Raw genomic sequence first — 71,249 nt, 5'->3', positions numbered from 1 at the left:
TTCAAAGGTTTGTCTGAATGATGTTCAGCAAACTTTAAACATGCTTCTTTTTCCAGTGGAGTCGTTGATGGGAAGGGTGCATACAGGCCATGGCAGCTGAGGCTGCTACTTCTTTGAAAACACTCCAGGTCTTTCTGTAGTTTAACACAAGTGGTCCTTGACTCTTGGAAAACTCTTAATAATTCTTTATAGTCCTCTAAAAATGTTAGATCCACTTCAAAGAAAGCTTCGCTAAAGCCGCAGCTAACCGCAGCAAAAACCAACAGAAAGGTTTGGGATGTCCTCAACAGCTCACCTCGGTATTGGTGTCTAACATCGGACACCCTCTGGTAACCACTCACCAATGGGTCAGAGCAGGCCTCAGTCAGAGAAAAAAACCTGGTTGTTTTCAGTTAATTGCAGTATATAAATCTCGCCTGACTCTGACAGTTATAATGCTGATGTTCAGTCCCTGGAAAATAAAACGGACGAACTGTATCCTCGAATTTCCACACAGCGCTACGTTCAGGACTGTGCTGCTGTGTGTTTGTGAAACTCAGCTGGACGAGGACACAGCAGATGGTTTAATAACACCACACGCCACCTCAGTCAGACTGACCATGATGCCTGGTTAGTTAGGAACGCCTCGTGGAGTCTGTGTGCTGACTGTGAGGTTGTTTCATCTTGGATGTGAAGTTACGTACTGCAGTTAGTACGTTCATTTAGTTTTTAGTTTCTATTAGTTGATTACTGCTTTAATTATTATAATGGGGAGGGTGCCAGGAGCAAACTTTAGGAAATAAAAGTATTAATTCTAGAAAAGATAACACTGTCTGATGGCAGAGTGAATGCAGTTCAATTCAGTTTTATTTATGCAGCTCTGAGGCTCAATTAATGGTACTTTATATTGTAAGGCAAAACAGATCAGAGTGTCAGTCATGGAAACATCGGAGCCTTTTTACACTGGCTGTCGCCACCAAATTCACAAAAATTACTTAAATTATTAAATTATTAAAATTTACACTTACTTTTAAGATGCTAAATTTCTGATGCTGATGTAAGGAGGCGGGGCATAAAACTGTGGGCAGATCAATAGGAAACAAGAAACATTTCAGTCTATATTATATATCTGTTCAAAGTGATATCTGTACAAACATCTTGGTGGATTTATTATCTATAACTTTGAATGGTTCTCTGTTTTCAAGATATTAACCCCAAGCTGCTGTCTGATGCATCTGTCAGAGTATGAGTGTGTGTGAATGGTAGCTAGGATTCTCCGCGGGCTCTCCGGCTTCCTCCCACAGTCCAAACACCTGCGGTCAGCGCTGTCAGGTTTATCGGTGAATCTAAACTGAGTGTCTCTCTCTGCGTTAGCTTTGCGACACTGGTGACCTGTCCAGGGTGTACAACATCTCCCCCGAGGCAGCTGGGAAAGAATCCAGGCTGCCTGTCTAAGAGAAGCTTTCAGTTTAATGCTGAATATTTCACTTATTATTTATTTCATTTTATTTTATTTTATTTAACCTTTATTTATCCAGGAAGATCCAATTGAGATTAAAAACCTTAAAAAGGAGAAAAAAGATTAAAAGGATTAAAAAGGAGACCTGACCAAGATGGGCAGCAGAAAGTGTCTCACAGTTAAAGAAACTACTCAAACACAGGCAGCAACAACACACATGCAAAAATAAAATAAAATTCAAAAATTCAGATAAAATCACAATCACTGAATTGAAACAGTTGCATGTTATGGAACTGGCCTCAAGGATTCTTAGTTTAGATTTAAAAGCACTTAATGAAATGAAGTCAGTCGTTTTCCAGTCGTTCTGCAGTTCGTTCCAAGCTGAAGGTGATATGGACAAAAACTCTTTTGCCAAGTTCAGTTCAGGCAAATGGAACAGAAAGCAACAAATAACCTTGCAGACAAAGAGAATAATGATGTTTCACTGCAACACGGGAACATATACAGGAAGGCAGCAATCCGACTATTGCCTTACATATAAAACTGTATAGATGAGAGTTGCTCTGACTGGCCAAAGCAGCCCATCCTGCCTCGGAGTGTAAATCGTAAATGGCCTGTATTTATATAGCGCTTTAATAGTCCCTAAGGACCCCAAAGCGCTTTACATATCCAGTCATCCACCCATTCACACACACATTCACACACTGGTGATGGCAGCTACATTGTAGCCACAGCCACCCTGGGGCGCACTGACAGAGGCGAGGCTGCCGGACACTGGCGCCACCGGGCCCTCTGACCACCACCAGTAGGCAATGGGTGAAGTGTCTTGCCCAAGGACACAACGACCGAGACTGTCCGAGCCGGGGCTCGAACCGGCAACCTTCCGATTACAAGGCGAACTCCCAACTCTTGAGCCACGATCACCCCGATTTACAGTTAGTGATGAACCTCAGAGAAGCACGATACACAGTATGAACCATTCAAAGACACTGAGCAGAAGCATTCACATATAGAATATCTCCATAATCCAGCACAGGTAAAAATGTTGCAGCACTTTCCGGTTCAACATGCAGCCATACTCGCGCTCAGCTGTTGATGCACCATGATGGTAAATGGGCTGGTTCTTATACAGTGCTGTTCTGCTCTACTTGAGCATTCAGATCATAAAGATCCATGATGTGGACACACACATCCACAGTCCAGTGCAATAAACAGGCCAACGACACACAGTGACCGAAGCATAAGGGAAATGTATTTAATTGGTTTAATTAGAGTGTAATTAGTTGTTTTTTTTCTTTCTTTTAACAGTATTGTTTATTTGATCCCTTCTTCCTGTCTTTTGCTCTAACACTGACGATTGATCTTTTTACCCCTGCAGCCAGTGATGACTTTAACCTGGCTGATGCCTTAGACCCCAACAATGACATTCATGGCAAGGATAAGAACGTGGGGAAGGGAGGTGGGTGATGGTGTCCTGCATAAGATCAAAATAACTCCTAAATCATCTGTCTTCATTAAATGGACTGATTTCACACCAGATTCGGAGAGTTAAAATATGCACAGAAGGGCTTTGCTAAATGAGAACACGTCATGTATCTGTGATGTCCTGTTTGTCTGGGTTTATGCGGTGTTGTTAGCCTAAGGTTCCTTAGGTTCCCTTTTGACTGACCAAAGTCAGTTTGGTGCATGGTGTCAAAATTGCTGTTATTGAAGCTGGAGCCATGAGTGGCACCAAAATGCGGCCTGATTCTCAAAATGCACCGAGGGAGAGCCGCCTCAGTGCTCGTCCTTGGCACCATGTCAGTCTAAAGGAGTTATCTGTCCGTCCACTCGTCTCCATCTGACTTCTCTTTTTCTTTCTGCCATCTCATTTCTTAATTTCTTACTGCTTAGCTGTGTTTCCATTAAATCTGGTCCAAACGTAGACAAAGAGGGGCAACTTTGAATTTATTGCATGTAATTATTTAATGCTAATCAGCCTCTTGTTTGGTGTTTTTGTCACTAGACTGAAAACTTACAAGCTCCAGGATTTAGTTACACCCTGCCTAATGTCCCAGCCGAGGTGCATAATGACACTGCATCGTTTGCCAAATGAAATGATTTTGGTTTTGAATGAGAGAACAGAGGAAATGGGTCAAAAGTGCATTTCAACAATTTGTTAGCGTCTGTAAAGTTTCTATAAAAACTTTCAAAGCCATCATTAAAAACCTGCCCAATGTCTGACGATCTCATCACTCTGTGTTTGTGATTCATTCAGTTCTTATGTGTTTGAACTGAATTAATGGACTCTTCCAAGCCACTGATAGCCACTCTCTGACACAGAGCGCTCATTGTTGTCCTCCTCTGCTCCCACTGACACACTGCTCTCTGCTGCAGTGGTTAAACGCCGAACACCAAAATAGAGTTTGACAGATCAAATGCACTCCTCACTTTTTATGTGTAAATTTCATGATTCAGTTCACGTCCAGCTGCGTCTTCACGGTTTCCTCCCAGGTCTGTTCTCTGACGACGATCTGAGTGACGTGAGCAAAGATGACACCTACAAGCCTGACAACAACAACGGCAAAAGCAAAGGTAAGACTTCATGTTACATATTTAACATTTCATTACACCAAAGATCTGTAAACACTCGTTCCACCCGAAGGAACGCTCCGAATGATCCGATCAACCAGTGTAATGGCAGCGGCGGCTGTGCTCCTATAACTGAGCATAGAGTGTGTGTGTGTGTGTGTGTGTGTGTGTGTGTGTGTGTTTCCAGAGAACACAGCAGAAGTGGGCACCATCGCAGGGTTTGCAAGCGTAGTTGCCATGGCGCTGGTGGGTGCGGTCAGCAGCTACATTTCCTACCAGAAGAAGAAGCTGTGCTTCAGTATACAGCGTAAGCTCTTTACACTGCACAGGTGATTCAGAGGGGGCGGGCCCTCTGGACAAATAACAAACACAAGCAGCCATGAACTATATTTCATTATCATTACATCTGAACCAGGTTACTTTGACAATATTTCAAGAGTTTTCAGCAAAAACAGGAGATACGATGGAGGCATCATTTCCATTTCCTTAGAAAAATCAGTAATTGATTATCAAAACAGTCACTGTTTAATTATTTATTTATTTATTTTTCTTGATGGAGTAACTATTCAGCTACATCACACCAAGTACGAAAATCAAATGCCGATATTGAAGCTCCACCGACGATGCTTTTCTACCACATATTGTGAACACGCTCGGAACGAACACGCTCGGAGTGAACATACTCGGAGTTGACTGAATTAACTGAGCAGTGGTCGAATGGTGGTAAACACTTTCGAGAAATCAAGTGGCAAAAATGTCATCGTAAAAGGGAAAATGTGGTGCAACATGTCGGTTTGGTAAAGACAACTTTGGACGATGTGGTGGAAATGTTTTTATATTTATTTCTGCAATGTAAAATAGAAATTTAAGACCAGATCCTGATGGATCCAGTAAAAGCCTCTACAAGACCCCGAAAGCAGCTGGACCATCAGGTTACTTCAGTCTCTAAGAGATAACAGATCATCACCTCTAACAGATTGTTCTCCTTGTAGTTACATTTCTAGTCTAATTGGCTGGTCATGAATAGAGGTGCACAAGTACCGTAAATCCCGGACTACAGAGCGCACCTGATTAAAAGCCGCATGCTCTAATTGTAGAAAGAAAGTCAATCCTGTACTTGTACAGGCTGCACCGGATTTTAAGCCGTATGCGTTTCACTTGTAATATGAGATATTTACACAGAAATATTACACATGAGGATTTTTAACGTTTAATTTAATCCGTAAGGTAACATAAACGTTATGGTAACATACAAAAATACATACTGCAAATGCTTTTGTTCCTCGAACAGCGCCTGTAACACGGCTACCTTTAAGTATTTTGGCCGCATGAAAAAAAAAATACGTTAGCCGCACGTCAGTATAAGCCGCAGTGTTCACAGTGTGGGGAAAAAGTAGCGGCTTATGACCCGAAAACTACGGTACAGACACTCTGTACTTAAGTAAAAGTACAAATACTGGTGTTAAAAAATACTCTTTCTTTAGCTCTGTGTTCTCTCTCCCTGTGAGATGCAGCAACACACTGTGTGACAGTTTGTGTGTTTGCTGATAGAAAGGTAGAAACATTTTTCCCTTTATGCTCGTTGTGCTGGCTACATGCTGACTAAACAGACGGACACTTTAACCCCCGAGTATAAACGCTATAGATGGTACAGCTGATGCTTTAATAACAAGCCTGTTTAGAAAATGTAAAGAGTAGAAAAGAGATTTTTGTTTAAAAATGTAGGAAGTAAAAATCAAAAAGTGGTCAGAAAGATACAAATACCTGAACATTTTTACTGAAGTACAGTAACGAAGTATTTATACTTAACTGTTTGTTATGTGTTGACAGAGAGTCTGAACACTGACATGCTTAAAGCCGAGAACCCTGAAGCGGTAGTGGCCACCGAACCACAAGGTACCCCCAGCTATATAAATACATATAAATGTACAGTGGTCCCTCGCTATGATGCAGTTCACCTTTCGCAGTCTCGCTGTTTCGCTGTTTTTTTTTTTTTTTTGTGCAATTTTGCATGCTTTCTTTTTTGTTGTTTGTTTGGTTTTTTTTTACAGCGCATTGTGTTCTGCTTCCTGATTGGCTGTAGACCATTGTCAATCAATCTCTTGCCGTGTTCATGCCTGTCAGAGAAAAGTGTATAAAGTGTGTAGTGAGGAGTTTTACAGCCTTAAAACATCTATGATACTGTAAAATATAAAGCTAGCTACTTCGCGGGCTATTTTTAGAACGTAACTGCTGCGACAAACGAGGGACCACTGACGTTGTTTCATTGTTTCATCGTTTTCAGAACATGTTGTCACAGATCTGTTAGAATAATGTCTGACAGGAATGTTTTTGTATCTCTGCAGCGCAGCAGACTCTCCTGGAGCCTCCCAATGCTGAACCTCAGACTGAAGAGAACGCTGTGTAAAAACGAGGCAATCACCGAACAACAAACCCTTCACATAACCCCCCCAATACGCACACACACACACACACACACGCACACACACACGCACACACACACACACACACACGCACACACACACACACACACACACACACGCTGAACAGGCAGAGGTCACAGGTTGTCTCTGTGTAGCATCATTGCTGCAGAACCTGGATCTGTAATCCTGGTTTGTCCAATCACATGTTTTTAATTCTCTGTAATGCTCATCGCTCACATCGTGTGGGTTTCACACCACTAACAACTCAATGTTTTTTACAGTTATTTATTTTGTCAGCATGTACTCTGTGGTGCTTTGCTGGCACAGATGGAAGAATACCTGAAATGATTGTGTGCCGGTAAGAGAAGCTAGCTCACAGACTCGGTCAGTATCCACTGAGCTGGTTTTGGGCACATTTGACTTTATTGATGACATTTTGGTAAACTGATGAGTCAGTAACCTGCTGCATGTTTTTAAAGCAGCCTAAAGAAGCATTTTAGGAAGCTGAACTCCAAAGTTAACCAGATTGCTGTGAAACTCAACCAGTGACTTTTATATTGTTTATATTTTGTTTTTATTCTTTTTATTGTGACTTGTATTTAGGGATAACAGATAATGAAATTCAGTGTCCCTCGTTGAAGCCTAACTAATTATGTCTTGTAAATCAAAGCTATTGTTTTTGTTGATGCACAAATCTGACCTGAAATGTTGATTTGGTCTCTGCTGTCCACGCGCCTGTGGAGGACATTCAGCTCGTTGGACTACTGTAGTCATGTTCCTGTTACTATTAACACAGCTTTGGCTTTAATGTTTCTTAACCATTAGTGAGTGACTAAGGGGGTCGAAAAAATGAAATCCCAACACCTGTAAGTATTAAAGTGTAAATAGCCTTATAGAAAAACTAGTTTCTAGTTTGTTTCAACCAGTAACGTAAATGATGCTGAAACATCTGAGCGGTTAATAAAACACCTTACGGTCGATGCCAAGTTCAAGCCTAGAATGGGAGAATCAATCCTCAGATGGGAGGCAGTGCCCACTCTGTGTCCCCACTCTGTGTCCCCACTCTGTGTCCCCACTCTGCCATGTTGTCTTCTTTAAGGGGGAAAGGGGATTATTGATTGGAGGGTCTTTACCTTGCAATATAAAGAACTGGACGTTGTTTCCCACGTGTAAAGCTTGTGAGAGTAAGAGGACTGAGTATTGTGCCAAATATGAAAAGTCAGATAAGCAGTCAGTGCACTTGATGTGAGGATGGTGATGCTCCACATCAGCTTCAGTTTAAAAATGCGTCCCGTGAGCTGCTGCTTCTCTGTGAATCCTAACGGGACCTTCTGCTGTGGAAACAGATGAAACTCCAGCACTTTGTTCCTGGGAAACAAAGTTAAAATGTTAACAGTGCTAACATTAGTAGTTAGTAATACTGGGCACCTGATTTCTTGTGTTGGGTTTGTGGAGCTCTGACGTGACTTTGACTTTATGTTTGTGAATATTTGTAGAAGAAACAACGTCACATGAAAACAGGTGAATTCATTCAAAACAACTGTAAAGTGAGTAGTTATATTAGTTAAGATTGTTAACATTTCTCAGAGAGTTATCCCATAACAAACATAGATATTTAAACAGGGCTGTTTAGCCATAAGCTTGGAGGCTAATCCATGTCAGGTCCAGCTGGTGGCTCCTCCTTGTGTCTCGTGCTGTATCTCTGCTCTCGTACTCGGAAAGATTCAGTGTAATATTTATTTGCATTTAGTTCTACAGCCCAGCTGTAGCTACACCAGGAGTTTGCCTGCTTTTCAGATTTTTCAGCCACAGCACGTTGGAACTTTTAGTAGACGTGTAACCTTCATTCATGGTAGCCTAATAAAACACATTATTAGTTACTGAGCAAAGATCATATCAATCTGAGGGATGTGGAAATGAAATTCAGCGTCTCTCTTTGAAGAATAATCAATTATCTGTTGTACATCAAAGTAACCAGTTGCTTACAAGGAACCAATGAGCAACCAGTGAAACCAGTAAGTGTTTACCTTACATCAGTAACAGAACTTGGACATGAAGACATGAAGATTGTGTATAAATAAATAACCTACAGCATCCAAGTAGACAGATTCCAGATCCCGAGGACATAATCAGTCCAGAGGACATCGTCTCTGACAGCGTCTGTCTCAGACCTGGCAGCTGCTGTTTGGGCTGATTTGGGGTTTTACTGATATTCCGAATCTCACCATGTCCCAAACAAACTAGTTAAACTGTTGATCCAGGAATAACAAAAACAAACCACGGGCCAACTCCATCATTACTCTATTAAAAAAGACATTTCAGGTTCTGCTGGACTAAAATGGGTGCAATAGGAAAATTAGGGACCCAGTGGAAGGAGTTTGATGTTGGCACTGCTGCACAGAACCTTCGGGTTGAGTTGGTCTGCGTTTGAAAAGGTTTAGCCGTGTCGCTGATGTTAGCAGCTATAGTTAGTTTAAGGGTTTAGATAGTGCCCTGAGGAATGCTTTCTGAAACTGTGAGCAGTTCTGTTTGTTCTAGTGTGGTAGCATATATTCCTGCTCCATTTAGACTATAGACTCGTGTGTGTTTGCACTGTTAGCTTGCTTTTTTATACTTTGTACTTGACTGGACTTTTCCTAATAACTTATCTTAACTTTTGAGGATAGTTGATGCTTCCTGGTGAGTGAGGGTTTTTCCAGCTTTCCATTGAGTCGTTGATGTTCCAAAACAAGAAAGCTTTCATTAACGTTCCTGCGCTGTGACTGAAGCCGTTTCCTTTAATGTCTGATATATTAACCTTTTTGTAGCACAAACCTGTAATGACTCACAAAGGGGATTTAATTTATTCCACACACAGCATAGATCTAGTAAATCAGGTCATGTTCATGTCATGTGTGGAACTAATTGCTGTAATAAGAAAGTCAATTAGTTACATTGTATATATAGTACAATTGTTTTGCTGTCTTCAGTTTGTCACTTTGGTGGTTGCCATCTTTTGTTGTTGTTGATGTTGTTGTTGTTGGGAGGTTAGAATGTGTGAGCAAAGGATCAAGTACAGAAAATGCACAAGTAACCATACAAGACATGAACAACATGCAGTAAGAACTACCATTGTGTACCATATTTAAAGAAGACACACAGAGAGCGGTGTGTGACAGAAGTGTGTGTCCTGTGAGCTGTAATAGTGTAAGAGTCCAGTCATCCAGCTGTGCTCGCAGCCTAAAGAAAGGAAGTGTTACAGACAGGATGCAGTCTGTTCCCTGGTGTTACTCTGGTAACGAGACAACACACACTGTCTATCAGCTGCTTCTCACAGCTTTACTGTGTTCACTGTGTGTTTTACTTTGAAAGCAGTTTGACTGGAATGGCAGGAAGGAAAAGTGCTGCAACAGGAAGGTGGGATCAGATTAACAGATTCATGTCTGGAAGGGATCTTTTTTGTGTATTTGAGAGTTTCATGATGATTTCACTTTGTGTACATGTCTTTGAGGTTGGTCATTAAAGTAGGATTTATGTGTATAACCGATATTCTATGACTAGACAAATCTTTGTGCGTGTGTGAGAGATGAACTGTTAATGGTAAAAAGAGAAAAACAACCCAGTTTGTGGCCACAGTAGCCATTAGCATCCTTAGCTTTGTCTTATTTTCTTAAAATGGTCTGATTGATTCCTGCGCTGGGTTGTGTTTTTTAGGCCGTGTGTTGTGTTTGCAGGTGTGGTCTCTGTGTAGTTGGCGGTGCTGTTTAAGACTCTGCATGCCCTGTATGCTGTAATCCAAATGGCGCTTCTCTTTTAGCCTTATACCCTGCAAAGTCCCACAGGAGCGCACTGCAATATTCATGTAACACAGCACAGCTGCACCCGAGCGACACCACAGTCGCCCCCTGTTGGCGACAGGTGGGGGCTGTTTCATCAGGCTCGGGCTGCTGGAAGCTCCACTCAAATCAAACATAAAATAACAAACCTTTCAGTTGGCTGAATGTATTTAAATATTCATGTTTGAATGCACAAATATTTGGTCTGTAGCAAAAATATGTATTTACCAAAGACAAAGTGCTGATTGAGTCTGCCATGGCCTCTGTGCAGAGTTACTGGATAATCTGTTATTAGAAAATAATAATGAACAAACTGTTGATTATATGCTTGAATCTGAATGTAACACAGATGTCCTCGCCTAATGTGAAGCATTTGAATTAGTCTGAGTGTGTATGAGAACATAATGACTGTTTTATATCAATGAAAAGAAAAAGATACGTCTGATGTCTTAAAAGTAACGTGCTAACCTGTGCAATGCTTGCATTCAGCCACAGTGCATTATTATTGGCACTGTTCTGCTTTGGGGGCTTAGTGTGGAGTATATGGCACGCTGCAGTTTGGATCTGGGCCCCATGTGATGACCACCAGTACCAGTAGAACTGCTACAGCCCAGCAGCAAACAGTACAATGTTTGATTAAATGTGACTGTGTAACGATTCCAGCACAGATGGAATAAAACCAGTAGAATGTTTCTCATCAATATTAAGCAGAAGATGTGGCGATCAGCCCTCCTGGCCTGTTGAACATCAGTGATGTTGGTTGGTAGTAGACTAGTTTCCGCTGTATAAGATCTGCACTGTCTATAAAAGAGCTTTAGCCAGCACCTGCGATGCCTGCCATCTGTCCTTGCAGATGATGGTGTCACGCAATGCCAACCAAAATCCTGCAGCCTTACATTTTTAATCAGGAGAACAACGTGAGCTATCTGGGTTCTGTTACAGCAAAGCTACAGCTGATCTGCTGCGTGAGGGTGTTTAACCCTGACTGCCACATACAGGACGCACTTGGTCATCATACTACACTAACACACATACAAACTTTGATGCATGCTTTTCTCTACACACTGTTTTACTCTTGACTTTCGAGTGTTGCGCTGTCTTTTGACAGTTGAATGTTGAACACAGCTTGAAGTGTAATAGTGAACTGCTTTCTCACTTATTCTTCTGTAGCTTTCTTGCAGTTTGTTACAGCTATTGTTACTATTATTAACCAATAAAAGCTTTTTCAAAAGAACAAGGAAAAGACAAACATCTGAATTGTTTCTTTATTTTTAAACGGCATGTCAGAGGTGAGTTTGGCTCTTTGAGGATCTTTTGTTTAATTTAAAATAAAACAAAACTCACTTTTACCATCCATGTTTGCCTCCTTCCTGATTTCCTATTTTTTTGTATGATTGTCACACTGAAATGTTTAAGATCAACTAATTTAAATGTTAGACGCACATAGTTAAACATAAAATGCAGTTTCTAAATTCTGGTGTTTAAAATCCAAACCTACATGACTCTGTGTGGGTCACCCGTAGCATCTAAAGCTTCAATCAAGCATTTGTGATTACTGCTAATGAGTCTTTTAGGTCACTGTGGAGGAATTATTGCAGAATTGCTGTAATTCAGCCATATTGGAGGGTTTGAGCATGAACCACCTTTTTAAGGTCACGCCACAGCGTCTCAATCGGATTCAGGTCAGACCAGGCCACTCACAACTCTTCATTTTGTTTTTCTTATGCCATTCGGTGGAGGATTTGCTGGTGTGTTTTGGATCAATGTTCTGCTGCAGAACCCAAGTGTGCTTCAGTTTGAGGTCACGAACCGATGGCTGGACATCCTCTCTCAGGATGTTTTTGGTAGACGGCTGAATTCATGGTTCCATTAACCACAGCAAGTCTTCAAGGTCCTGAGGCAGCAAAACAGCCCCAGACCATCACGCTACCACCCCCATATCTTACTGTTGGTTTGACATTCCTTTTCTGAAATACTGTTACTTTTATGTCAGACTTAATGGGACACACGCCTTCTAAAAACTTCTGTCCTGTCAGTCCACAGAGTAATTTCCCAAGATGAGCCTTTATGTTCCTTTTGCTCAGAATTGGTTTTCGTCTCGGAACTCTTCCATGCAGGCCATTGTTGCCCAGCCTCTTTCTTATAGTCAAGGACACGCAAATGAGGCCTTCAGTTCTTTGGATGTTGCTCTGGGTTATTTTGTGACCTCTTGGATGAGTCGTCGAGCTGCTCTTGGGGTAATTTTGGTTGGCCGGCTACTCCTGGGAAGGTTAACTACTGTGGATAATGGCCTTCACTTTGATTCACTGGAATCCCACAGCTTTAGAAATGGCTTTATAACCTTTGTGAGGGAGGTCCTATGTAAGTGATTTCTTTTTGAGAACAGTTGTGGCAGTAATCAGGCCTGGTTGTGGCTAGAGAAATTGAACTCAACTTTAGGTGGAGGCAATGTAGGTTTGGATTTTCCCCCTTAATCATAAACACATTAATTTAGATAATTTGTGTTAACAAGTCCCCAAGTCGAGCTTCAAAATAAACTACATGCTCAAAAAAATGTTTTGTCTCACTCCCATTTCTTCTTGTTGCATGTTGAAGTTCTACTTGGAACCTTGTTAAGATCCAACCATCCAACCATTTTTTGCCATTTTTCAAGTGGTTTTAACTTTTTATCGGGACTGTAGTGATGAAAAAAAATCCAAATGTGGTTTGTTTGTTTTTTTAATTACAAACACAAATTAATCTAAAACATGTTAACGCAGTTATGGTGATGACCCAGCTGGAATTAAGTTGTACTTGCACAGGTTTAAGATTAAATAAAAGGATTTTCTTTAGTACCAAAAAAGAGAAAAACACAGCAGTCTATGAATGCAGACACCGGACTCACGGATAAATGAGAGCACTCGTTCAGCCAGACGAGCAAGTGGGAAGGCTGAAATTGCTGAGAGACAGTCTGTACGGGTATCAGGATGTTGTAAAAGCAGAAAAATCAAAGTTTTTTTCTAATGTTGTTGAGTTCAAACAATCCCCGGGTTCCTCTTTTCAGTTACTGACTCTTCTCTGAATATTTCTCCAGCTTCTTGTATTAATAGTTCCTCAGAACTTGTGAAAGGTTCTTGCAGTTTTTTATCAATAAGATAAAACAGCTTTGATCGATGATCAGCCCGCCTTCACATGATCTTTCTAAAACATTCACCTGCTCTTTGATCAGTTTGAGCCTGTGTGTTTTGATCAGGTGGAGGAACTATGTAATGGCATGAAGACATCATCTTGTCCAAATGATGTTCCAGCACATTTCCTAAAAAGATCATTTTAAGGTTGTCGGCTCCGACATCTTATGGATTTTTAACAGCAGTCTCAGTTCAGGTGTCACACAGCCTCTGCTTAAAAAACCTAATCTTGGTTCCTCTGTCCTCTCAAAGTTCAGGCCTATTTTAAAGCTTCCTTTCTGTCAAAACTCTTGGAAGAGATCGTATTTGTTCAGCTGCAATCTTTTGTAAATGGACACAATGTTCTTGAGAGGTTTCAGTTTGGTTTTAAGGCACTTTTAAAAGTGTTTAATGATCGTTTATAAGCCACTGACTCAGAAGACTTGGCTGTGCTTTTGCTTTTGGATCTGACCGCTGCCTTTAATCTGTTGGCCACAACATCTTGACCTCGCGATTGGAGCGTTGCGGCATAAAGGGCATCCATTAGATTGCTTCAGGTCATACCTGACAGGACTTTCTCTGTGAGCTTTGGAGATTGATCTCTTCTGCAGCTCCCCTTACTTGTGGTGTTCCTCAGGCATCTATACTGGGGCCAATTTTATTCTATTTATATGCTGCGTCTAGATCTAATTTTTAGGAAATATAACATTTGTTTACATTCATACGCCGATGACACTCAGATCTACCGTCAACTGAAGAGAAGCTGTCCTGCTCCACTCGAACCCTTACTTCAGTGTCTCAGTGAAGTTAACACCTGGATGTCTTGATGCATTCTCATTCATCCGGGTAAGTAAATCTCCAGAAGTTGATTCTGTTCATCTGGACGTAGCGTTTTGTGGGAGAAACGTTTCCCCAACTCTGTGAATGGTATTAAATATTAAATATTTGGGAGTTATAGTTGACAATAATTGAAAAACAGATTAGCTCAGTTGTACAGTGGGTTTTTTTTTCAAACTGAGGCTTTTATCTAAGGTGAGTTCATTTTTATCTTTTAAAGTCTTTTAACGGGCAATCCAAGCTTTTATTGCATCCCAGCTGGACTATTGTAACTCCTTATATGTTGGAGTTAGTCGGACCTGCCTTGCAAGACTGCAGCTCGTCTTCTGACACAAACTAAAAGACGTGAACATATTTTCCCGATGCTCGCCTCTTCGCTGGCTCACTTCAGAATTAATTTTAAAATGTTATTGTTGACTTACAAAGCGCTGAACAGACAGGCTCCCGGGTATTTGTCTGACCTCTTGCAGCCTCATGCGCCCTCTAGATCTCTTGGATCAAAGGATCTTTTCCTTTTAGCTGCACCAAGGTTGAGGCTGGTTCACAGAGGCGGTTGAGGGTTTGGGGATGTGGCCCCTAAACTGTGGACTAATCTACCCCTACACATCAGACAGGCTCCTACTGTCAGTCTTTTCAAATCTCATCTAAAAACACGTTTGTATTCACTGGCTTTTCATACAGTATGAGAGTTATTTGATACTATTTTGTATTTCTGTGCGGCACTTTGGTCAGCGTTGCTGTTGTAATTAAATGTGCTATATAAATAAGAAAGATAACGATGTGCAAACTCAGGCAAAAGCAATCACTTATGATCAAATTAACAGCCGCTCGCTATCGTGCTTTGTTTCCTTTTTATTCTTACGCTGCTGTGCGTAATGTTTCTGCAACATCAGTGTTTGTCAGGAGAGTGTGAAGCTACACAGGGTGGCAGACTCACTGCACACTATTACACATCTAAGGACTTCATAATGACACACATTGTGTACCATATAAGAATAAAATAAGAATAAAAATTCTTAATTGCCATGTTCTAACACTGAAGCAAAGTGCATGAATCTGCATAAAGTCATACATAAGGGGCATGCATTGCAAACAGTTAGTGCAATTTTATACAGTAAAAAGAAAAAACCAGTGTTGACGGATGTGACCAGGGACGTGTTGTTTCACAGAGAGGCAACAGAAAAATAGAAGACAAAAATAGTTTATTTAAGACAAACCAGAAGAGGGTAGGTGTAAAAAAGGAAAAACACAGCAGTCTCTGAATGCAGACCCACGCTGGTCCCTGTAAGCAGAGAATAGATCTGGTTGTGCCATGAACTGCATGTTAGAGCTGGAAAAAAAAACAGCTGTAGCTGTTATCTTCTTTAGACTTTAATCATTTTACAGTTTCCGTTCATGACTGTCTTCATTACCAGCTGGAGCGTGCTTTGCAGTGCATGTGACTCGTCAGAGTAGCAGAGCCCTAAGACCAATAACACATCATACAAAAAAGACCCCGGCCTTTAACCACAAACTCTGAATAAGAATTTTTTTAATTGTCATGCTTTGCATTCACACAGAATTAGTTTTAAGGTTGAATTGGTGCAACATCCACAGAGTGCAACAAGAAAATAAACCCAATTCACTTCACATTAACTGAAGCATGTTTTGGTTGAACAGTAGAAAAAATCCATGATCTTGTGAAGTGCAATAAAAATAATATAAATATAGTTAACAGGACACTTCAGTTAGGTCTAGTTTAAAACATTTTCTAAGTGCTTTTTTAATTTTACAAATATCTCGAGGAGTTTATGTTATTTTATTTTTCTCAAATGGAAATGTTGAGAAAAATAACAGTCAATTAGTATTTTGGTGTAACTTTGTTAAAACACATAAAAGCAGTCACGTGTGGCCTTCTGCTCCGTGTCAGACGGCCGTGTGCAGTGGGGTTCCTGCGGTGTGTGTCGGGGAGTGGTCCGAGGAGGACGACAGGGAGTGGGATGAAGCCTCTCTTTGCAGCTCCTCCACCCTCCTCTGGAGCTCTGCTCTCAGGATCAGCAGATCCTTCAGAGTCTGGTGCACTGGTACCTGAAACGCACAATCACAGTGTCAGGAGCTACAGTCTTTCTCCAGCAGTCCTCAGTAGACCCAGCTCGGCACAGCTGAGACTCTTACTGTAATCTCTGCCTGAGTGTCTGCTGTTTGTGAGTGAACTCCTACACGATCGTGGGATAAGCAGCCAGAACTGAATAGAAAAGAAGATTTTCTTCTCTGTATTTATAAAAACCATGCTCTTTGATCTGAGATTGTTTGATAAAATATATCAGTTCACACGAGCAGATCAAAGAAGACTGTAGCATGGGCGAGTAACAGTTCTGCAAATATAGCGCTCTGACCTATAAACTTATTATTGTCCACACTGTGATTGTTTTACCTTCTTTTGTGGTCACTGTAGCTCAGGGCACAGAGCACTTCATGTACTAATCAGAAGGCTGCTGCATGCCAAGATACGCTGATGCATCCACTGAGGTATAAATGTTAGATAGAAAGCACTTACAAAGGAAAAGTGCTTGTATGGATGGGTGAATGAGGTAAGTTATATAAAGTGCATTGAGTGCTACATAAGAGCCAGTCCATTTAACATTCTTTAAATTTCTATCTCTAAATTCTGTAGTTAAGCTGTGATCTAGGAGCCGTGTGGAGGCGTATTCATTTACAGGCTTCTTCAGGGATTCTGTGTTTATAATCATAACGCTGAAATCTGATGTATGTAGAGTTTGTCAAAAAGAACAACGTGGGCTTTAAAGATAATTGGGAAACTTTCTGGAGGAAACCTCGTCCTGTTAGGAGAGATCCTACTGGAGCAGCTCTCATTTCTAGAAATCTGGGCAAATGTATCAAATCCCCCAAAATGTGACTATCCAGAGTCTGGACCAGGAAGCCTCTCTGCAGCTTCTGTCCTCCCATTTATCCCCCCAGAACCCCAGCCCCTTAGAGACTGTGTCAGCTCCCAGACCACCAAAAAATAAAACCAACAATGAAAAATGCCAAAATCAGAAAAAAATGATTTAAACTCTCATCAGGTCCCGTGTCCTGTGTCCCGGCGTGACCAGGTGACTGAGAGCAGCTGTGTGGCTCAGCTTCCCCTGACACCACCCCCTGAACCCACTGCTCCACCCGTCCCCTGCAGCTGAGCCACAAAAATAACATCCACAATGCACCAAAGAGTAAAACAGTGAAATATAGATGATTAGACATTAGTTCTCTATCATATCGAGACTATCTCTTCACTCTCCAGAGATAGTTTCTCACTCAGAGACCGTACGGTTACAATGTAACCGTACGGTCTCTGGTGCTCGGTTCCTGTTAGTACTTGAATTAATAATTGATCAACCCGCAACCCTGACAAGCAGAAGCGAATGGATGGATGACTAAATCCATTATGAGAGCTTTCTTGTAGATCTTGTTTTTATTACCTGTTGTTTTACTGGTAACACTACAGCTCAGCATTTGTTTGTGGTGAACATCACAGCCTCAACCAGACTCCTGCACTAGCTAGTGCGCATGCAGTGTACCTGTGGTCTCATGCGTGGGTTCCAGCGGGCATAGTAACTGGTCCAAAGCTCCAGGTGTCTGGGCGAAACCATCGGGTAGAGAACGTGGTTCTCATAGTCCACGTAGAAGGGGTTGGTGAAGTCCTCAGGCTGGCTGTTAGGCAACAGCATCAACCAGTCAAAACCTTTCAGTAATTTTATCCACTCACACTTAACTTTACCAGCGAGGTCGTTAACGTACCTGTTGATGTACGACCAAAGAGACACAGTCTTGGCTGGAACCTCCTGCACAAAACAAAGAAAGACTTTCAGCTGAAACGGCTTCTATGACCCTGTTACATCAGGACATGAACATACCTGGTTGGCCCGCTCCTGTTCACTGTTGTGGAGGAATGTACCAAACAGACAGCTGTAGAGATGGTCCAGCATGGTGATCAGGAAGAGCTCATTGAACTCAAAGGCTGCTGGGAACTGCGTTCAGAACCAGTCAGAGAAATGAGTCCCAGACTGAACCGATGTAAATACGTACACACAAAGACATACAAATGAACACGATATGTGCTGTTGCAGCTGGAGTTAAGGACCGACCTGTCGAGTCATCTGCCAGACGCAGTCGATAAACTGGACGAAGAGAGGCGAACGCTCTGAGTTAGCATGGTTCTCATCACCGTGGCCCACGCGCTTTAACACAGGATAAACAGTTATAAGCATTTGTTCAGCCTGTCTGACGTCGTTTCACCTCTTGATATTTTTTACATCTGATATGTTTAATATGAAACCAGAATCCTGCATCATTTCTGAGCTTTTACACAGAAATCTACAAACAGTCAAACGTGTGGATATTGTTCCTTTATTTTCATGAATGTTTACATTGTAGATTCTCACTGAAGGCATCAAAACTATGAATGAACACATGTGGAATTCTGTATCAAACAAAAAAGTGTGAAATAACTCAAAACATGTTTTATATTTCAGATCCTTTGCTTTGATTCCTGCTTTGCTCACTCTTGGCCTTCTCTCCATGAGCTTCATGAGGTCATCACCTGAAATGGTTTCCAACAGTCTTGAAGGAGTTCCCAGAGATGCTGAGCACTTGTTGGTCCTTTGCCTTCACTCTGCGCTCCATCTCATCCCAAACCATCTCCACTGGGTTTAGGTCAGGTGACTGTGGAGGCCAGGCCATCAGGTCAGCACTCCATCACTCTCCTTCTTGGTCAAACAGCCCTCACACAGCCTGGAGGTGTGTTTGGGGTCATTGTGCTGTTGGAAAATAAATGATGGTCCAACTAAACACAAACTGGATGGGATGATGCTGCAGGATGCTGTGGTAGCCATGATGGTTCAGTGTGCCATGCTTCACAGTGGGAACCATGTAGAGACCATCGTTCACCTTTTCTCCATCACACAAAAACTCAGCAGGTGGAACCAAAGATCTCAGATGTGGACTCATCAGACCAAAGCACAGATGGTCTAATGTCCATCCTTGTGTTTCTTGGCCCAAACAAATCTCTTCTGCTTGTTGCTTTTCCTTAGTCGTGGTTTCTCAGCAGCTATGTGACCATAAAGGCCTGATTCACACAGTCTCCTCTGAACATGCAGAGATGCTACTGGAGCTCTGTGTGGCATCTATCTGGGCTCTGATCTGAGCTGCTGTTAACTTGTGATTTCTGAGGCTGCTGACTCGGATGAATGTATCCTCAGCAGCAGAGGGGACTCCTGGTCCTCATGTGAGACAGTTTCATCGTAGTCTTGATGGTTTTTGTGTCTGCACTTGGACACATTCAAAGCACAACACAACTGATGGTCCCAACACCATTAAGAAGGCAAGAAACTCCACAGATGAGCCCTGACAGGCTCACCTGTGAGGTGAAACATGTCAGGTGACGACATCATGAAGCTCACTGAGAGAAGGCCGAGGGTTTGCAGCGCTGTCAACAAAGCAAAGGGTGGAATCTAAAATATAAAACATATTTATATATCAATTTTTTCTTTGCTCAATTTTTTCTTTGCTCTGCATTTGCCGTTCAATTACCTGCCCTATTTTTAAATTATTAATTATTATTATTAATTAATTTTGCAAATTATCTGACAGACTTCCAACTGTGGAGCTGGCGAGGTAAAGAATGCCTAATGTTGAGTCGTATCATTTGCTTTCTCATATACAACTAAAAGCTTCTTTTGGCTGCTTCCTTAATAACACAGCATGCATATTTGCAGATTTTTATGACAGATCATCCCTCAGGTATTTCTCCTCCTGGACTTGTACTTGGAATCTCTGCATGTGAAGCACATGCATCACTGCATTACAGCACCACTAACTTGTTTACATATGCAGCTACACTGGAGCATGTCAATGACGTGCAAAGGCCCGTGAATGTACTTTATTCCAGGTAACTATGTAAATAACTGCATGTTGATGCCAGATTGTTATGTTGTTATGTAAAAAATAGGGATATAAAGTAAACCAACAAATATTATATGTAGCAGGCTCTTACAGCAGCAAACTTGTGTCCAAAACTAATCCACTCCTTCTCCACTAAAACCTGCAAACACAAGCATAAACACGTTTAGTACGTTACTACATGCAAAGATGAGGACTGGAGTGTGTACTTGGTGTGTGTAACCTGGAAGCCTCTCAGTGTGCGGTAGTAACTGTCCAGCATCAGCATGGCCAGAGAGGTAAGCTGGGCTGTCCTGTCCCAGCCGTCGCTGCAGTGAACCACCACCGAAGTCTTCCCAGACTCCAGCTTATCAGCTACCTTTGCTGCTCCTGCTAATAACAGCTAAACACAACAGGGCCGTGCGGTTAGGAGATGTTCTCTGCATGTAATCTGACACTTTTAGAAGTAAAAGATCTTGCAACAGCAATAAGGAAACAGCTTGTTCCTTCTTTTATGTGGCTGGCGTGCATTTGTGTAGTTTACCCGTATGTACTCCAGCCAGTGCGTCTGGTCGATAAAGGAGTGCCAGTGGGCTTCGTCTATGGTAGGATAAACGACATCCTTCATCTTCCTAAGAGACTCCCTCATCACATGAATGTTTGGAATTTCCAGGAAGTTTAGTTCTACGTTGGAGTAGAAACTCTCACTTTCATACCCTCCATCCTTTCCCTGCATGTGATGGAGGCAGCAGAGGCCAGGGCGGAGGAGTCCAAAAGAAAAAGAGAGATTTCTGTGTTAGTGAGTGATGTAAGGGTGAGCAGTGATAAACCATGAGAAGCATGTCTCTATAACAGTGTGGTTTAAACGTTCTGTGTTGCACCTTGTTGGTGATGGCCACGCTGCTCTGTCGGGCATCAAAGATGGTGAGCTTGTGGGACTGAGCGTTGGCGTCCATGATGATTTGGAGAAAGCGTTCGTCTTCTTTACAGCGACGGTCTGACGGCCCGACTAGTGGCTGGCTACAGCGTACAATGGTGGCCTGAGACTCTGGGTGGATCCAGGACAAGACCTGCATGCAGGAAGAGCAAGACCAGTTCAAACGAGCCAAACACACCGAGCACAGCATGTGGACGGCGCTCGGGACGGAAAATAAAATTCATTTTATGTGTTCCCATAAATACTAAAGTTCGAAAGCAAGATGTATGGCCTATTGACAAGTCATTAGCCAATGAACATGCAGTCTACTCTACCCTTCCCCCAGTCACCGCCAGTCAAGAAACATAACCTCCAGTGTGTCCTGGGTCTGCATCCTCCTAGCAGGAAATCTTACCTAGGAGGCATCCTTGTCAGACGCTTGAACCACTTTAACTGGCTCCTGTCATTGTGGAGGAGAACAGGCTCTGCTCCGAGTCACTCATGAATGACCTCCTATCAGTAAGGGAGAGACCAGCCACCCTTCAGAGGACACTTATTTGCCGCTCTGTGATCTAATAATTTCAGTTACTACCCAGTGTTTGTGACCATAGAAAAGGGTAGGGACGTAGATCGACAGGTCAGTCGCCAGCTTTGCTTTTCACACTCAGTTTTCTCTTCACCACAGGTGAGCAAAGAAGAAATGAACAGTGCATCGTGGGAAGCTTGCAGCAGCCTAATGCAGCATAACTATAGGAAGGTTTAGGGTCAGCTAATCCAGCCCTAACTATATGTTTAATCTTAAAAATAGAGACGGCGTCTGTCCCTCGAATCCAAACTGGGAGCCTGAAAACTGAAGGCGCTGCCTCCCATTCTACTTTGAGATAAAGAGCAAAGCCTCAGCCGGTGGATATGTGCTCAGACTGACCGGTATACGGTGCTTGGCTCTGAACACAGCCACTCGTTTGATGTCTTCATCTGTGATGTTGGTGGGGATGACCAGGATGGAAGGGTACGTGTCACATAGCTCATAGGTGCTGTTTATCTTACTGATGGTCCAGCTCTCATTAGGAAGCCCCTGACAAAAGACATGCAAGCAGAGGAAAGACACATGGGAAAAGTCTGGATGATACAGAATCTAATACACCCATAACTTGTTAGCACATAAAATGTTCAGGATGTGGGAACAAAAAGCTGGAAAAGTAAATGCTATTAAAAAAGAACATTTTGCAACAAATGAGGTTAACTGGCAACATGTCAGTAACACGACTGCATATTAAACAGGCAGAGAGCTCAGGAGTAACAGCACCCGTGGAGTTACCTGACGTCTGTATTCTGCTGCTGGGTCATACACCTTCCAGCCGTCCACAGGAAACTGCTCTTTGTACAGGAAGGCAAACAAGGGCTGCCAGAGGAAGTCACAGTTACAGTGTTAGTCATGTAGATGTAACAAACTGTAGTTTTTACTACAATCGCCCTCACTCGCGACCAGTTTGCCTTATGGGACTAACCAAAAGCCTTCTGCAGCTAACTGGCTAATTCCTCACTATGCCATCAACCTTTGTTCCTCTTTATCATGTATGCTGGTGTGTGTGTCTGCTCTCTGTCACAGCACTTTATGTTGTGAGGCAGATCTGAATGACATGTCAGTTAAAAGCAGTATATACAGGACAAGAGAATTAAACTGACCAGACTGTGTGACAGAGGAAAGGCATGTTTGGTCAGCACCTCCACCACGTCTGGCTGGCTTTCCTCCATCTTATATGCAAACCTGGGACTCCTCATGTCCTGAAGCATGAAAGCGGTCAATGAAGCAGACTCGGCAAAATAAGACATTTGCACATTTTCTGTTTGTTTTTTTATTGCTGTTAACTAAAAATGACTATAAGATGTTAAATAATGTGTTTTAACACATTTAATCATGCATGTACATTTGTTAAAGCGGTACCTTGCAGACCAGCTCCAGTCCCTTGTTGTTCTCTCCTTGGTTGGGAACACTGATAGATTCAATCCTGCTGATGACTCCCAGGTTCACATCCAGAATGAAGGGAGAGTCCTGAATGTACACACACTAACATGAACACACTGGTACAGATGGAGAGTGTTACAGCACTTCTAAATACATAATCTAGCAGACCTTTTCCACACTGATGAAGTACAGCTTGTAGTCTGTGATGGTCAAAGTCCCGGTAACCAGACCGCTGAATGGACAAATGTACATCACATCCTTGACTGTAGGAAAAGCAAAGGAAAAGTGTTGATTACACGGGTGTATTTGTATGGCTGGACAATACAGATACAGACAACGGAGAATGAAGGTACCTGTAGTTTGGATGGTCTCTCCAGGGAGCAGAGGAACCTGGTTCTGGAACATTTTGACCTGTGCTCCGTATCTCAGACCTGGGAGGGTCTGCAAAGATCACAGATCACTCAGTGGGACCACAACACACCTGTTTTAAGTTAGCTGGTACTTACAGACAATCATTATCAAGCCTGTAATGAAGAGGTATTTTGCTACTGCTGCAAAATAAACTGTATTCTGGTTTATTGGACACTGTTCGCTGGCAAAAGATCATCATACAATGTGTTTGAACAATAATTTCCTTTTGCTAAAGCATATAGTTAGGGCTGGATCAGGTGACCCTGAATCCTCCCTTAGTTATGCTGCAATAGGTGTAGACTGCCGGGGGATTCCCATGATGCACTGGGTGTTTCTTCTTCAAGCTGTGTCCCAAAACCTGGGCCGCATCCTTCAGAGGCCACATTTGTAGACAAATTACATCACAGTCAGGCGACGAAGGCTGCTCCAAATGCGTCCTTCATTTCCCTGAATTTGAAGGATGGGTCGGGTGTGTCCTTCATGGCCCACCATATCCCAGAATTCATAGTGTGGCCCAGCCAATTCCAGTTTCCAACAATGGCGGCAGCTACTTAGTTTTAATATTACTCTTATTAATCTTTCTGGGTCACAAAATAAACTTTTAACATATTTTCAGGTGAGAATGTAGCTGTGTAAACTTCAAATATCTGCTCGGTTTATTAAGACATCACATATTTGTAAAAGTGCTCCAACATTTTCGGAGACGTCTGTTACCCACCAGCTCAATAGCTAGCCGGGGTTCAAGCCTCACTAGAGCCGGCGATAACAGCGAACTCCCGGCACATTGTTTTCAGACCTCCCGCGGTCTTTGGCTAAACATGGTTAAACATGATATACAAGTCACTTAGAAAACTTAAAAATGTTATTGTTTGGCTTTTTTCAGTGTTTTATTTGTTCCTGAGTAAATTGGTTTGGCTGAGATTAAAGTTATAGTTTTCACACAGCTGAATAAACGTCAAACAGAAAACTGATTAAACAGAAGTGTGAGACGGTCGAGAGTTTACTCCAGTGTCCTGTTATATTTTAGATAGCGAGGAGAAGGCGGCTGAGTTTATTAAACTCTACAGAGACAGTGGTGATGCAAAACTGAAGGCTAGACCGTCCCATTTCATAGCCTCGCACTTTGCGGTCTTCTCGGTCTTCGAAGGACCCGGCCCACGTAGACCGCGAAGGCCGGATCCTCAGGAGGATGCAGCCTAGAGTTTGGGACACAGCTTATGTGTTAATAGGCCTCTCTGCACTGAATCACTCTCATTAACCTCTGTCTCTCTTCCACAGCATGTCTTTATCCTGTCTTCCTTCTCTCACCCCAACCAATCACAGCAGATGGCCCCGCCCCTCCCTGAGCCAGGTTCTGCTGAAGGTTTCTTCCTGTTAAAGGGAGTTTTTCCTTCCCACTGTCGCCAAAGTGCTTGTTCATAGGGGGTCATAGTTTGTGCAACAATACTGGTTTTAATGTTTTGTCTGGTTTTTCAGGACCTGGCTACCACACACATTCTACATTTCCAAGAATACAAATCAGTAAGGTCTTTTATAAGACCCTCCCTGACTGTTGTACATATCATTTTTCCCTTTGCCAGGATAGCACAGCAGCTCTGAGGGAAACAAGAGTGAAAGGAAAGAAAATAAGCAGTTGGATGAAGTAGGCAGACCAACAGAGCGAGGAGCAAGAAAACTGATGAAAAGTAAGAGACAGACTTGCCAAAGCATTGGGAGGATGCTCAGAGTCAATGTCTCCATGGTAACAAAGCCCTTCATCCTGTGAATCCTGCTGCAGGGAAAAGCCAGCATGAAGACAGTGAGACAAAGAGACAGAGAGAGATTATATAGTAAAAGGACATGCTTATATACTGATAGATGTAGTTGTTATTGTGCTGTTAGATGTGAGGACACAAGTGCATCACTCCCTTTGAGAGGGCAGTACAACACAACGTGTAGCTCGTCTGAAATAGATGATTTACAGCTGAGGACAGATTTATTGGGTCCTCTATGAAAAATGTTTAAAGTTTGTAAAGTTTCCCAAGTGTTGTTAAACAGCAGGGAGTTTTTAACAGCGTTTCCAAACATCCGAGGTTTATATGTTGGATGTCTACACTATGTTGCTTTTCACATGAAACGAAATGATTTCACAAAACCTACCAGAGTCCAAAATATTAGCTCCCCTGATGCTAATGTGGACTCATTCTTTAGTGCTTTTCTAGTCTACGTGAGTACTCAAAGCATCCCTTGTTCACCGAATCATTCTCCAATTATCCCCTTTGTCAGGAGGACTACTTTCAACATCTGGTGGTTGTGTTGCTCTACTGTATACTATAAGAGTGTTATCAGGGATTAATAAGAGAAAAACACTAAAATTTGACAGTTTTTACTGAATGAGGCACTCAGAATGTACATGAATAAAAGATTTAGAATAGCCAATCTGAAGTATGAACTGTAAAACACTAAACAACAACAAGTATGTGACCTTTGACCCTGTGGTGTTTTTTGGGGGCATCTTTTTTTCTAAATAATTCCAGGCGTTTTGGGCCCTGGTAGAGCTCCAAGAAGCACTTCCTCTCAAGCTTGAACCCCAGGCCTACACTGCACTGCTGACACTGTGCCCACTTTTATACAACATTTTCCTGAGTGGATAATAAACCCACTCTGTGTGTTCTACAAGCCTCAAATTCCTGCTTTTCCAGGTGTTTAAAGAGGGCGGGCAGTGTATGTTTGCTGATGGGTGATGAGTCCTATATGGAATAAAAAAAATGACATAAAACGCTAAAAATACCGCAAAAATAAAATAATTTTAAAAAACATGACAAAAGCAGCTCAGCTGGAAAAGGGTGGAGAGCCCACTCCGGGTCAGGGATGAGTTCCTGACCCGGAACAATAACTCCTATACTGAAAAAGAATGGTTCACACAATCTAAATAACTTCAGACAATTTCAAATCTGCCTTTTTCAGCCAAAATTCGAGAAGAGATAGTGGCTGCACAGGTTCATAGACATCTCACTGGAAATAACTTACGAAAGGTTTCAGTCTGGCATAGTACAGAAACAGCTCTAGTAAAAATCACCAATGATCTTCAGCTTGCAGCTGACTCTGGATTCATCTCCATTCTTCTTGACCTTACAGCAGCTTTTCACACTATCTCCGACCGCGTCCTTCTTCATAGATTAGCATCTGTTGGCATCAATGATACAGTACTCGCCAGATTTACCTCTTATCTCTCTGGCTGCTCACAGTTTGTTCAGTTACTCACTCACAGATCACAATCTACTCCAGTTAATTCCGGTGTACCCCAAGGCTCTGTCCTGGGTCCTTTACTTTTTATCATTTATCTCCTACCCCTAGGTAATATTTTCAGGAAGCATAACATCCAATTTCACTGCTACGCAGATGACACCCAGCTCTGCTATCCTCCAAACCCACGGCTCACTCCACACAGTACCGCCATACTCGTCAATGCTCTTGTCACATCTTGTTTAGATTACTGTAATTCTCTTCTCTATGGTCTACCTCGTAAATCTCTCTCAGTTAGTTCAAAATACAGCTGCTCGTATTATTTCCAGAACTAGATCCACTGAACATATAACAGCTGTTCTTAAACAGCTCCATTGGCTTCCAGTTCATCTCCGTGTCAATTTCAACATCCTGCTTCTTACTTTCAAAGAGCTTCATAATCTCGCTCCTCCATATTTATCTGATCTTCTCCACACATACTCACCCCCCCTCGTACGCTCCGCTCTTCTTCAGCTTCCCTTCTGTCTGTTCCACCTGCTCGCCTGACTACCATGGGACTCAGAGCCTTTAGTTGTTCTGCTCCGAGACTTTGGATGCACTTCCACCAGATCTCCAGACCACAAACTCTCTCACCACTTTTAAATCACGTCTCAAAACCCATCTATTCAGCATTGCATAGACCTGATCTGTCTTAGTCCATTTTTTTCCTTGCTCAGCTTTCATACTTGTTTTTATACTTTTATGCTTTTTTTTTTCTTATTTACCTTATGTCTAAATGTTATTTTGACATGTTTTTATATTGTATTGTTGCTATTGTTCTTGTGCTATTGTAAGGTGACCTTGAGGCTCTTAAAGGCGCCTATAAATAAAATGTATTATTATTATTATAACAATCCAGACCTAGGTTTGCTCAGGAGCTTCACAGATCCAGTCATGATTCCTTCCACCCATTGGCATGATTCCCAGTCAAACAGTGAATTATTCCCACAGCTTGATGCTCCCACCACCGCGATGGCCTTCACATGCAAACACTGTTTGCTAACTTTAATGTCTCCAATGGGAAATTGATTTGCAGCGAGTCCACTCAAAAAAAAAAAAAAATCCCCTCTTTAATTTGATTTTCTTGTTGAGGCACTACAGTTTGTCTGGTTGGTTTTTGCTCTATTATAATGGAGTCAGTTTCATACTTAATTAAGAAAGAAAAAAGAAAGCTGAAGAAAGGCACAGAGGGATAAAACAGGAAGGAGGAAGTACACTGAGCAGGGAGGAGTAGCAGCTCTGGTCCGTCTGCAGCAGGAGGCTGATTTGGTTACACACTGTCACACAGTAGCAAACTGCTCAAATTTGCATCACATACAATATTTATTCAGCGCACGTCCTAACACCGTTACAGTTATTCGTCTAATTTGAACACTTGCTGTATCACAATGCTACTGCTGAAGAATCACAGTCAAGAGGCAGCTGTTGTTTTATCCCACGCTACAAAACTCCTGTGTGTGTGCAGTGCGCTTGTGTTGTAAATGTGTTGAAAGGACAACAACTCTTACCCTGCGATTCAGCCTCTTGGACACCTGGAGGTTAAACACACCACATGGACATGAAATGGAAAGCACTAAGGTGACACTCTGGTTTCAACCCAAAGGTTATCTTTAATGTGTGGCACATCAGTCTGTGTTTATAACAGAAGGATGCAAATAGACAAGCGCACAAAAGCAACCTCCAAACAATGAGGTTCAAAATTCAAGCAAAGACAACAAGTGACAAACAGCCGATACAAGTTTAGACAAGCTGCAGGAAAGCTGCGCTTCTAACTTTGTTCTAATGAAGTGAGCCTTAAATCAGAGGTGGAGGGTTTGATCTGACACAGTGGAGGTGAATTCATTACACACATTTCATTAGATGTGCACAGAGGGGTGCCTTTTTAAATTCAGCAGCTATTTGTCATCTCACAGACAGTGTACATACCACAGTGGTGACAGTGAAGTCTGTGCTACTCTGGTTACATTTATCAAAACTGTGATAAGTTGCTGGAAATGTAACTTATCAAAGAAATAACACAACTAAGACTGTTCAGCTCAGACTTTTCAGCAGCTTTAAGCACAGAGTTTGGTTCCAATCTGGATTTTGGGATGGAAAACTCCAGTTCTTTGAATATTTGTCAGCCTTATTGCTCAGGTGGAACGTAATAGCTGTAGAAGATGTAGTAAGGTGATGGGTGCCACTTTTACAATTGCTTTATCATATTTTATTGTCAGCGTTTGCAAAGATCTAATGTTAAACAACCGGGGGCCACAGTTTGGTCTCTCTCTACAGGTCTAGTGTAATATATTACACTTGCAAACAATACAGCTAAACCCTGCTGTGGGTTGTCTAAACTACCAGAGATCTATATGAGCAGCATTGTTTAGTTAACAAAGCACATTGCATATAATGTGCAATACATAGAACATTACACCTCTAACTGATCTGAGGTCTAAAAGAGAAAAACCAATATGAATGAGCCAATATGCGCCTCGCTACAGAGAGGTGGTTGCAGAGAGCAGGCCGCTGACAGACAGAAGCAGTCGATAACTTGCTCAGTAGCTTCTCTAAACAATGACGACAGACTTAATCATTCATATTGACTTAACAGACAAAACTAGGCGCCCACACTCAAAGCAGCTCACAAGGAGAAGTCTCCGAGACTTACCATGAACTCTGGTCTTCTCCCAGCCTATTAGTTACAAAATACACACTGATGAGAATCACTGCCAGCAGTGTGTGTGTGTGTGTGTGTGTGTGTGTGTGTGTGTGCTGTGTGTTGTCTACCTTGATGTCCCTGCTCCCAATGTCTGGTTGGACTGATCCTGAGATCTGACTGGAGATTGTGGCTGCTATTAGCTGTTTACACCATTCTACGTGAGAACCTGTTGGACTGAACACAGAGTGAAACAATGAACTGAAGCTGAACTCCAGATTTCAGGCTGACACTAATACTCAGAATGACAGTTTGGCTGATATTGTTCTTTATTTTACTTTTGCTCAGTTTTCTCCCTTTTGTTGCACAGAAACAAATAAATGAATACATTATTTTAAATAAATAAATTGTGTTAGAAAGTTCTTTGAGTTCTTTATCACACCACTTTTAACATCATCACTGTAAAATGAATGTGTTGAACAGATAAACATCATCTGACAGCAACAATGATGTTCTGCTGACTACATGTTACATATGAGAACGTTCCACCCTGTGTAGTAATTAACAACAATATTATTAACTAATATTTTTCTAATATTTTTTCAACTGCAAATGATGTCCTCAAAGTCAAAGTTTGTCAAGGTCTGTTTTATTTAATAAAATAGAGTTACTTCACTTCAGTTGTTTGTTTTTACAGCAAATGAGATTGTTAAGAAAACCAACACTGCCACTAAAAGCTGCCACAAATGTTGATGGACTGAGTCTGCAATCAGACTGGTACCAGTCTGCAACTATACCGGGTAAAGCTGCCAGTTATATGCAATCTGTCTCTGATATAAACTGCATTTCTCTGCGAGTGATTTCAGTCAGTCGAAGTCAGACTTTTTTGTAGTATTCACAGAGTATTTTCATTTATTTAATAAAATGTTGTTTTTTGGATGCAATATCTCCATGCAAAATTTGATGATACTATGCTGTATTGATTTTTCTCCCAATCCTAAGCCAGACAGTACAACGTCCTGTCTTTGGGCTTTGACAGCGGTTGTCTGAGTGCTGGAGACAGACGGTCCCGTCTCCTGGACAGTCCTGAATATTAAGCCAAGAACAATATATCAGGAAAAGCAGCTCATATGAAGCTTGTCAGTGATAGCAGATAAACCAGTGTCTCTGACAGACTCAGTCTGGATTGGAGCAGCTTTGTGGTGTGAATGTCATGGAATGTTAAGGGGGAGGAGTTACGACTGTGTGACGCTTCCTCCAGTTTTAGTACAATGGGGGGGGCGATGATAACCATAAATAATACATAAAGAATATGGCTCCTACCCAGCGCAACGCAACTCCACGTTTCAGTGTCGGTATTGTTTTAACAGGAGCAACATTGTAACATTTTTATCAAACTACAAAAACATCATGTCATATCTCCCTCAGGTGGCGGCTTCCTCTGAGCGGCAGATACGGATGTTTAACTCGGTGTCTGCAGGCTGCGTGGCCATTCCTGTGCATTTCCTATATGCTGTGTTAATCACGTGATCCTATTATTTTTTGTCAGCTAGTGTATCGCTACTGTGTTGTATGTTGTCATTCCAAATCTGAAATGAACTGGTAACACGCTACATCATTCCATGATGAGTGTTTTGTCACGTTGGAAAGTTTGTCCCAAGCACTGGTCTGTGGATCGATGCCGAGATGAAGGTGTGAAGAAATACTACTAATATTTCATGTTACTGGTGTACAGTGGGAAAGCGAGACAACCATAAGTAACAAGCTGGGCATCGGCGTCACGTTTTCTCGTTAGCGAGCCTGCTTACCTGTCCAGGGTATCACCGGCTGCCGCGCCGCAAGTCGGCGAGCCCCACGGCTTTCTGTTCGCCCCTGCACCGTCCCCAGCGCCGGCACCTCCGGCCTGTTTCTCCATCTGTCACACAACTGCTTCGTTTCTGGGTCACCGGGGGCGGAGATGGATGGTTTCCTCTGATACAGACAAGGGATGCGGATGAAATTAAAGCTCGGTGTAATCCCAGTGTCCGCTCCCAGCGGGCTGTAATGGTTCTTTAAAGACTCCGAACTGTGTAAAGAAACTAATCAGAGGCTCGAGAGCGGATCTCACATGCAGTGGTTTCTTCTGGTTTGGTTGTTTGCACTTCCTCTTAGTCGCATCTATAGCCGCAGCATTGTTGTTCGCAGTGACGTCGCCACAGCTTCTACCAGTGCTAAGGATGCTGTAGCACCGTCCTGACCGATAGGCGTCGCCATTTAGACCAAACTGCCACATCAGCGGAGGAAGAAGAAGTCAACACGGAAAGGAGAAAAATGCCACGAAAGGGTGTAGTTATCAAACGTGTTCATCAAATAATAACAGAATACAAAAAAACACACGAATAAACAAATAACCAAATATTTTATCTTAAATGAACCTGTCTGAATTTACCAGGACTTACTCTACATACTGCTGGCAGAGACGCGGGTAACTGCTTAATAAAGATATTACAACAAGATTCTAACACAGGTATTACATTCTTCAAGGCCAACTGATAATAAACATAGGATAGAGCATACAGCGTATATATAAAGAAAATTTGTTCTTGACTTTCAATATCTTTTTTACAAAAGCTCTGAGCTTTACTAACCAGCTTAAACATCAACCTGAAAAATTCATCACCCTGATAAATATCAGTAATTGTCTTAAAACGAACTACTTTCTTTTGGGGTAATAAATGAAATGACAATTAATTGGTTTTAACTTTTTCTCCACACTTGAAAAATCTATCAAATGATATTTTTTTCTTTTTTACAGGAAGAGGAAAACATGCTTTTGTAACTAGTAATCTCTGGATTTTTTTAAACACCTGTGCTGTCTGGCAGGTTTAGCAGGCACAATCATGGTCTGGAGAAAATAGCAGAGGAACAGCAACAATGGCTGCAATCATAAATCAAAATCAATCATCAGCCTGCGGCCTGGGCTGTCCTGGTGCCATATGCACTTATGGACACCTCTATGAAGCAGGAAGCAGAGTTGCAGTCTTACACGCCTCTCTGCAGCTTCTCTCCTCCTGCTACCCCCCCAAAAACCCATCTCCATTGAGACTGTGTCAGCTCCCAAACAGACAAAAAACAAACCAAAAACCAGCAACAAAAAACTTAAACATAAAAAATCACAAAGAACGACCAATACAGGTTCCACATCTGAACCAAAGAGTAAAACAGTGTGGATTATTAAATATTAGGTCTCTCTCCTCCAAGTCTCTGTTAGTACATGACTTAATAATTGATCAACAAATCGATTTACTCTGCCTTACAGAAACCTGGTTGCAGCAGGATGATTATGTTAGTTTGAATGAATCAACACCCCCGAGTCATTCTAACTACCAGAAACCTCGAAGCACAGGCCGAGGGGGCGGTGTGGCAGCAATTTTTCACACCAGTCTATTAATTAACGAAAGACCAAGACAGACTTTTAATTCATTTGAAAGCCTGATGCTTAGCCTCGTCCACCCCAGCTGTAAAACTCAGAAACCAGTCTTACTTGTTACCATCTATCGTCCACCTGGGCCTTACACAGAGTTTCTGTCTGATTTCTCAGACTTTTTATCTGATTTGGTGCTCAGCTCAGATAAAATAATTATTGTGGGTGATTTTAACATTTTAATGACATATGATTCTTGAGTCTTTACCTTCCAATATAAAGCGTCTTGAGGCAACTGTTGTATTTTGTCGCTGTATAAATAACATTGAATTGAAGTGAGCATTAATGACAATACTCTTTTGGTTTTTCCTATTTTTAACACTTGAAAACTACGTCCACTTTGTGCTTTTATAAAATTATCAGCTATACTACAGGATATGACGTGTGTTTTACTGCTCAGCTCAGATAAAATAATTATTGTGGGTGATTTTAACATCCATGTAGATGCTAAAAATGACAGCCTCAACATTGCATTTAATCTGTTATTAGACTCAATTGGCTTCTCTCAGAATGTAAAAGAACCCACCCACCACTTTAATCACACTCTAGATCTTGTTTTAACATATGGCATAGAAACTGAACATTTAATAGTGTTTCCTGAAAACCCTCTGCTGTCTGATCATTTCCTGATAACATTTACAATAATTGATTACACAGCAGTGGAGAGTAGACCTTATCAAAGTAGATGTCTTTCTGAAAGTGCTGTAACTAAGTTTAAGAATATAATCCACCCACTGTTATCATCTTCAATGCCCTGTACCAACATAGAGCAGAGCAGCTATCTGAATGCTACTCCAACAGAGGTCGATCATCTTGTTAATAATTTTACCTCCTCACTACGTACGACTCTGGATACTGTAGCTCCGGTGAAAACTAAGGTCTCAAATCAGAAGTACCTGACTCCGTGGTATAATTCTCAAACATGTAGCCTAAAGCAGATAACTCGTAAGCTGGAGAGGAAATGGCGTGTCACAAATTTAGAGGATCATCATTTAGCCTGGAGAAATAGTTTGTTGCTTTATAAGAAAGCCCTCCGCAAAGCCAGAACATCTTACTATTCGTCACTGATTGAAGAAAATAAGAACAACCCCAGGTTTCTCTTCAGCACTGTAGCCAGGCTGACAAACAGTCAGAGCTCTACTGAGCCAACAATCCCTTTAACATTAACTAGTAATGACTTCATGAACTTCTTCACAAATAAAATTTTTATCATTAGAGAAAAAATTACCAATAATCATCCCACAGATGTAATATTATCTACAGCTACTTTTAGTACCATCGATGTTAAGTTAGACTCTTTTTCTCCAATTGATCTTTCTGAGTTAACTTCAATAATTAATTCCTCCAAACCATCAACGTGTCTTTTAGACCCCATTCCTACAAAACTGCTCAAAGAAGTCCTGCCATTAATTAATTCTTCAATCTTAAATATGATCAACCTATCTCTAATAATCGGCTATGTACCACAGGCCTTCAAGGTGGCTGTAGTTAAACCTTTACTCAAAAAGCATCTCTAGACCCAGCTGTCTTAGCTAATCATAGGCCAATCTCCAACCTTCCTTTCATATCAAACATCCTTGAAAGAGTAGTTGTCAAACAGCTAACAGATCATCTGCAGAGGAATGGCTTATTTGAAGAGTTTCAGTCAGGTTTCAGAGCTCATCACAGCACAGAAACAGCTTTAGTGAAAGTTACAAATGATCTTCTTATGGCCTCTGACAGTGGACTCATCTCTGTGCTTGTCCTGCTAGACCTTAGTGCAGCGTTCGATACTGTTGACCATAATATCCTATTAGAGTGATTAGAACATGCTGTCGGTATTACAGGTACTGCACTGCAGTGGTTTGTATCATATCTATCTAATAGACTCCAATTTGTTCAAGTAAATGGAGAGTCCTCTTCACACACTAAGGTCAATTATGGTGTTCCACAGGGTTCAGTGTTAGGACCAATTCTATTTACATTATACATGCTTCCCTTAGGCAGCATCATTAGAAGACATAGCATAAATTTTCACTGCTATGCAGATGACACGCAGCTCTATCTATCCATGAAGCCAGGTAACACACACCAATTAGTTAAACTGCAGGAATGTCTTAAAGACATAAAGACCTGGATGGCCGCTAACTTTCTGCTTCTTAATTCAGATAAAACTGAGGTTATTGTACTCGGCCCTGAAAATCTTAGCAATATGGTATCTAAGCAGATTCTTACTCTGGATGGCATTACCTTGGCCTCCAGTAACACTGTGAGGAACCTTGGAGTCATTTTTGACCAGGACATGTCCTTCAATGCAGATATTAAACAAATATGTAAGACTGCTTTCTTCCATTTGCGCAACATCTCTAAAATTAGAAATATCCTGTCTCAGAGTGACGCTGAAAAACTAGTTCACGCATTTATTACTTCCAGGCTGGACTACTGCAATTCATTATTATCAGGATGTCCTAAAAACTCCCTGAAAAGCCTTCAGTTAATCCAAAAGGCTGCAGCAAGAGTCCTGACAGGGACTAGAAAGAGAGAGCAGATTTCTCCAGTATTGGCTTCCCTTCATTGGCTCCCTGTTAAATCCAGAATTCAAAATCCTGCTCCTCACATACAAGGTCTTAAATAATCAGGCCCCATCTTATCTTAATGACCTTGTAGTACCATATCACCCTATTAGAGCACTTCGCTCTCACACTGCAGGCCTACTTGTTGTTCCTAGAGTATTTAAAAGTAGAATGGGAGGCAGAGCCTTCAGTTTTCAGGCCCCTCTTCTGTGGAACCAGCTTCCAGTTTGGATTCAGGAGACAGACACTATCTCTACTTTTAAGATTAGGCTTCAAACTTTCCCGCAGCAGATGGCCCCGCCCCTCCCTGAGCCTGGTTCTGCCGGTGGTTTCTTCCTGTTAAAAGGGAGTTTTACCTTCCCACTGTCGCCAAAGTGCTTGCTCCAAAGTGATTGTTGGGTTTTTCTCCCTTTCTATTATTATAGGGTATACTGTACAATATAAAGCGCCTTGAGGTGATTTTTGTTGTGATTTGGCGCTATATAAATAAAATTGAATTGAATTGAATTGAATTGAATATGTTCGAACATGCTATTTGTTATGGACAAACTGTGGTTTACACAGAAGTGCGCTCAACAGAACACTGCTCTGGTTCAGATCTGGTAGACTGTTCCAATCACCTCCCTCCGGGTCTCATTGTTGTTGCCCACATGAGTGTTGAAGTCTTCCATTAAGATGACAGAGTTCCCATGCGGAGCACTCTCCGGCACCCCACTCAGTGACTCCAAGAAGGCCGGGTACTCTGAACTGTTGTTCGGCACATAGGCCCAGACAACAGTTAGGACCTGTTCCCCGACCCGGAGGCACAGGGAACAAACCATTTTGTCCACCAGGAAAAACTTCTACATACAGGCAGCAAGCTGAGGGGATACTCAACTGTCCACCCGAGCCCGCCACCTCTCACCAACAGCAAGTCCAGCCCCTCTCCAGGAGACTGGTTCTGGAGCCCAAGCTATACGTTGAGGTGAGCCCGACATATGTAATCAGTACCTCTCAATCTCACGCACTAACTCAGGCTCCTTTCTCACCAGAGAGGTGACACTCCAATGTTTTACAGAGTATCTGTAGAAAATGTAGAGTCTTTGTAGACTCCCACAAAGACTTCCTCCACTCACTCTGATTTTTATCCATCAGCCATCATCAAGCTGCTAAATACATTATATTTGGAGTGGCTGTAGAGCAGGTCACCTACTAACTAGAAGGTTGGTGGTTCAATCTCTGGCAGGTGTAATCTGCATGCCATCCTTGAGCAAGACACTAACCTCACGTTGCTCTCTGCTGCATCCATCAAAGTGTGAACGTCAGATAGATGAGGCAGGTTGTGTAAAGCGCTATGAGTGCTGAGAGTAGAGGAGCGCTATAAAACAGACCACTGACCTTCCCATCAGGGCTGCCTCGGTGCACAGTCAGTCAGAGAGCCTGCTGTGTTGTTATTCTGACTGACAGTCGTGTAGGGGGCAGTGTTTCCTCCAGTATGCAACTTTCTTTTTGAAATATTCATGTTACATTAACATTGTGCAATGCTTTGCTGAACTGTTATTTCTTTTTGATCTTTATGTCACATTGCAGAGACACTGAAGAGTAATTTGTACAGTCAAGCCCATAATTATTTATACCCCTGGCAAATTTTGAGTTACTTTTATCCAACCACCAAGTTTTTTTTTTTCCTAACTGGAAATGACATAGTCTTATCTTTTGGGAGACACTGATGTACAAGAGGCATCATTGTGGGGAAAAAAAAATATCTCAGCTTTTATTTAAATTTGAGCAAAAAGTATCATGTCCAAAATAATTCACACCCTTCTCAATAATCAATAGAAAAGCTTTAATTGGCTATAATAGCAATCAAACGCTTCCTATAATTGCAGACCAGTTTGTCTGCACAGGTATTTTTGCCCATTCATCTTTAGCAATGTGCTCCAAATCTTTCAGATTTGAGGGTCTTCTTACCATCACCCTCATCTTTAGCTCCCTCCACAGATTCTCAATTGGATTCCAGTCAGGACTCTGGCTGGGCCGCTGCAAAACGTTCATGTTGTTGTTGAGAATCTTCATGTATTGCTCTTTTTTCATGGTGCTCTTTACTGTGATTAGGTTCCACTGGCTGAGAAACACCCCCACAGCATTAGGTTCCCACCACCATGTTTGACAGTAGGGATGGTGTTCTTTGAATTCATGGCTTCTCCTTTTTTTTTTACCCCAAATGAAGGAAACATCATTGTGACCAAACAATTCAATTTTTGTTTCACCTGACCAAAACACAGAAGACCAGAAGTCTTCTTCTTTGTCCAGTTGAGCATTTGTAAAGGCCAAGCGAGCTTTTGTGTGCCTCATCTGGAGAAGTGGCGTCCTCCTTGGTCTCCATCCGTGGACCCCAGCAGCGTGCAGTGTCCGTTGGACTGTCTGCCTTGAGACATTGCCACCAGCAGAGCCCAGATTCACCAGGATGGCCTTGGTGGTGATCCACCTCTCACTATCCTCCTGGCCAGCACAGGTGTCACTTTTGGCTTCTGACCATGTTCTCTGAGATTTTCCACAGTGCGAAACATCTTGTATTTTTTAATAACACTTTGCACTGTAGCCACTGGAACTTGAAAACATTTAGATAAATAATAATAATAATACATTTTATTTGAAAGCGCCTTTCAGAACACTCAAGGACACTGTACAAGGTAGAATAATAAATATATGGGCTTGTAGCTCTTTCCTGACTTGTGAGCAGCCGCAGGTCTTCACTGAGCTCCTTTGTCTTAGCCATGACTGTCCACAAACCACCTGCAGAGAGCTGCTGTTTTTCACCTGTTGATTAAAACGGCTGTTCCCAATTAATCAGGGTAATTAGGAAGCTTTAGAACAGATCAGACTATTTGGATGGTATAGAACTTTGGATTTTTGTTTGTGGAGGGTATGAATAATTCTTCACAAGACACTTTTTGCTCAAATGTAAATAAAAGCTGAGAAATGGTACAAATCTTATTATTTTCTGGGGGACATTTGTGTCATTTCCAGCAAAGAACTTGCTGGTTGAATAATAGTAACTTTGGGAAATTTAGGATCCATTTTCACAAACCAGGTGACCAAAACAAACACCTGGAGTCACTGAAAGAACACACATGGAACTCAGCCAGAACACTTTAAATTAATTTAATCAGTATTTACAGAAAATGAGCCTTTCAACAAACCAATTAAAAGAAACATGTGAAATGTTTTCAGATTTCATCTTTTTGTTTAGTACAAAAAGATCCTGAAACACATTTTGTGTGTATTCATTACAAAGCCGGCTAAATATGACACAAGCCCCTCAAACTACAATCCCCTACATAAATGAAAGCGTCTAACTGAAATGAACAATGGCAGAGGACTTCTCACAGATCCACACAGAGCTGACGGGCTGAAACAGAAGCCTCTTCTCCTCCTGGGTTAGCACGTACAAAGCAAAAAATGCCCTCAGAGATAAAATCAAACACTTTGAACCGATGGAGCAGAAATCCAAAATTTATACCAACAATTTCTGAACCAATATTACTTTCCTTTTTATAAAACTGTAAGGTTTTACACTACATAAAATATTTGTATTTTACAACAATAGAACTTTAGACAGTAAAATAGGTTTTGATTGAGGTAATTACATTACATCATGGTGCTTATACAAAGTTAAAAAAAAAAAATAGATTCTCATTTGTTTTTCCCAAAATACAACCAAGAGCCCAACACACACACTTTTGTCTCTCTTTGCTGTGTGAACGTCAAACCTCTGTGGTCAGACCAAATACTTCGGTTCACACTGCACCTCTCTTTGCACACAGCGATCAGCTTGCACTGCCTCACTCTGCATCAATGTTCCAGAAAAGCTTCAACTTTGGAATTTGACACACATGCAGGTAGTTTATTCTCTTTTATCCTGACAGTTGCTGTATGTTCTCCCTTCTTATGTTAGAGCTACTTTTAGTGAGGCTGACAGGTCGCTGACGACACCTTGGTTGATGTGAACTTGAGCAAAACATAAACAGTACAACCACAAGACAAGTTCTCCAAGCTTATTACAGGAAACTCATCTGAGAACTCGCTGTGTCCTACAGCTGTTACAGAACGTGCATTTACAGGCTGGAGTTGACACATCAGGACACTTTACAGGTATGGTCACTGATTCGCTCCAGGTACTTTCAGTAACTCTGATTTTTTTGCCATATTTTGGACACACTGGGGAAACAGAGGGGCTAAATAAAGCTGATGCAGGAAAGTGTTTTGCACTAGAGTGACAAGCTAAGGGTTGGCTATAAAATCAAAGCACAAAGCAGCAGGGTTAGCTGAACATAAAGAGAGTCTGTGAGGTTTGCAGACTTTAGAATTTGGAATAAAACTGGGTGAGTCTTTGTTGGACTGATGATCAGCCCGTTTTGCAGTAAACTGGGATAAACATGTTGTATAAAGCTCAGGTAGAGTAAAACAGTGCTATATAAGCACCGGCCCATTTACCGTTTACCAAACATGCCTGAAAGGGTCCTTAAAATCAAACAAGGAAACAATTTACACGCTGCAACATGAGTCGTAAAGCATGAGGGAAGTTAACTTGGTCAGTCGAGGAAGGGTTAGGGTTAACTAGCAGAGAGCCTGTTTGCCTCTAAAAGCAATAAGATACAGGGCAGCTAAAGTCACTCTGTAGAGGTGAAGGTGATTCAAGGCAGAAATCTGGACATGAATTGACGCGTTAAAAATTACGATCATAATATAAACCTGCAGAATGTCTGATGTCTTCAGCCCAATCTACTTTAGCGTGTAAAGAAACAAAAAGGGAGAACATAATCAGGGTACGCAGGGTTTGTGGGTCTGTGTGATGTGTAAGAAAAGAAGAATTCCTTAAAACAGAGTCAGTGGGTCAAATTATTGGAACTTTTTCATGAATCCATAATTTCATTAAGCTAATGGATGAGCATTGTAGTGAGAATCCTGATAACAGTAACATTTACATTTATGTGATTGTTAAATGTAACTGTTCTTGTAGGAAAGAACTTATAGGAATATGTTGCTATGGTCGTCGTCCCGAGGCATCATCTAGACTTCTGTTTCCTGCATCACTTTCAAAGACTTCCATCAGTTTCCCTTCCCACAGTGCAACACTGCCAGGATGAGATCTGGAACTGCATCCAGTACTGAGTGGAGTGACTGGTTTTAAACCAAACAACTGGCACCGCCAAAGTAACACAACCGTGATTGACGTGTGACGTTGTCCTGGCAACAAGAATGACAGCGCTCCAGAGTCGACGCGTCACCGTGGTTGGAATAAAGTGTAGGAGTCACTGTGATTGTACCAAACTACCATTTATCACAGTCTGTGTTAACTGCTGATGACGACATCATATCAAATAGTCATAATCAGTTGGTGCGAATAAGAAAAACTATTGTCCATTGCCAACATTCCTTTTTTATTCCCATGTGATGTCCGAGTTTGACCCGGACAGCAGCTAAACATACTTTTTGGACAGTTTTCATAATCCAGGTAGAGATTTTAAGCCCACCTGAAACAACGAAAAACGATCATGATCAGCAAAGTAACCTTTTTTTAAATATTACATATTAATTATTTCCTTTAACTTGCAAACATGAAATTTCCCCTTGTGGGACTAATAAAGGTATATCAAATCAAATCAATCATACTTCTTTTAATTAGATTGGTTTGGTCTTTGATGAAAAAAAGAAAAGAAACCAGAAAAAAGAATTACTTTTGAAAACCGTGAAACAGCCGTCCAAAGGCACAGGTGCTTTCAGAGGAGGTTTTACTCAGTGCTCACTCACCCTGCTCTCGAGCTGGTGACCAGCATCTTAGCACGCTGACACCATGATGAGCCAGGACTTATCTCTGTGTGTGTTTAGTGAAAACGTTTCAATACAGGAAGTGACCCGGCATCAGAGGCCAGCACCACCTGATTTTCCTTTACTCTCTCGAGCACCTGAAATATATCCTGAACTGTATCAAAGTTGCATTCATTCGTGTTGAATGCTAATTAATTCCAACCAAACTCATTGGCTAGAACTACATTTGCTTTCAGTGATGTAGCTTAGCATATAGCAGTGGCAAACATACGTGGCTCCAGATTTCCTCCTTAGCTATTAAAAAACCCCAAATTCCCCAAAACAAGACGCAATATTTACATGTAGCTGGAAACTAAACTGTCGTCCACTTGAGAACTCTACGTCTGCTGCACTTCGGATCACCGTACGCCTTTAGGATAGAGCACTCAGCAGCAGGAAGTGTAAAAAGTGAGAATTGTAACATTTGTTGTTTGTTGGTACAGGACACAAACGGCTGTGACGCAGGCAGGAGCCAGCTGACAGCAGCTTTCTCACATCTCACTGTGAAATGAACATCACTTTATTTCTGGCGCTAAATCAGAATCGAACAAACAGGAAGTCTCCTGATTTTGCTCAACCGACCTTGACTCGTGACAGCTTAGTCTTTGGCTACGCCTGCAACCTGTAACCTGTCTTTACTTTGACTCATTTAACCAAATAATTTGCCCTGCATGCCGACCTCTGTAAACTGGGGGTGGATGGAGCTCATTGAACTCTCCTAAGAAGACCTGAGGTAAAATTTCTTGTCAGTTTATGGTTACAAGATGAAGAACGAACAGATGCTTAAACTACAACTAATGTGTAATCACGACAGGATAAAACTGAACTTCAGCTCTGCTCATCTGCCTGAATGAACACAACGGTGTGTGTCCTGCGTGTGTGTGTGTTCAAGCCCTTGGACTGAAAGCTGCTCAGTGTGTTTAAGGCTTCACTGTCTGAAAAGTGTGTTTAGAAAAGTCTTGAGACAAGGCTGTACTGTGACATATTGCATAAATCACCATCACGTGGTATTAGAGTTAGACAACACTAGAGCCATCAAACCTAAAACCTATTCGCAATTTTCTGTTGTTCAACAGTTAGGGCTGCACAAAACTAATTAATTCCCTGCATGTGCAAGACACAAATCAAACTGAAGAAGGCGTAAGTGCAAGTTAGCAAGTATTTCCGATATCTGTGTATGCGCGAGTGCGTCACCAGCCCTCAGAGAGGAGTCTGTAGGTGTGTATATTGCTGTGATGGGGTGGAGGTGGAGGAGGAGGTGGTGTTGGGGGTGGGGCTGTTAGCCAGGTGAGAGGACGTGGACGAGTCGGACAGCTGCAGCTGCTCCAGCTTCTTCAAGTATTCGTCTCTGAGGGCCAGCAGCTCCTTGTAGCGCTGCTCCACTGGACTCTGCTGCTGAAACACACACACACACACACACACACACACACACACACACACACACATAACGCACGCACAGACACACACACACATAACACACGCACACACATGCACAGACACACACACACACACACACACACACACACAACGCATGCACACACACACACACACAGGACAGTTAGTATAATGAACCACATTGAAAAAAGAATCATTCGTCAGGTCTTTATGTCTTTAAAATTATGCTATGGCTTCTGATGATTCTGCCTAAACATGTATAATGTAAACTGAATTGGTCCTAGCACTGAACCCTGTGGAACTCCATAATTCTGAGATTGACATATCCAGATATCCGTTATCTGGTAAGTGAATCCAGATAAGAGTAATACTGTATTTGGAGTCCAGTGCAGCCGGCCACATGTTTATCTATTCAAGGTTACAGCATATTATAGCAAACACAAGAGCAGTCCTACCTGCTGTCGTATGCGTGGGTTCCAGCGGATGTAGTATGCTACCCAGAGCTCTAGGTGGCGCATGCTGGCAACAGGGTAGAGAACCCTGCCAGATTCTGGGGTGTAGAAGGGGTTTAAATACATATCCACCTTGCTGTTGACCAGAGACCACAGAGACACAGTCTTGGACCTCACCTCCTGCACCACAGAAGAGTTTCAGTGTCAAACATTTGCAGCTGAAGCACATGACAGCGTGAAAGTCGGAGCATGTTTGTGTAGGTTGGAGGTAAAGTCCATAAGTATTTGGACAGTGACACAGTTTTGATCATTTTGTCTGTGTAATTTGAAACTTTCTTACGGATTTTGTTTCGTAACACTGTATTTATTTTGTTGCATTCATTTCCATTCTTTGTAGTACACTAACTTCCCAACTTTGAGGATAAATAAAGAATTTCTGCAGGAACTGCAGACATTTTTATATGTAGTTCCTTATTTTCAACTTAACCTACCAGACAGACAGCAAAAACTCTAGGAGTTGCCAAATCCATGACCTGCACATGGACTATATATCCTGGAAGACCATGGATGACAGTGAAAGACTGCAGAACTCTCTCTATTTAAGAAAACCTCATTCACAACATCTAGCCAGGTCAAGAACACTTATGAGCTGATCAGCGTATCATTGTCGTGTCAACAGTTAAGAGGCACCTTTATAAATATAAATACAGTACAACGTAACAAGAAGAACTAAAAGACTCAGTTGTGGGAAAACATCTTTGAATGAAATGAAACCAAAATGAAGTTGTACTAGGATGAATGAAAGAGGAAAGTAGGAAAAGGAAAGTTATTGATTTTAAATGTCAAACATGGTAATGCCTGGGAACGTACGGCTGCCAGTAGAACTAAGTCACTACTGTTAATCACTGACATGAATGCTGACAGAAGCAGGACGATTGATTCAGCCAAATACTGAAAAACTGATTGGTGATGCTTCACAATGCAAATGGATAATGAGCCAAAGCATTCGTCAAAGGAAACCCAAGAGTTTCACAAGGCAAAGAAATTCTTTATTTGACAACAGCCAAGTCAGTCAGCTGATCCGAACACAACAAAACATGTGATTCAGTTGCTGCAGACAAAACTGACGGCACATACTTGTTCTCGAATTATCACATACATAAACTTGCTGACGGTAACATCCATTTAAGTCTGAGAGGTAATAAAAACTCTCATTGGACCCAACTCTATATTACGAGGACACGATTTTCTCATATTTGCGTGTATGTACGTGTGTTGTGACAACTTCACAATGTTGTATGTGCAGGTATTCTTACATGCTGGTCTCGTACGCTCTCGCAGTTGTACAGGAAGGTCCCAAAGCGACAGCTGTAGAGGTGATCCAGGATCGTCAGCAGGAGATGCTCATTAAACTCGAAGGCCGTAGGAAACTAAGAGAAGAGAGTTACAATCCAAAGACTGAGTCAGTAATCTGAGACTTTGTCATCCTAAAGTTCGTGAACATACAACAAACATTTAGCAGTGTTCATGTCTTTTTGTTGGGATGTTTCCTTCTCCCTTTTGTCAAATGCATTAAGTCAAACAGCATTTTGAGTATTTTTGAGCCTAAGCAGAGCAGCTCAGAGTGTTGGAGCGTTTGCCTGAACCAGGCGGTGGCTGGTTGGTCTGTGCAGCTGGACTGAGAAGAGTTCACAGTGTGGTGAAATAATCAAAGTGAAATCCAGAGTGTTGGAGCCAAAGAGTTTCAGGCCTGAGGAGGAGAGCCGAGGAGATGGACGTGGGTGAGACGGCAAATTTGGACTATTTTTACAATAATCCTTTCAAATGTGTTTCTCATGTTTTTGTAGTCAGTTTTAAAATGCAGACAATCAGCTGTTGGCTATGTTTCACAGTGCTGTTTACCACCTTTGTTTATTTTATTTAACCTTTATTTTTACAGAGTCCCACTGAGACGTGAGAGGCCTGCTTTAGACAAACATTCAGTTTACAACAGGAAGAAGCTCTCAGTGATGATCGATGATGATTTTAGCACAACGAAGCCAAAATTCATTTTGAACTTGTTACAATGTTCTTCTTCTGTAACGAGCTGTTATGTTGTTTGTTGCACTCTTTATTAGTTTATTCTCATTCATATTTTAACTTTACAACAATCTGTAATGAAATTCATCTGAAATATTTGTTTTGTCAAACTTACTTAACTTCTTCAAGAAATGCCGTCTTTGCCGTTATTGCTGTTGGTGCAGACGAGCCTCCTGGTGGCTCTAGTTTCAAACTAACCATGAGCCGTGTTAACTGATACGCTCTGTTCTCAAGTTATCGGCCCTTCACGGAGGGTGTCGGGTTCAGGGGTCTGGGGGTCTCGTCTATAGTTTTGCAAATATGGTTCTGCTAGCTTCATCAAGTGACACATCCAGCTCCAGTATGCAGACTGGGATTACAACTAACAACTTCCAGTCTGGGGACATAGTTCTCAGTTGGAAATGAGTGGTGTGCCCACACGAGGAAGGGAATGCATGCTGGCCTAAATGGAGGCATTAAAGTATTTGTGGGTCTTGTTCATTAGTGATAAAAGTAGATGAGTGATAGAAGTAGGGAGTGGTAGCTTAACAAAGTGTCTGCTGGGTCTGCAGTAATGGTGATACTCTATACCAGTCTGCAGTGGTGAAAAGAGAACTGAGCATGAAAGTGAAGTGGTCAGTTTAGTGAATTTCAGTTCAATTCAATTCAGTTTTATTTATATAACGCCAAATCACGACAACAGTCACCTAAAGGCACTTTTATATTCAAGTTCTTGTCAGTGGCTACAAACGATGGATAGGTGCTGAAATGAGAAGGAGAATGATGAATGAGGCAGATAAGAGTGCCTGAAATGCCCTTCTTCAGAGGGCATCTGGGATCTCTCTTAGCGATATGTTTAGGAGCTCAGTCGGGCTCTGGGTAGAGCCAGTATTCTAAATAAAAAGGAGTAATTCGAGGCAGAAGATTAGACCGACTCTTGGCTCCTCCTAACTGAGGTATTTTCGGCATGTCCAGCTGGGACGAGGCCCCAAGTTAGACCCAGGACACACTTGATTCTTGACCAGCTTGAGAAGTCTTGGTATCCCAAAAGAAGAGCTGGAAGAGGTGGGTGGGGAAAGGGAAGCTGTGGCATCTCTGTTTAAGCCCTTCTGCTTTTCCATTTGTACCTACCTACTTTCGTCTGTGTTGATTCAGGAGCCTACTCCTGTGCATGTGTTGACAAACTCAGTGTTGGACCTTAGTGCTACAGCAGGAAACCAGCCCATATATCTACAAACGACTGACACGTACACCCGGACTGCTAGCTGCTTTTTAACTACAAGTTGCAACATTGTTACGTTCCTACATTCACGCAGTGAGACGACTGAAGTGTTGCACGTACCTGTTTGGTCATCTGCCACACACAGTCGATGAACTGAACAAAGATGGGTGATCTGTCCTGATCGGCATGGTTTTTGTCACCATGTCCTATCCTCTGAACACACACACACACACACACACACACACACACACTGATCAGAAACGTTTCCTCCTAATCAGTCATCTGAAGTCATCTTAACTCATGTAATTGAATATATTTCAGAGACTAGCTGGTGAAAAACTTACTGAGGCAAATTTGTGGCCAAAGCTGATCCATTCCTTTTCAATCAAAACCTAAAAAAGACACAGATGATAAAAACATAACTTTTAAATATCAAACAGGCATTCTGATGAAATTAAAGCCCGTTGTGCTCCTCATATCCTCTGTGAATGTCTACAGCTCATGTTCATGTGTGTGAAATGACTGACCTGGAATCCTCTGAGAGTGCGATAGTGGCTGTCCAGCATCAGCATAGCCAGAGAGGTGAGCTGTGCAGTTCGGTCCCAGCCGTCACTACAGTGAACCACTACTGAGTTCCCACTGGAGACTTTGTCTGCAACTTGGATGGCTCCTGACAACACCAGCTAAGTACAAGAAGTGGTACAATGCAATAAATACATTATTATAACAAGGTAATGTGAGCACTGACCGGTTTTCAAATGCACATAGAAACCTCTCACCTTGACATGTTCCAACCAGTGTGTAGACTCTAGGCTGGACAACCAGTGGGATTCCTCCACATTGGGGTAGACGATATCTTTGAGTTTCTTCTGGGATTCCCTCATGACGTGGATATTCTGAATGTCCAAGAAGATGAGCTCTGCATTTTGGTACTCATCACCCTCATAGCCTCCTCCGGTGGCCTGAGGATTGCAAAAACAGTGGGCATGCATCTCTACACACTCAGATGTTGGTAACAGCATCACTGGAATTCACTGGGTAAGAGAACTTTGTTAATGCAGGGAATGTTTGGGACTAATGGTGACAGTGCTCTTTAACTCTTTTAGGGCTCATCCTTCAACATAATAAATATTTATTATCCCAATAACCTGTCGCTGGTTACATGTTTTTACAACATTTTTAGCAGAAAAGTACCGTAACTGTGTGCTGTAGAGTCATATTAGACTCATTACAGTAAGTCAAAGCACCGTGTCACAGCAGCTTCAGGTAGACAAAGGTTAAGAGAGAGTGTGATGGAAGTCTGCAGAAAAATGGCATTTCATAGGACGTTTGGTTATTTTGCTGTGTTTTTTTTTTAAATTACAGTTTCATTTTTGCTGAGTGGTTTTTTTGCCCCACTATATCACCGATCACCCACCATCATACATACAGTGGCTCATCTCTCTTCCAATACCTGAAAAAGCAGGTGGGACTCGCAGATATACAAGCAGAGCAGAGCTGGTGTGCCATAATAGCATAAAAGTGAGCACAAGTGTCAGCAGTGCAGTGTAGGCCTTTGCTACAACCTCCTCTGTGCAGATCCAGGTGCAGGTTCAAGAGTAACTGAGATTTGCTGACTGAATGGCTTACTGGTGTTGGGGTCCTTGGTCCTAGGACCCTGGGAGGGGACACACCCACAGATTGACCCAGGACCCACAGATTGGTGGGTGGAGCTCTTCAATGCTGTCTGCCTCTCCATTTTACCTTAGACATTGAGGGCTTTGGGGGTGAGGTGTAGATGAGCACTGTTGACCTGCAGTGCTCATTTACACTTGTAGAGGGTGAGGGTAGAGGTGAGGTGGTGGTGTGGGAGTTGTCCTCCCTGCAGCTCTGCACTGGCCCAGGTCTCCTGGGTCTTTCTCTGTCCACCTGTGGCAGTTTGTTGTTGCAGACTACAGACCTCTGTTTAATCTTTCAACTGATGTTTGTCTTGTGAGTGTTTTGTTACAGATGCAGCAGATGGAGATCAAGAATGTCTCCACTTTTATCCCCCCAGCCCACCTTTCTCTATTTCTCCACCACTGCTCGAGTTATCACAGTCGCTGTCGAGTTGATTGTTTATTTTCATGTTTACATTGTAGATTCTCACTGAAGGCATCAAAACTATGAATGAACACATGTGGAATTCTGTAGTAAACAAAACAGTCTGAAATAACTCAAAACATGTTTTATATTTCAGATCCTTTGCTTTGATTCCTGCTTTGCTCACTCTTGGCCTTCTCTCCATGAGCTTCATGAGGTCGTCACCTGAAATGGTTTCCAACAGTCTTGAAGGAGTTCCCAGAGATGCTGAGCACTTGTTGGTCCTTTGCCTTCACTCTGCGCTCCATCTCATCCCAAACCATCTCCACTGGGTTTAGGTCAGGTGACTGTGGAGGCCAGGCCATCAGGTCAGCACTCCATCACTCTCCTTCTTGGTCAAACAGCCCTCACACAGCCTGGAGGTGTGTTTGGGGTCATTGTGCTGTTGGAAAATAAATGATGGTCCAACTAAACACAAACTGGATGGGATGATGCTGCAGGATGCTGTGGTAGCCATGATGGTTCAGTGTGCCATGCTTCACAGTGGGAACCATGTAGAGACCATCGTTCACCTTTTCTCCGTCACACAAAAACTCAGCAGGTGGAACCAAAGATCTCAGATGTGGACTCATCAGACCAAAGCACAGATGGTCTAATGTCCATCCTTGTGTTTCTTGGCCCAAACAAATCTCTTCTGCTTGTTGCTTTTCCTTAGTCGTGGTTTCTCAGCAGCTATGTGACCATAAAGGCCTGATTCACACAGTCTCCTCTGAACATGCAGAGATGCTACTGGAGCTCTGTGTGGCATCTATCTGGGCTCTAATCTGAGCTGCTGTTAACTTGTGATTTCTGAGGCTGGTGACTCGGATGAATGTATCCTCAGCAGCAGAGGGGACTCCTGGTCCTCATGTGAGACAGTTTCATCGTAGTCTTGATGGTTTTTGTGTCTGCACTTGGACACATTCAAAGTTGTAGCAGTTTTCCAGACTGACTGAGCTTCAGTTCTTAAAGTAATGATGGGCTGTTGTTGCTCTTTACTGAGCTGATTGGTTCTTGCCGTAATATGAATTCTAACAGTCGTCAAACACGGCTGTCAGCTGTGCACCAGCCTGACTGCTGCACAACACACCTGATGGTCCCAACCTCATTAAGAAGGCAAGAAACTCCACAGATGAGCCCTGACAGGCTCACCTGTGAGGGGAAACATGTCAGGTGACGACATCATGAAGCTCACTGAGAGAAGGCCGAGGGTTTGCAGCACTGTCAACAAAGCAAAGGGTGGAATCTAAAATATAAAACATATTTATCAATTTTGTCTTTGCTACATAATTCCATATCTCTTGATTCATATATGTGAGGTCTTCAGTTTGTACCTACGATGTAGAAAATAGTAAGAATAAAGAAAAACCATTAAATGAAAAGGTGTGTGCAAACCTTTGACTGGTAGTGTATAAATACTTTTAGGATGCACTGTATACTGTCTTTAACTGTTTGAGTGTTTTCTGTTTCATAGCTAACAGATAAATGTTGCAACTAATGCCCGTAGATTGTGGTGATGTTTTCGTTTCCTTCTGACCTTGTTGGCAACTGCGTTGACATTGGGACGAGCATCATATATGGTGAGCTTGGTGGTATCATTTGCCTCCCTAATCAGGTCCAGGTAGCGTTCATCGTCCTTGTTCCTTTTACCAGACATGCCAACGAGAGGCTGACTGCAACGGACGATCACCGCTTGGTTCTCTCTGTGGATCCATGACAGAACCTAAGACAGAACAACAGTCACATTTTCAGAATTTACACAACACTTTATGATACAGCGTCAGTGTTAAGAACATCTGAATATGTCTGTGAAGGTTCTCAGTCATCCAGGTCATTGAAGTCTATGGAGCTTGGAAAGAAAAGCATCTGGACTGTCTGCCATCTATAATCCAATTCTGAGATCCTTCCCAGACGCCTTAAAGCCCACTCACATCCTGGGACCTTTGACCTCAGGAAACCACATGATAGGGTGCGGCAGGGTCTCCACCTGAAACCATGGCTGATTGTGACCCATTGTGTGTGTGTGTGTGTGTGTCTCTTGAGTGGCTAAACTGATTTTATAGCTTAGCCTTGCCCTCACCGGTATTCGTGCTCTTGACCGGAAGGCTGCCACTTTTCGGAGGTCCTCCTCTTTACTTTTGTAGGGTACAGCCAGCACAGTGGGGTAGGTGTCACACAGATCATAGCTCTTATTGATGAACGATATACGCCACTTGTTATTAGGTAAACCCTGGAAGAAATAATGATCATTATTGGCTCATTTCTAAAAACGTTACTTTGAAACAAACTCAGTTTAACAGTAAATCTTTAAATCGCTGACTGTTCAGAAGCCATCAGACCTCACAGGTCATCAGGTTTTAAATCCAGGGTGCGTTCACCTACTGTGCTTCTTTATAGATAACACTTCCTATTGTCCTGAGCAGTACTGGGACCGTGGGACCCCAATACTGCACACGTTCTCCTTCTTACCTGCCGTCTGAACTCCTCTATGGGTTTGTAGATGGTCCAGCCATTCTCAGCATACTTCTCTTGACCCAAATACGCAAAAAGAGGCTGGACAGAAGCAAAAGAGAGAAACGTGTAAGACATTACTGTATACGGTGGTCTTATAGAAACAGCAGCACAGCCATTAGAGCAGCCATTGTAACAGTAAAGCGCACGAGCAGGGAGCGTTTTTAAATATTAAGCCCCCATCAATATTATAATACTCTGTTTGGATGTCATTCGACAGCAGGCAGTTAGAATGGATGGAGGGGCTTTACTGGCCTCAAATGAGTTTTTACCAGAAACATAAAAGGTCAGTCCAAAGTTCAATGAATATTCAGTTTTTTTCACGTTCAAGCTTTAATATCTGTGAAACCATTCACCTAATCTGGAATATTTTAAAGAACATTACAGGCTTGTATAAAAGCTATCAGACGCCTAACAAACTGTGGTTTCCAACAGCCTCCAAATCTGCTGTCAGCTCAGATTTAAAGCTGTCATCATTCTAACGGGCAAGTGTTTGTGCCAAAGAAGAACCTGCTGTAGTTTTACTAGATGATGGAATTTGAAAATAGAGCCTCAGAAATGCTAGAACAACATTTTTAAAAACAGACCTAATTTCATACAGCAACAAATCACAACAACAGTCGCCTCAAGGCGCTTTACATTGTAAGGTAGACCCTACAATAATACATACAGAGAAAAACCCAACAATCATATGAACCCCTATGAGCAAGCACTTTGGTGACAGTGGGAAGGAAAAACTCCCTTTTAACAGGAAGAAACCTCCGGCAGAACCAGGCTCAGGGAGGGGCGGGGCCATCTGTGAGGTGAGAGAAGGGCCTGGAATTTATTCAGGTAAATCTGAGATGGTCAGCTGAGTCTGAGTGCTGATGGACTTACATGGAAAGAACAGGAAGTCTTGAACTACATTTTAGCATGTGTAAGTACTGTCCAAGCAGAAGTAGCTGTGGTGTGGGTGGACTGTGTGCCATGGCCTGTGAGGGGGCTGCATATCGAAATTTCAGCATTTGCACGAATGCTTGGAAATAAATTAAATGGAGGATTTCCATTTGCAGACACAACTGGTTTGGGTGATACACTGACTGCTTCCCATACGGTCAATGTTCAAGCACAGGCTTCTCTGGCAAGCAGAAGACATATGTTCTATTTAAAATCCATAATGTTTATTAGGCTCTGTCAAAATAATCTGTTCTTCTTTTTCCACAGAGCAGGTAATTAATACAAAGCAGCAGTAGACGTTAGGTTTCTTACCAGACCGTGTGACAGAGGAAAGGCATATCTGAAAAGAACCTCAAAAATATCTCTTCTGCTGTGGCCTTCCTGCTTCAGGGCAAACCTCAAATTCCTCATGTCCTGGTGACAGAACAGATCAAACACTTCACTATCAACACACAACATGTAAGACCTGCAAAAAAGACACAACTAAAAGAAAGTGTTATGAAAATGTTGCTGTGCATATTCAGATTCGGGACACTTTAAGCTACCAACACATGTATGCGATGGCAGAGATGAGACTTTATTTTCTTTTAAAATAAAAATCCAGTAACTGTAAAAAAGCAAATGCCTTCTGAATATTAAACACACACCTTGCAAGTAATATCCAGGCCATAGGAGTTTTCTCCTCTGCTTGACGCCCCACCCATCTTCTCCACTCGACTGATGGCACCCAATGGAACGTCCAGCGTCACCGTCACATCCTGCAACACAAAGTATGACATATATAGTCACATGACCTCAGCAACAGGAAACTGTTCTGTTACACGAGGTCCAGCGTGTATTAAAAACAATGCATGACACCCACAGCTCTTAAATGAGAGCATGCAGTGGAATAAACTTCAGGTCGTCCCATGTGACCTGACAGGCAGAGAAACACTGGCGCAGTGAAACATTTGGCATCCAGTCAAACAGATGGACATTTTAAGATACTGAAAACAAGCTCCAGGTATGAGCATTTAGCAGAGGTAAAAAAATACTCCACCTCAGGTATGACCACGGCAATGCAAAATGTAGCGATCCCATTTGTCCCGTACACATCGCCCACTTGGCTGATTTATTGTATCAAGTACTTTTATCTTATTCATGCCTCACAGTTTTTCCCAGTCTTACCATAAAAGACAAAAAGACAACAGAAAATGTTAATGAAAATTTGAGTGATCGTGTCACCAAACATGATACCTGCTCTGACGGCCTGCTCTGCTAAATTAATGGTGAATAATGCATGCTCCAGTGCCAACAGGTAATTTATTATAAATGACTTGTTCTGTAAAACTGGACTTTATAATGATCTCTGAGATGTGACGGCGTGAGGATGACGTCATAAATCGTTTAAAACTGTGTCGTAGGAATTGTTCAGTTCTCTGTCCACCACAGAATGGTACCTGGTACTAATGCTGTGTGTTTCATATGATCTCTGTAAGCTCTTCTAGATGATTATGACCAAAATTAGAAGAACTCAGCTCCTGTATGGTTCGTTAATACATCATGCACCTGGGTCTCCTGTACCTTTTTTATTGGGGTTTCAAGACTTTATTTCTCCAAGGATAAAGTAGTAATCAACATTGTCAAAGACTAACATTCATGCTGATGATTTAGCAGACAGTATTGCTACCTCACCACCTCTCACCCCTCCTTGCTGACACCCATCACTCTCAGATCATGGGCCCCATCTTCACACTGATCTTCAATATATCATTGGAGCCTTCCTGCTTCAAACATTCAACAATCACTCCAGTAACCAAAAACCGTCTGTGATACCTGCAGGACATCACCTGTGGGTTGTGTGCAGACAGGTCGGGGACAATGCTGTCGACACAGAACTGCACTAAATCCTTCATAAGCTCGATTGCCATCATCCCTAAAGTACTCCACTCCCTGTTTCAGCTTCCATCTGTTATATCCTCACAAACTTTTTGACAGACAGAAAGTTGAAGTCTGGGAAGAATCACATCTAAATCGGAGCAGTAGCACCCCTCAGTCCTCGATCGTCTGCCCTTCTCCCTGTGCACAAATAACTTCACATGCAAAGGTCTGTCTGTTGAAACTTAAAGTTTGCAGACGACATAACGGTCACTGGACTCATCAAGGACAGTGATGAGTATGCAGACGTGGGGTTGAACAGCTGTCCCTGTTATGTGTTCAGAACAACCAACAACCAAGAGCTGAATACACAAAACTGGAGGTGACAGTGGACTGTCCATTATCCCATTATCTCTCTCACCTTATTCAACAGCACTGTGTTTGCTGTGGAAGCATTCAGCTTTCTGGGATCCCCAAACTCCCAAGATCTGAACTGGCCATCCATTAAAGACATGATGATCCAAAAGAGCCAACAGAGGACGCCCTTCCTGCACCAAATCAGGAGGTGCCTTGACCTCAAGAGCTGTTGATCCAACTGTACTCTGCAGTAAAGCAGTCTGTTCTCTGCACATCTATCACTGTGTGGTTTGGGTTCGATAAAACAGAGTCCGCCATATCTTTTAAGCCTCACTAGTTAGATAGACGATCCACCCCAGATTAGTGACTCTCAACAATTTCTTTGTTTGATATTCCAGCAGTACTGAGCCTACGACTGGCAGAAGTAGGATGGACCGATTTACCCGAGTACTCAATCTGTAGCTAGTTAGTCTATATTCCTTTTGTGCGTATTTATTTTTTATATTTTAAATATTTAAATAGAGATGCATATACTCTATTCTGTACCACTGTTATTTTGACAATGTGACGAAATTTGTGTAAAACCTTGGGAATAAAAGTGATTCTGAAAGTTCATTATACAACATGCTGCATTCACTGATTCAAACATAGAAAAAAGTGCTGGTATACGTGGTTTCAATCTAACATTCAATGCCATGAATATTTGTCATGCAGACTGGAGCAGCCAGGCATCGAATGCCCAACCTTGCGATTAGTGATGACCTGCTCCACCTCCTGAGCCACAGCCACCTCAGTAGTAGCATTCATTTTAAACATTTCATCGAGATTTTGTTCATACACAGGGACAGATGCACTAAATCATTCTTAGTCAGTGAGGCCCAAAGTCTTTACCTGATAACTGCCCATAAAACACCAAACCCATGCAGCACAATCTAAAGACAGTGTTTGTATTGTTCCTCATCTACACAGCTCAGACTCTTACTGTAAAGCTATTAACTCTCTCTCCCCCACCCTTCATATTTATTATCACTCAGTTTTAATTTGGTGTTTTATTCCACAGCTGGGAGAGGCTCCAGTGTGACCCTAAACTGGCTCAGCAGTAGAAACACAACGATAACTGGAAAATAAATATCTACTGTAAAGATACAATTACAATATTAGCAATGGACACTCGTGTTATAAATATATACTTAATAACAACACACAATGATGCCTACATTTACCTGGTAACATGTCATACGTTCAAATTCACCATCTAAAACCAGCAAAAACATAAACAACTACTAAACGCACTCACTCACTACTCACAGCGTCCACAAAAAGCATCCACACTGGTCCCAAAATCAAAACTCGTTAACGCCGCCGGGCAGAGTAGCGCTGCAACGGATCAAAAAACTCAGGGTTCGGATCAATTTTCAGATCAGCAAAAAACAAAAAAAGACAAAATTTTAACTCGCCATTTATTTATTTAAGTATTTTTTGCCCATTAAATAACATTCAACTCAAGACTCATTCCACGCATTTATATAAAAAGAAATTAAGGTGCGATGTCAGGCAGGGCTTCGTATCTCATGCTGTGATGTAACGAGTGGTCGCGGTCACGTAGCTTCCCGTTGCCCTGGAGGTCCACCCACCTGTAGTCAGGGCTACAGAGGATGGCTGGGACAGCTCAGCCATAACTTTAGACTTTTCCTGCTCGTACATGCTTGGAACGATATTGTCACTGAAGTGTGCGCGCGACAGGATATCCAATCGTGGCTCAAGCATATTCATCAGAATACGGCCTCATGTCCGCAGCTTTAGCCCGCTCGGACTGGGCAGCATAGGCTGCTTAAATGCTGCAGATATCAGCGGTTGTTGTGCAGCCTTCATCTTAGCTCCTGTCACATCAGGGTGATGTCATTTTAAATGAGCCGCCCGGCGTGTTGCGAGTCTCATAAGGCTTCCTCGTGCCGCACCGTCGACAAACTGTGGTGGTTTTATCCACCCTTTATATTTTTAACTTTTTAAAAACAGAAGTGATGGGTTTGGTGCATTTCCGAGTCCACTACTATGATGTTGGTTCCCTATCACAGTATGTCATCACTAATCTGGGAGTTAACACGGGTGCAGATGTTAAACTTGAAAGCAACGTCACAGCTGTTGCTTCTTTTTCCCCAATTAAAGGCGGTCAGCCAAAATAAAGCCTTTTTATCAAGGCAGTGTTTTCAGACAGTAATGCACAGCTTTGTTACATCTAGGCTGGATTACAGTAACGCACTTTATTATGGAGTTAGTGGCGCGTCCATGAGGCGTCTGCAGGTTGTGTCCAAAAGCTGCAGCGCATCTTTTGACTGGAACAAAACAGTCTGAGCACATCAGCCCATTTTCATTTCACTCCACCTGCTACCTTTTACATTTTAGCATCCTTTGTAAACTTCATTTATTTGTTTTTAAACCTCTTGATGGCCTGCCCGTGACCGTGCTTCGCTGTAGCTGCTCCAAAGTTGCCTCTTCTCTTTTTCTGTTTAAGCTCTTTGTATATGTGCAGCACTTTGTGAACCCTGTTTTTTTTAAGGTGCTTTATAAATAAAGGTGGTAAATGCTATACTTAGTCTGTAACAACTGAGCAAAGCAAAAGTGCAATAAAATGAAAACTCAGAAAAAAACTAAGCGATGCTTCACAGCGATGGTGTCAGATACGGTGTCTGATCTAGTTCAGAGTTGTTGGTAGATTCCATCTGTCTGTCTCACTCTCACTCTCTCACTCACACACACACACACACACACACACACACACACACACACACACAGGGACTTACAGCATCTGAGCTCCTGAAGTAAAGTCTGTAGTTGGTGATCAACACTTTGCCTTTCACGGCTCCACTGAATGGACAGATGTAGATTATGTCTTTATCTGGAAAGAAAGGAGAAGAATCTGAATATGAGAAACTTGTGGAGCAAACGTAGTCTTATTCATCAGCTCCACAGGACTGCACTCACCAGTAATCCTTTCCTCTCCAGGCAGCAGGGACACGTCAGATAACAATTCCATCTTCAGAGACTCTTTGGGGGTCTGCAAACACCAATATCAACATATTTGACTGTTTTGAACCTGCAATGATGTAAAATCGGCCAAAAGCAATGTTTAAAATAACAAAAGATTTTTAGCTTTTATTGCAATTTAACCCCGCCCTCACTTATTAACATTCAGTTAATCACCTGATGAATTTGTAAGTTTGCTCATTGTTTATATACAAACACTATTTGACAATATTGTGAAATGTTTTTGATCATTTCAGATTTTTCACAGATTTTCTCGCCATGTTTGTACCATCACTCTACTTCCTGCAGTACAGTACTGTTCAGCTGATGCTGACGAGGGTATGGGACCACAGTGTGTCCAACACTGCTTTATGCAGACAGAGGGGGCTGGAAGTAACACCTGTAGGAATTAGTAGCAGCGGCTTTCAAGGCTGATCAGCCTCCACTGCTGCAGAGCAGCTTTAAACTGTTAACCTGTGTTGTCCCTGAAAAAGACCTTCTTGTATGAATCTGTTTGTATAAACTTACCTTTTTTAAACCTCTGGCAGTTCAACCCATACTTTTGTACCATTTCAAACTGTGACTTGAATGACTTCAACTGTACTAAATAACTGGAATAATTGTTCTAAAAGCTTTGAGCGGTAGTGTAGGTACAGTTAAATGTGTTATTCGTCTAACTGACAGCCCACTATCACAATAATAGAAGCTCAGAAAAAACATGAAAACAGGAACAGAGATTTGGCTTCTTCTCTGTCACACTGAACATCCTTTAAGATGGGCCTTCCACACGTCAATCAAATGCACAACACAAACAGACAAACGCATACTTACAGGGGGCGTGTGTGACTCTAAGATGTTGTACACTGAAACAGGTGAGGCCATTGCTGAGGGAGGGAGTTTCCACAGGCTGAGGAAGAGAGACACAGGACTGTGAGGGGTCTCAGACTGTTCATGATGACTAAATATGAGATGACAGCGACCTTGATCGCAGCTCCAGGACCTGAACAGGACTTTCACAAATACTGCTCTTGCAGTAAAATGGATATATCCTAATAACTGTTCAATAAAATTAAATGTTGTTTTTATAACACCAATTTACAACAACGATCGCCTCAAGACTTGTAATTGGACGGCAAAGACTCGACCAGACTTGGTGACAGTGGAAAGGACGAACCCTCCAAACACAAAGACATGTGCAGCAGAGCCAGGCTGAGCGAGGGGCAGCAACCTGCCACCACTGGGCAGCAGGTGAAGTGAAGGAGAAACCAAACACTGAAGGGCTGAGATGATTCAACACAGATTCTTTGCTTTCACACAAGGCTCTGTGGCGCCACTGTTACCATGGAAACGCCAACGCGAGCAACTAGAAACAGACCTTCCAAGAAGACAAAGCAAAGATGAATGTTTTGCCTTAGATAAGATGCATATTTAACTTCTTTTATTTGGCTTTGAATCTACTTGAGATTATTTATATATTTTTGCATTTATGAAAAAATAAAATGTTTTATGAAACAGATGATGAAAAAAACATTGCAACAGTCTGTTGAACAGTTTGTTTTTAAAGTCCAGCCTTTACTCTCCTTTGAGTATTTATTATTGCTCATTAATAAGGAAAATGTAAATAACTCACTAAAACAGTCGATAGCTGCAGCCCTGCTTAACATCATCCAAAAGCTTAGCCTAACTGTATGAAGAGAACATTCTAGATTGTACAGTGAACGTATTGGGTAAACCCTAACTACTAAAATGTTAATGTTCAGGTGATATCCTGTATAATATGTTGTTTAAGAGACAGGCATGTAGCTTAGGATGAGAGCAGGTCACCTACGAACTGGAAGGCTGGTGGTTCAACCGCTGTCTGCTCCAGTCTGCCAAATTTCCTTGGGCAAGATTCTAACCCCCAGGTGCTCTCCGATGCATCCATCAGAGCAGGAATGTGTGAACGTTAGATAGAAAGATAGAGAGCACAGAAAGAAGTTGTGTAAAGTGCTTCGAGTGCTCAGAGTGGGAAAGCACTATATCAGAACCAGTCCATGTGCCATTTACAAAGTAGTAAGCTAAAGTGCATTAGCTATATTGCTGGGTCTTGACACTCAGCAGTAGTTACTGTTATCAGGTCACTCACTGATCCAATTAGAAAAAACATCTTGTTAAACTCTTTGTACTGTAGAGCTACTTCACTTAACATCCAACAAACAATCAGCCTGCGTCAGAAGCATGTTTCCACAAAGGCAGGAAGACATGACGCCAGAAAGCACAGTAACAAATGTCAGATTTAAGCAGCTGATTAAAGTAACTGACCCTCTCTACCAACATTTCTCTCAGCGCTGTGTTCAGACGCATTGGACTGGTCGTCACACAAGTTGCACATTTATGGGACGCCAAACAAAAGCGTGACCAAAGATACCATCTATCCACTGGACTGCACGACAACCCACAAGGGAAGATTTTATTATTTTACTTGAAATGTAACAATAGTGTGAAATTAATTAAATACAAGTAAAATACTTGTAATTAAATAAGTATAAATTACTTATAGGCTGGTTCACAGGTTTGAAATCTGTCAGTTGCCCAAATCAGAACTATAATCATATAAATGCATCTCATGTAGTATTTAAAATGTAAGCATTATTTATCACCTCTGTTAAAGAAATCTATTTCAAGTTTCCCCTAAAATAAAACTTCAGTTGTTAAATGAGTCAAATCAGACTGATCGTCCGCAAACACAGAAACGAAGAAAGTCTATTCTAAAATCTCTGCTTCTACATCTGCCTGCTGCCTCTGACACTGGACCACAGGGTCCTTCTACCTCAGCTACAACATGAATCTGGATTAAAGGCACAGTTCTGACCTGGTTTGAATCCTACATGACAAGCAGAAGTTGTTTTGTACAGGTGGGAGCATTGCTCACTTGTGGAGTACCTCAAGGGTCCATTCTGGGCCCACTTCTCTTTTCACTTCTCTGTACGTGTTGCCCCTAATTTCTATCTTTAGAAAAGATCGAATTTCTTTCCACTGCTTTGCCGTGACATCCAGGTGTTTATGCCCATTCAGCTGAAATTGTCTTAGTGACTTTAAGTCTTTCATGAGGATAAATTTCCTACATTTTAATGAAAGAAGGACCAATTTCATACGCTTTGGTAAATATGATTCTTGTGACACTTTAAGTCTTTTGGCTCCTTACAGTCATGTTGCTGTATAAAATGTGGGCGTGATTTTTAACAGGTTTCTTAAAATGGACCAACAAAAAACAGACATCACACCAGTTTGTTTTTATCAACTCAGAGTCACTGAAGAAGTAAAGCCTTACCTCTTACAGAAGGAACTGAGAAAAAAGTTCTTCATGCTTTTATCACTTGCCGCCTGGACTACTTTAACTTTGGTGTTGAACAGTTATCTTTATCTTTAGTCCAGAATGTGGCAGCTCGCCTCTTAATAGGCGTTAAAAAGCATGAACACATTACCACGGCCCTGAGGTCATCTAACCAGATGATCTTAAGCGATCCTGAAACCAGATTAAAACAGGGAGGTGGTCGAGCTTCTGCATCTACAGCACCACATCTACAGAATAACACGCCAATACCACGCCATAGCTGCACAGCTCAGACACTGCACACATGTAAATCTTTATTGAAACATTTATTCTCCTTGGCACCTCTGTGACATCATCATAGACGGCTGCATTTTGTCCAAATTAAATTTTTAAATGGTTTTTTTCCTACTTATTTTTCTTTTATCTTATTTTATGTTAATGTTAAGTATTGTGTTACATGTTTCTGAATTTTTTTGTGCAGACTTTTTAAGAACGACGTAATTTCAGTGTACAGCACTTTGGTCAACTTTGTTGTTTTAAATGTGCTACATAAATAAACTTGACCTTGAGTACATCACAGTTACTTCTTTTCAGAAGGCAAAACCACCTTTTTGCTGTCAGGCGTCATCGAACGGTTTCAAGCGTCAGACCTGCAAGAGTCAAGGATGTTGCATCTAAGGATGCAACAACGTGCATTAATGGAGGTGGAAACAGTGACATCACACCGCTGTGAGGCTTAGTTTAACACCCAGACTGACAATTTGCAGTACAACCTTCAGCCATTAAAACTTTGTGCACAAGACTTATGATATAAATAACGATTACAGCAAACTAGCATAAGATATAAATAACTGGCGTCGCCTAGTTGATGACCTCTAGTCTTAGCATGATTCTGTTCTACGACCTCACAAACTGTGTTTCATCTTGTACGTGCTGCCTCCTCTGGCTCTTTCCTTCATCTTGAGTCTGACACATGTGTTTGTATGTGTTTCAGTCACATACAAATGATGTAATGGGACTTTCAGGCCACCTGGCTATATACTGCAGCGACTTCATGCACCTTAACAGCGAGTATAAATACAACTGACTGCGAGACGAGTCTGCATCGGCAAGCAAAGAGACTGTTGCAGTGGGCATACTGGGACCATAAGTGTCTCTTTTGTCCCAGCTCCTTCCCCTCAACCCTGACTGGTCGCAGACTGGTCCTGCTGGAGGTTTCTTCCTGTGGGAGTTTTTCCTTCCAACTGTCGCCAAGTGCTTGCTCACAGGGGGTCATTTAATTGTTGGAATTGTCTCTGTTATTGTCTTTACTCTACAATATAAAGAGCCTTGAGGACACTGTTGTTGTGATTTGGCGCTAGATAATTACAACTGAACTGAACTGAATGGAACTGAATTAAACTGAGTGACGAACAGGCTGTGTCGTGGGCAGGGTTATTATCCTTACTACAACTGAAACTAAAGAAAAAACTCAAACTAGATACAATCATACCCGAAAGACTAAAACTAGCACTGAAACTTCTTTCTTTTTCTTTTTTTAGATAAAAACTGAACTGAAAATCGACTCAGGAAACCAACTGAGACGAAATTCAACTAAAAACCAAAAGACAAAATGAAAAACATAATAACACTGATTGTGAATCAAGATCGTAAAAAAACTCTCCCTTTTTAATCCAGCGACTTCAACAATCAATCATGCGAATAAGTTTCAACAAAAGCATTCAAACAAAACAAGATTTGAAGTTAAAATCTTAAACCCCAATATTCTTAGAGACATGCCGCCTGTCTCTATGACACTGAGTCAGTGACAGCTGTGTTAGAGAGAGACAGAATGTAAGTTATCTAAACTCTACTGAAAATCATTATATTACATCTGACATATTACATGAGAAAATAGAAAAAATGAAGAATGTCTCCAACTAATACTTTAGAGTGTTACATATACAAGATTGAGTTTGCGTCTTGGTGTCATCAGGAGATTGTACAAAATGCTGAATTAAGTCTCATCTCTATCTCCTGTAAGGGGGATTGAGATGACATCATCTGTGTGTCCAGGGTTGTTTGTTTGTTTGTTTTGTAAAACTATCAGTGTAAGTCTGACTTATGCCGGGGCACTTAAGCACAGACAGAGGCTTGTGCTCAGGACACTCAGTGTTGCTGTTTTATTTGGTGAGATGAAATCGTGCCGCGGACTCAAGTCTCAGCACTGCTGAGCTATTTTTCCTCACAGCCCTCTGTGTGTTTGTGTACGCTCTTCCTCCTTTCTGCTGTGTGCAGCCTCACAGCGTCATGATGCCACCACCAAGCCCAGCTTTGCCTGGTATTAACAAGCAGTGAGCAGGCCCTGATGGTCGGAGCTCTGCCAAAAACAGCCCAGCTCATCAAAACAATGAACAATTTCCCTCTTGCTCTCAGACTTTGAAATGGAGTTTGATGAAAGGGCTAAACAAGGTCCTTCACTGTACACTGCCCAAGTGCAGCAACAATACAGGAATGTCTCTCTGATCTCTGCCACAGCGCTCCTGGACATACTAAAACCTTTAGGACTCTTTTAGAACATTTCAGAGACGCAGCAACTGAAAAAAGCAAAGATAAAGTCATGTTTCACTTACACTCTGTGGTAAGTCTTTAAACCATTCTAAACCAGATTTTAAAGCAAAAAAGTAAGTGGACTCGAAAACATTCTGACTCAAATGTACATGAAACTAGCTGCAGTGAATGCTTCCTCATTTTGTGAAACACTAGGACAGCAGGGTGGAGTAACAAGTAAAAACCTATGTGAAAAAATATAGTGCGTGTAATCAGTAGGTTTGAGAAAATGAGAATAGCTGCTGTGGTACGATATGCTGCCAGTGTTTTATAGCAATACATTTGAAACACTCTGTATAGGACTGAAAGTATTAATACTACACTGGCATTAATTTCATATTTGGCAGGTCAGTCTTTGATTCGACAGCCCCTGATTTAAGTCGGTATTTTGGGTGTGCATCCTCTCAGTCACACACTAAAACAGCACCATATTTATGTTTGATTCTAATATTAATACAATGAACAATATTTAAAGTTGTAACCACAAACACAATCTCTTTAGTTCCTAAATCACTGTGTATTGAGAGGGAGTTTTTGCAGTGTAATAATAAACTCTGCAGCGTCATTTAGGATCAACACCTGTGTAACTGAAACATTTTTAAAGGAGACATGAAAACACTAAACACATAGGCTAATTTACACAATGGAGCCCTGCTCTCACAAACTGATGCAGGTATAACACTGTTTGTGTAGCTGGATTTAACAAATAAGAGCTTAAAGTTCGTTTTAGAAACATGTGGAGCTCCATCTTCACTGGGATGGTATGTTAAAACCACATATATGCTATCCACTTTCACTCTGTCTCTCTTTATCAGTAATTCACTCGTCGTTGTTTGGCTAGCTGCACTGACAGGAGAAAATCCGCCCGTTAGTTGCAATGTTTGGTTTTATAAATGAGAACAGATCGGAGGAGAGCCTGTTTGACTCAGGTGACAGGTGGATGACCGCTGCATCCGGCCTATCATGGAAAAACTCGAGTTTTAGACTCCAGCTTGTTGGTCTGGTGACTCAGACAGGCTCTTCTCCTCCACACTGTCCTCATTTATAAACCTGAACATTACAGCTAACAGCGTGTCAGTGCAGCTAGCCAAACAACGAGGAACCCCTGGTCAAGAGATAGAGAGTAGAAGTGGACAGTGTATCCTTTGTTTTAATATAAAACTCACTGTTGCAGCCCGGGGAAGAACAAAAGCAATCTCCTTGAACTGAGTCTCTGTATATTCCCCTGAGTTATTGGTTCTATTACTAGTTAGCTAACATAAACTAATGTAAGTCTAGGTCTAGGTGCACGCTCAATCACCAAGGTAAGTAAATCCCATCTGTTCATCTGGACGTTTCCAGTGGGAGAAATGTTTGATCAGTGGTTGTTGATCAATGGTTGTGACAATTTGCATATTAATGATTAATGAACTGACCTCCCAGCATTCAGTGCTGCTGGTTTCAGTCATTGTGCAAATGTCCTGTTTATAAGGTTGGAAACCTGCAGTCAGCTGAGACTGAAGAAGGACGAGTGACGAAACGTTTCTCCCACTGAAAACGTCCAGAAGAACAGAATCAACCTTTTGGTCTGCCGATGGAAACCAACCAACGGTGACTGAATCCGCACAGACAGAAGATGGCGCTAAATATGCTTTTAAAACTTTACGCACTTATTTCTTAAATCCAGCTACACCGATGGTGTTATATCTGTGTCAGTTTTTGAGAGCAGAGCTCAATGGTGTAAATTTATACATTTAGTGTTTCATATCCCCTTTTAGAACAAAAGAAATAACACTTTATAATGCAAAACATGACGATATTGTTGTTTTTAAGATTTTGAACGACTTAAACGATTCGCTGATGTAGGCACTGATGTCTCTAAACAGAGGCTGGCGCAGTAGGTCGAGCCCACAGTCATAACAGCAAAGTTTCTATGTCTAAATATGGCTCCTCGTTTAGATCTACAGCCATGTTTCTCCTCTAATGATTTCTGTGCACAAAGCTGTTAATTCCACGCGTGATGTGTCTGAACGCGTTCAACACTGAAGCTGCTTCTGACTTTTTAGAAACTCGGCAACTAATGATGATTAATATAACCAACAGAAACATTTTTACTTAGTAAATTTTTACTCTGCATCTGCAAGTATTTTATTTTATTTGGGCGCACGGCGACATGAAACGACATATTCGCGTAATAACGAGTTAATAGAGCTGTTTTCACTCCTGCCTTAGTCAGCTGCTGGTGGAGCACACACAACAAAACATAAGGAGCCGCTTTCGGCGCCCGAAGCCAGCTCAAATATTTCAAGCACAGGCAAAGTGTGGCTTCCAGTCTTTTTACAATTCAGCGTCAAAACTGGGAAGCGTTGATGGAAAAATCTGAGCACTGCAGGAAGCGGAGTGAAAAACAGGCAAAGCTACGCCGAAACGCCTTAAATGAACTTTTTTAACTCAGCCATTCCAATAGACACAGATGTGGACTTGCACCAGGAAATAGAGCAGGCCTACACGGGAAGACAGCTTGTTCCACCCGAGATTCACACTCTTTCTGATTAACAGAGCGCAGAAACCTGCGACAATGCCCTCCGAATAACACTTCATATATACTCAGGTGACCTCGTTCCGGCCAGATGTCTCAACTTACCCGCAAATTGCGATTCTCCCGTGGCTGAAAGTCGGCCTGTTTCCCTCAAGCTACAACAGGAACTCACTCTAGGTCACGTGCCGCCCTGTCATGGCACGGATTGGCTGGTTGTCAAACTACAGCTCGCAAAGGCTCGAGGGAAATGTAGTTTTCAGACGGCTTGGCCTACACGCCTCATTTGGAGCAGGTGTGCCTGGTTGGCATGTACATACATGTTTTATACTAATGTAGACATAGTTACTCCAGCTGAAAACATTTTTCACAGTTAGTTTCAAAATGTTATAAGCTAACCTATTATGCTGATTTCTAATTCTTTGCTTTGTTTTCTTGGACTCTACTAGAGTAGCTCTATTTCACATTATTGCTTATTTATTTGACCTATTTTTCCAGTATTAATCAGCCATTTCAGCTCCCATCTCCTCCCTTTAATAGAAATTTATTTTGACTGGCTTTCAGTTTTATCTTGTGTGAGATACAGTGGTTCTAAACGTTGAGCTGAATAAGATGTTGAGAAAATGGTTCAGTTCTTGTAATCTGATCACAGTGTATATACAATTTATTAGATGTGTTAATTAATTTTGGCAATAGTACACATGTGATTAGCAGTATCCTTTTATATGCCAGTATAGTAAAACATGTATTAATTAGTCCTGTCTCAGAGAAGCCACATACTGGACTTGGATGAGCAGCAACCGTCACATTGCTGCTTCAGTCGGGCTGGGCACCCCTCCAACCTGCTTCTCCAGCTTAGCCGGCTAGTCCTGTATATGGAGAAAAAGAAACAAAAAGATCCCCTGTTTACTTTCAAAAACTCAAAATACTCCACAGTCCATGGTAACTGTCACACGGTATCTTATCTTAAGCTTGTTAACCATAAAATTCCCTGAATTTTTTGCTGTGACTTAAAAAGAGCTAAAAGTTCTATTGACTATAATTAAAGTTTTCATATAATATTGATTTACTTTTCTTTACTTGGTTTTTAAAAAATGTGAGGCAAACTTGCACACTGTGAGTGAATATAAATGATGGAAAACCATCTTGGTCCTGTGTCTTTGGCCCAGTTTTTGAGTTTATTGTGGTTTTGTGGTTCAGTCTTTTGGAATTCAGGTCTCAGTGTGTGTTGTTTCCTGTTTTATTTTGAAAGTCTCCTCTCTCGTGTGTATCTTTAGTTTTTGATTAACTATAGCAAGTGGACTTGATCTGGATAACAGATATTGTATTTGATAAACTGTGTAGGAGGATAAGAGGAGTGGTGTGCAGGTTTCAGCCTGTACAGGCCCAGTAAGTTGAAAACTTGCAGGCTACCTCTGGCCTTCTGTATTGCACAAGAGCTTCGTTGAAGCATTGAAAACCCCCTACAGAGCAGCCACCACTGCCAGCATCATGTTAGGCTAGTTAATCATAAAATTCTGGGAGTACTATTGGAGCCAGACCCATCTCTGCAGGTGGAGAGTGTGATGGGGGAGGGTGGAGTACAGCCGGCAAAAGTAAAAGCAAAAGGAAAGCTCATCCATGTCCTGAGATGGTGACATGGATGAGCTTTCCTTTTGCTTCAAATCAAAGTGATGAGACAGGACCAAAGTAAAGAGGAGAGATTTAACGCGTTTGTTGAAGCATTAAAGATTAATAATTTGTTGGGGAAGAGTGTGGAAGTGTCCAAACCAGTTAGTGGGTAAAGGAGTAATAAATAATGCATCACTGGAGTTATCAGAGTTATCAAACCCGTGGAAAGTGTGAGTGGAGCCAGACAAGTTTATGCTGAACATATAAACATATAAACTGCTAGTGATGATTCAGTGGTGGTAAGTGGAAAGTCACTACTGGTGTTTATGGTTGAAGCAATGTGGAAATCAAAAATGGCAGCCAATTAAAAAATAATAATAATTCAGGTGTGGTGCAGGAAATCGCTTCTGCTGCAGAAAGGCTGCGAGGATTGAAGGAGATTAATCACAAAGGTTTGAATGAAAGTCACCATTTAGAATGGGACGACACAGACACAGAGGACTTGTTCTACAGAGGCTCTAATGATGACATCTAGCATTGTTTGCATAATGCTGTTTGTTATGCAATGGAATACTGGGAGACAGATTTTGTGATTCCAAGATACAATTGTGAAAGAAAATTTCAGGTGGAGGCTGTGCAACTTTTATCAGGAATGGATTTCAATACAGGAGACTAGAAATGAATGCAGCAGCTGAGTGCGAGAAGGAGGACAGAAATGGTAGAGTTGTAGAGGAATTTAGAGACAAACACAACTTGGTTGTTTTAAATGATGGGTAACCCGTGCCCACATGGTTCTGGACAAATCAAACAGTATCGTCATCTACCGACGTGACATTTGCATCAGCAGAACTGTTGGTAAATGGGATGTACTGCATCAAAGTACAAGATTCAATTAAGAAATGTCAGTCTGGTGAGCTGCAGCTCAGGCTATACCAGAGAAGAAACCATCCAAAGCACTATTATGATCCCGCGGTAGGATCGGAAATGTAATCTCGCTGTGAAAGCACGAAACATGGAACCTGGTGCACAAAATGACTGGAATTTTTAAGCAGACAACAATTACTGTAGAAATGAGGAAGCAGTGAGTAATAAAGACAATGTAAACATGTTAGTTTAGCAGTTTCACAAGGTACACAGTAAAGAAAGGTAAGTGCAGAGAAAAGGTGCTGAACAACATTATTAACTAATGATGACAACTCGGATGCTATCAATGTGATCTTAATGTTAGAAAAAAAGAGCCATAATGCAGGGATGGAATAGGATTCCAGCTATTTAAAGAGTCAGGAAAGCTACTCTTTAAAAAGTTGTTAGCTGTATTTAATAATGTGTGGGAAAATGGAGGTCTTCCATAAGAATGAAAACGTGCAATGATTATTCCTGTTGTAAAACCTAAGTCTAGCTCGTATTGGCCTATGGCCCTCACCTCTTTAAGATGCAAGACAATAGACTGAATGATAACAGATTAGTAAAGAATTTGGAAAAGTGGGTATTTGTGCTGCACCAGAGTGGTTTGGGGTGGGGTCACTCAGCTATGGGTGCAAGTAGCAGTCTTCTTAGATACTGAAAAAGCAAATGACCTGCTGTGGAAGGAGGACTTACTAACAAGATGTCATGATGCTGGAGCAGGAGAAAGAATGCTAAATGGGATCCAGAATTTCTTATGTAACCGGGCAACACAAATGAGAGTTGGCAGTGAACTGTGTGAGGAGCTGGAGGTGGAAAATGGTACTGCTCAAGGAAGTATCATTAGTCCTTCTCTGTTCAACATTCTGCTGAATGACATGTTTAATAGGCTGGGAAAAGAGTTTGGTGTCTCTCTGCTTGCAGATGATGGTGCCATCTGGAAACAGGGAAGAAACCTTCCGTTTATTCTCTCTCAGACTCAGAAAGCTTTGGAGAATGTGGTTACACTGGCTAATGATTCAGGCTTTAAAATATCTATTGATAAAACTAAGTATATGATATTTGGACATAAAATGAAAGTACCAACTAAATATCTGCAAGTATCAGGAAAGTACCTTGAGAGGCAAGCAGTTTAATTTTTTGTAATGTGGTTGGATGAGAGAATGAGTCGGAAAACCCAAATTGAAAATATCTGCATAAAGTGTGAAAAGATCATTAATGTGTTTAATGATAAAAAGGTAAAAGTTTACTTTTCAATAAAGAACATGGTAAGAAAAAAACCCAATTGGTTATTGAAAAGAGAAGAGACTGAGTAGTTGTCACCAGACCTGAGCCCACAGTGACCTGAGGTTTGGTCACTGTGGGCTGACTCTGACTGGAAAACATGCAGGTGGTAAATGTGACTGTGGGAACACCGAAACAGTCAGACACGTCTTAATGGAGTGCAAGCACGGTCATCACAGATCGGAGATCAACTGGACAAGCTACTTTCAATATGCACACACTGGCCTCTGGACTGCTGGATTAAAGGAATAAAAACTGTTACATTACTCACGCAGTACTAACCTGTATAAGAGAACATAGAGGCCTGCGACTGACAGTGTGTGCCTAGCCGGATGATCTGATGTCGTCGTGTTGGTGTTGTTCCCAGATCATCATGAAAATGTTGTTCCAGGATCAACATTGCAAGTGACCAATCACATTGTTGTGACGTTATTCTTTTGCGCGCCAAGCCATTCGTGCAATTATGAAATTCAAATGTTGCAAGGACAATATCAGTTCTGCTTACCGTTTATTAAAGGGTTAGGGTTAGGGTCAGGGTCCGTTGATCGGCGGACAGAGGCGGTTTCTCGCAGCTTAAGTACAGTTTTTTGTTTTATGGCGGTTTTTCCGCAAAACTATGACGTCACAGCATTCTGATTGGTCACTTGCAATGTTGCTCCTGGAACAACATTTAGTATGATGATCTGGGAACAACACCAACACCACGATATCAGATCGTGCGTGGCTAGCCTGTGTGTAGCTTGTTTATTCAGAAGAAAACTTGGGAAGTAACAAACAGTAGATGGCAGCAATACGGCATTGTTGCATCTAGCCTCCCAAACCTGAAGAAGAAGAAGCTGTGTTCCCACCAATGACTGTAGAAAACACCTGTGGCCTGTGCCTTCATTTTCCCTTGTGTGTGTATGTATATCATCAGAATCTCACTCTGTTCCTTATCGTGTTATCCCTCCTTGTGCTTCCATCTAAGTTATTGCACTTTTCTGCTCAACTTGAGAACTCAAAGCACTTTATACAACATGCCTCATTCACCCATTCATAAAATCCCCTTTTCAATGCTTTTTCTACCTAAGTGCTTTCTAGGGTAATCTCACACTCTTATGAACACTTCAGAGAGTAACTTGAAGTTCAGTATGTTGCCTAAAGATACTGTGGCAGACTGAAGCAGCCAAGGATTGAAACAGGGATCAAAATGTCATGTAAATTTAATGACATAAAATAATATACCACTCATATAAAAAAGTCCAAGTATTGTTGCAAAACTAGTAACAGGGTTTACAATTTTAAAAAGACTACTGTTAATTTTTTCAAATCAAATGGATTGTTTTACATGTAACTTTACATAGAAATTTTATATCAATACACTACCGGTCAAAAGTTTTAGAACATCCTAATTTTTCCAGTTATTCATTGCAAATCAAGTCATGCAAGTCCAATGAATAGTTGAAATGGTACAAATGTGGTGAACTGTCAGAGGTTAAACAAAGGTAAGGTTACCCAAAACCGAAAAATAATGCACATTCAGAATGATACGAAAAGGCCTTTTTCAGGGACAACATTGGTTAACAGTTCAAAGCTGCTCTGCAGCAGTGGAGGCTGATCAAGCCTGGTGCTACTAATTCCTACAGGTGTTACTTCCAGCCCCCTCTGTCTGCATAAAGCAGTGTTGGACACACTGTGGTACCATACCCTCGTCAGCATCAGCTGAACAGTACTGTACTGCAGGAAGTAGTGTGATGTGAGAAAAAGGCAATGGAAGAGAGACAGACCATCATAACACTTATAAATGTAGGTCTGTGCTACAGAGAGACTGCAAAGAAAGTCAGGGTGTCAGTGAGTACAGTTTCCTTCTGCACTCAGAAACAAACTGTGACAGGAAGAGGTCTGCAGACCCAAAGACACGACTGAGGACAAGTTTCTTA

At 41.7% G+C, this 71,249-nt stretch overlaps 3 protein-coding genes across 15 annotated transcripts in view; 1 reads left to right on the top strand and 2 right to left on the bottom strand.

Moving 5' to 3' along the window:
- Window positions 1-11,496, top strand: part of cd99l2 (CD99 molecule-like 2) — a 19,356-nt gene extending 7,860 nt beyond the window's left edge. The window contains exons 5-9 of one of the 2 annotated variants that reach the window (XM_005463411.4): window positions 2,817-2,897; window positions 3,932-4,012; window positions 4,197-4,316; window positions 5,840-5,905; window positions 6,355-11,496. In XM_005463411.4, coding sequence (XP_005463468.1) covers window positions 2,817-2,897; window positions 3,932-4,012; window positions 4,197-4,316; window positions 5,840-5,905; window positions 6,355-6,416 — 410 coding nt within the window. In that variant the 3' untranslated portion in view covers window positions 6,417-11,496. The remainder of the gene's footprint in view (window positions 1-2,816; window positions 2,898-3,931; window positions 4,013-4,196; window positions 4,317-5,839; window positions 5,906-6,354) is intronic. The other variant, XM_005463412.3, reaches the window with a different exon arrangement.
- A 3,919-nt stretch (window positions 11,497-15,415) lies between these two features.
- mtmr1a (myotubularin related protein 1a) lies at window positions 15,416-31,596 on the bottom strand. 9 transcript variants are annotated; one of them, XM_005463413.4, is made up of 21 exons: window positions 31,446-31,596; window positions 31,147-31,309; window positions 29,470-29,575; window positions 29,351-29,374; window positions 28,209-28,232; window positions 25,139-25,207; window positions 23,379-23,466; window positions 23,194-23,288; window positions 23,005-23,112; window positions 22,746-22,844; window positions 22,378-22,461; window positions 21,985-22,134; window positions 21,025-21,213; window positions 20,688-20,873; window positions 20,388-20,546; window positions 20,259-20,306; window positions 18,352-18,444; window positions 18,121-18,234; window positions 18,005-18,048; window positions 17,785-17,917; window positions 16,136-16,297 (listed from the first exon to the last, which is right to left on the bottom strand). In XM_005463413.4, the coding sequence occupies exons 2-21, from the start codon at window positions 31,251-31,253 to the stop codon at window positions 16,136-16,138; spliced, it is 2,082 nt and encodes a 693-aa protein (XP_005463470.1). In that variant the 5' UTR covers window positions 31,254-31,309; window positions 31,446-31,596. The 9 variants fall into 9 exon arrangements, with proteins under 9 accessions (XP_019204440.1, XP_005463470.1, XP_005463471.1 ...); XM_019348895.2 differs by having other exon boundaries at window positions 15,416-16,297; window positions 31,147-31,561; XM_005463414.4 differs by having other exon boundaries at window positions 25,139-25,204; window positions 31,147-31,561.
- A 6,885-nt stretch (window positions 31,597-38,481) lies between these two features.
- Window positions 38,482-69,727, bottom strand: mtm1 (myotubularin 1). 4 transcript variants are annotated; one of them, XM_005463421.4, is made up of 17 exons: window positions 69,613-69,727; window positions 66,313-66,401; window positions 57,947-58,022; window positions 57,074-57,146; window positions 56,893-56,987; window positions 52,525-52,635; window positions 52,190-52,291; window positions 50,900-50,983; window positions 50,511-50,660; window positions 49,968-50,153; window positions 47,110-47,292; window positions 46,858-47,013; window positions 46,675-46,722; window positions 46,451-46,543; window positions 44,367-44,480; window positions 43,054-43,230; window positions 38,482-42,598 (listed from the first exon to the last, which is right to left on the bottom strand). In XM_005463421.4, exons 3-17 carry the CDS (start codon window positions 57,995-57,997, stop codon window positions 42,404-42,406), a joined length of 1,818 nt encoding a protein of 605 aa, XP_005463478.1. In that variant the 5' UTR covers window positions 57,998-58,022; window positions 66,313-66,401; window positions 69,613-69,727; the 3' UTR covers window positions 38,482-42,403. The 4 variants fall into 4 exon arrangements, with proteins under 4 accessions (XP_005463478.1, XP_003458459.1, XP_025761692.1 ...); XM_003458411.5 differs by lacking the exons at window positions 66,313-66,401; window positions 69,613-69,727 and adding an exon at window positions 65,641-65,779; XM_025905907.1 differs by lacking the exons at window positions 66,313-66,401; window positions 69,613-69,727 and adding an exon at window positions 65,641-65,779 and having other exon boundaries at window positions 38,482-42,595.
- Between the last annotated feature and the right edge of the window lie 1,522 nt (window positions 69,728-71,249).

The sequence above is a fragment of the Oreochromis niloticus genome, linkage group LG3 (genome assembly GCF_001858045.2).
Source record: "Oreochromis niloticus isolate F11D_XX linkage group LG3, O_niloticus_UMD_NMBU, whole genome shotgun sequence".
NCBI classification, from domain to species: Eukaryota; Metazoa; Chordata; class Actinopteri; order Cichliformes; family Cichlidae; genus Oreochromis; species Oreochromis niloticus.
This window is presented reverse-complemented; position numbering and strand designations above follow the sequence as displayed.

What these genes read in the sequence shown, in the direction of transcription:
- mtmr1a (XM_005463413.4), bottom strand. Translation starts at nt 31,253, where the DNA reads ATGGAGAAACAGGCCGGAGGTGCCGGCGCTGGGGACGGTGCAGGGGCG. An exon ending in GGAGAAGACCAGAGTTCATG is followed by an intron (nt 28,233 to 29,350) that starts GTAAGTCTCGGA and finishes TTTAACCTCCAG; the next exon opens with GTGTCCAAGAGGCTGAATCG. An exon ending in GAGCCAAGCACCGTATACCG is followed by an intron (nt 21,214 to 21,984) that starts GTCAGTCTGAGC and finishes TCCTGCATGCAG; the next exon opens with GTCTTGTCCTGGATCCACCC.
- mtm1 (XM_005463421.4), bottom strand. Translation starts at nt 57,997, where the DNA reads ATGGCCTCACCTGTTTCAGTGTACAACATCTTAGAGTCACACACGCCC. An exon ending in TGGAGAGGAAAGGATTACTG is followed by an intron (nt 56,988 to 57,073) that starts GTGAGTGCAGTC and finishes CTTTCTTTCCAG; the next exon opens with ATAAAGACATAATCTACATC. An exon ending in ACTGGTTGGAACATGTCAAG is followed by an intron (nt 47,014 to 47,109) that starts GTGAGAGGTTTC and finishes TCTTGTACTTAG; the next exon opens with CTGGTGTTGTCAGGAGCCAT.